The sequence below is a fragment of the Dipodomys merriami genome, unplaced genomic scaffold (assembly GCF_024711535.1).
Source record: "Dipodomys merriami isolate MVZ:Mamm:240054 unplaced genomic scaffold, mDipMer1.0.p SCAF_28, whole genome shotgun sequence".
Lineage (NCBI taxonomy): Eukaryota > Metazoa > Chordata > Mammalia > Rodentia > Heteromyidae > Dipodomys > Dipodomys merriami.
Window position 1 is genome coordinate 9,176,685 of NW_027204270.1, and position 69,220 is coordinate 9,245,904.

At 57.0% G+C, this 69,220-nt stretch overlaps 1 protein-coding gene across 3 annotated transcripts; it reads left to right on the forward strand.

Annotated features, from left to right (window-relative positions):
- The first annotated feature begins 801 nt into the window (after positions 1–801).
- On the forward strand, positions 802–39,237 carry Sdc3 (syndecan 3). Of its 3 annotated transcripts, XM_070037434.1 has the most exons (6): positions 23,672–23,697; positions 27,032–27,162; positions 30,486–30,603; positions 32,085–32,710; positions 34,338–34,629; positions 35,371–39,237. In XM_070037434.1, exons 2-6 carry the CDS (start codon positions 27,145–27,147, stop codon positions 35,535–35,537), a joined length of 1,221 nt encoding a protein of 406 aa, XP_069893535.1. In that variant the 5' UTR covers positions 23,672–23,697; positions 27,032–27,144; the 3' UTR covers positions 35,538–39,237. The 3 variants fall into 3 exon arrangements, with proteins under 3 accessions (XP_069893534.1, XP_069893536.1, XP_069893535.1); XM_070037433.1 differs by lacking the exons at positions 23,672–23,697; positions 27,032–27,162 and adding an exon at positions 802–1,036; XM_070037435.1 differs by lacking the exons at positions 23,672–23,697; positions 27,032–27,162 and adding an exon at positions 23,217–23,257.
- The last annotated feature ends 29,983 nt before the right edge of the window (positions 39,238–69,220 follow it).

A 69,220-nucleotide genomic window follows, 5' to 3' on the forward strand; every position in this document is an offset into this window, starting at 1 on the left:
GGGCGGCGTCAGGAGGTTTGGGGGGTCTCCGGGGAGGGGGCGGGGGCGGGGGGCTTGGGGGGTCTCGGGGCGGGGGCGGGGGGCTTGGGGGGCCCCCGGGGCGGGGGCGGGGTCAGGGGGTTTGGGGGGGCCCCGGGGCGGGGGCGGGGGCGGGGGGTTTGGGGGGTCTCCGGGGCGGGGGCGGGGTCAGGGGGGTTGGGGGGGTCTCCGGGGCGGGGGCGGCGTCAGGGGGTTTGGGGGGGTCTCTGGGGCGGGGGCGGGGTCGGGGGGTTTGGGGGGGTCTCCGGGGCGGGGGCGGGGTCAGGGGGTTTGGGGGGTCTCCGGGGCGGGGGCGGGGTCAGGGGGTTTGGGGGGGTCTCCGGGGCGGGGGCGGGGTCAGGGGGTTTGGGGGGGTCTCCGGGGCGGGGGCGGGGTCAGGGGGTTTGGGGGGGGTCTCCGGGGCGGGGGCGGGGTCAGGGGGTTTGGGGGGTCTCCGGGGCGGGGGCGGGGTCAGGGGGTTTGGGGGGGTCTCCGGGGCGGGGGCGGGGTCAGGGAGTTTGGGGGGGTCTCCGGGGCGGGGGCGGGGTCAGGGGGTTTGGGGGGGGTCTCCGGGGCGGGGGCGGGGGCGGGGGGCTTGGGGGGCCCCCGGGGCGGGGCGCGGGGCCGGGGGTCGCTCCGCGCCCGCCCCGCCCTCCTCCCCCGCCCGCGCGGGGGGCGGCCCGGCGGCGGCGGCGGCGTCGCACGCTTCCTGCGGGCGCGGCCGCTGTGGGCGCGGAGCCGCGAGCGCGGCGCGAGCGAGGCGGAGCCGGCGGCCGAGCGGACCCCGAGCCACAGCGTCGAGCGCCGCCGCCGCCGCCGCCGCGCAGCCCCGCCGCGCCGGAACAAAGGCCCCGCCGCCGCCCGCGCCGCCGCCATGAAGCCGGGGCCGCCGCACCGCGCCGGGGCCGCCCACGGGGCCGCCGCGGGGACCGGGGCCGCCGCCGCCGCCGCCTCCGGGGCCCGCGGGCTGCTCCTGCCGCCGCTGCTGCTGCTGCTGCTCGCGGGGCGCGCCGCCGGGGTGAGTGCCTCCCCGGCCCCCGGGACCCCGGGACCCCGGCCCCCGCCGCGGCCGCCCGGGCGGTTGGGGTGGGGGTCGGGTCCCCTCGCCGTCCCCGCGGCGCCGGAAGGGCCTGGCGGGCGCGGGGTCGCGTGCGGGCCGGGCTGGGTGTGTCCGGGCCTCGTGGGTGTGCGCACGCCGCGGCCGGCTCCCGCGCCGGGTGGGGGGCGCGCGTGGGCTGGTCGCCGGCTCCCCCCGCCCCGTACGGCGGCCGGCAGGGCGGCGCGGGGGCGATCGTGAAGGTGACCCGCGGGGTGGGGGAGCGGTGACCCCGCACGCCCGCGGGGGACCTGGGTGCGGGACCTGTGGGGCGGGAGCGCGGGGAGGCCGCGGCCCCGCGTGGCTGGGCCGCCCCGCCCCCACCGTGCCCCGGCCGTGGGCGGGGGGGACCCCCGGGTGGGCGTGTGCGCGCGTGTGCCGGGCCGTGGACGCCTGTGCGTGTGCGCGCGTGTGTCCGCGCGGGCGTGCCCGTGTGCGGGGTGCCACCCCTGCCACGCGCGCGTGGCTGGGCCCGGGGCCCCCGAGGGGTGCGCGGCCGTGGGGCTGAGCCGGGTCCTCCCTGTGGGGGACCCCGGTCCCCCGCGAGCTCACCCCCCCCCCACTGCACACGTCCGGATTCTGTGCTGGCGGCGGTGGGCTGGAGATTTCTGGGTCACACCCCCTTGCTTCACCCCAGGAACAATGCTGTCCTCTCTTGCCAGGCTGAAAAGACCCCACCCTTTCGGGGGACCCCAGTGCCAGCCCAGCGGCCATTCTGTAGTGGGGACAGGTGTGTGGGGAGGGTGGGGGCTTCTCTGTGCCTTCCCGGACCCCCAGGCTCCTCTGGCTGTGGGAAGTTGGGGGCAGACCCGCGGAGGGTGCCTGGTGTATCCAGGTTTTACAAGTGGGGCGAGGAGGAGCACCCCCTCCCCAGGTCTGGGGTCACCTCGTCCATGGCCGTTTTAAGAGACCATTCCAAAAAAAAAAAGACAAACGGAAGGCTTGGGATGGCAGTCCTGGCTTCACAGCCATGCGTGCTGTGGTTTGGGGGAGTAAGTCATCCTAGCCCTCTGAGCCCTGGGGTCCCCTTAGTGAAATGGGGGTGCTGACACCCTCCCCAGAGGAATGGGACCGAAGCACTCTGGAAGGTTTGGGAGGAATGGAGTGCAGAGGATGGGGGACAAAGTGTTTTAGCCCCTGGAGGTCCGCTCCACCCAAGAGCAAGGCCAGAAACAGGCCTCCGGAGGTGTGGGGGGCCCCGGGGCCTCCAGGGGCAGTGAGCACCCTGCGTCAGGTGGGCCGGGGTGTCAGGAGGAGGTGGCTTGCTGCCCCAGGGGCCGGGCCGCTGGGGCAGGGCATTGCCGGCTTCTCACCTGGGAGTTAGAGGGTTAAGAGGTGGAGCCTGGTTGCCTGGGTGCTGCCCAGGGAGGGTGGCACAGAGACTAGAGACTGTGGTGGGGGCTCCGAGGACATCCTGGGATGGGCCGTGGCTGGCTTCGAGGGGAGGGACGAGACGACCCCTGGTCCGCCCTGACAGGGCGTGTGGGATGGCTGGGGGGGGAGGTGGGAGGAGCCACGTGTCTCCTCAGGCTGTGGGTGGTGAGTGTGGGGGGGAATCCCAGCATCTGTCCTGAGGGACCAGGTGACCAGGGCCACCCACAGCGTCTTCAGAGGACAGGTCCTCCCGGACACGTTAGCATGGGACACACGTTCTCCCGAAGTCCAGGTCTGGAAGGGCAGTGCTGTGCTGCTTGGTGTGACTTGAAGCCTCTCCATGGCAAGAGTTTTCTAGTTGGTGGCTGTGTGGCTAACGAAGGTCACTTCGCCTCTCGGAGCCTTAGTTGCTTCCTCTGAGAAATGGGGGTGTGGGAATGGCGGGAAAGCTTCGAGCGCCCCGTGAATGTAGAGTGTGTGGCTGTGTGGGGGGAAGGCTCCTTCAGCACCCTTTCTGTTCCTCTATGCATCCAGTGCCCCGCCCCCTCCAGGCTGTTCTGATTGGCTGGGGGTGGGGTTGCCTGGTAGGGCTGTCTTCAGGGTAACCATGGAAGGTGGGGGGGGGGACCCGGGACTATTGCAGGCCAGGTTGTGAGTTGACCCCCAGTGGGGTGGTCGCCCCTGGGCTGCAGACACCCACTGTGGGATCTGGGGTCCTCTGGGTGGGTGGCGTGGGAGGGTCCTGGAGGAGGCAGCTTCTGCCCTGCCCCTCTGCCCTCTGGGGACAGATCCTTGTCAGGGGACAGCTGTGGCGTGGTGGCTGCCTGGGAGGCGCCCAGCTGGGATTAGAAGCTGGGGCCCGCTGCTCTCTGGGGCGGGGTGTGTTTCTTCTTGGTCCCAGTGTCGGGGTTGGTCGCAGGTGAGCTCAGCTGGAGGAAAGCAGTGTGGCCTTCCCGGATTGGGTACCGTGTCCCCAGGGTGGCCCGGGGTGGGGCTGCTCTGGGAAAAGCTGGGCCAGCAGTGAGCAGGGTCACGCCACCTCCCAGGGAGGAGGTGGAGAAGCCTCTTCCAAGCAGGGCGGGCAGCCGGTGTCCCTCCTACCCCCAAAGTTGTTGGGGGAGAGGGCTGGGCCATTTTCCTGAGTCTACAGTAGGGTACCTGAAGGCTGGAGCCCACTGGGCCATCTGGGGACAGGAGGCTGGGAGTCTCCATTCTCGGCTGGCAGGGCCGGGCAGGGTTTGGAACAGCTCCACACCTCTCAGGGCTAAAAAACTGGGCTGCCAGCAGCCCTGCCCGCCCAGAGCACCTCAGCACGTGCTTTGTTTATCTGGTCCTGAGGACACTCATAATAAGATGACGCAGGAGCGATCCATGATCAGAACCCCCATTTTACAAATGAGGAAACTGAGGCACAGAGAAGTTAAGTGACACGCTTCCAGTCACAACCAGAGTAGCTGGATTGAGACAAGACCTGGCCACAGCCCCAACTCCACACCTTCTTGCTGTGTAATCTTAGGCAATTTATTTCATTTCTCTGGGGCTTCCCTCCTCGGAACATGATCCTCCTATTAACTACTGTCTGTGTGTTCATTGTAATTTTGTTTTCACTGCTGAGATTTGAACTCAAGACTTTGCACTTGTTAGTCAGATGCTCAACCATTTAATTCATGTCCCCAGCTTTTTTTTATTTTTTGTTTCCGTTATTTTTCATATAGTGTCTTGCAAGTTTTGTCAGGGGGCCATTCTTCTGCCTATCCCTTCTGAATAGCTGGGATTACAGTTGTGAACTATCATGCCTGCTTTCTTTTGTTGAGTTTGGTGACTGGCTAACTTTTTTGGCCAGACTGTCCTCAAATTTGCATTCTCTCAGTCTCTGTTTCCAAGTAGCTGGGATGACAGGAGCTAGCAAGCCAGTTCCATTATTACTATTATTGTTGTTACTATTATTACTATTACAGACAGAGCTTACTATTAGCTTAGGTTAGCCTCAAATTCAAAATCCTCCTGCCCTACCCTCTTGAGTGTTGGGATTACAGGCATTTGCTACCATACCCACTTAGGAGATACTGTTGGGTTGTTGTCTTTTTAGCAGGCAGGGTGTCTCTTCTCTTTAATTCTGGCAATGTCTTTATGTTAAGTGGCAAGTTGAAAACGGGGGAAGGAGCTACTTGCAGCTCTTATTCTACAACTCAGACTGTGGCATATATAGAGGGGTGATTCTGAGGACTGTGGGGGCCGAGGTGGGAGAGAGCTTTGTGAACTGAGCACGTTGTGTGTGAGGGGCTCATGTCAGGACCGCGTGGTCAGGTAGCACAGAGAGGAAGCCTTCCGAGTCTTTGGACAAGGAAGCTCCCTCCCCAGGGTGCCCTCCCCCCCCCATGTGTGCCCCCGCCCCAGCGTTGGGGGCCCACTCTGCACACGTGCCCAATGCTCAGGTAGGCCTGCCCTGGCCTCCTCTGACCCTTAGAAAGCTGGGTGGAGCCTGGGTCCCGGATGCTGGCCCTGTAGCCTTGAAGATTTTCTCTGGCCTGACAGAGTCGGGTGGAGAGAGACCGCATGCGGGGTCCCCTAATAGTCCCGAGTGGCATTGCTCACACAACGCACTGGACCCCAGGGTCCATGCTGCACCTGGACAGAGAGAAGGTTCAGATGGTGCCTGATGTGCAAGACAGAAGGAAGCTGGACTCTTATCTAGCTGCCTCCCCCCCCCCCCCGCTCCCCCCCCCCCCGCCGTGCAGCTGGGGACCGTGAGGCTGGCAGGGTCCCCTTGTGTGTCAGGCGAGGGCTGTGGGCTGAGAGGCGCCAGGGCTGCACAGGGCAGGCCTGTGGGCTGAGCACCCGGGTGCTGCCACCGTGTCTGGCAGGGACCGAGTTGCTGCGGCTCTGGGTTGCAGCCCAGCTTTCCTGGAGCCCTGTGATTTTGTGTCTGGAAGGGGCAGGGTGGCCAGAGTTATGGGCTGCCCAGGCCCAGCCCCTTGCTCCTTCAAGCCTCCTGAACCCCATGCCAGCCAGAGCAGAGTCTAGGCTGGGCCTGGCCCCTTGTGGACTTCCTCGGGCATAGCGTTCCTCCACATTCCGGGAGCACCGGGCCTGTCGACAGACAACTCACTTGTCTTGGCTCTCAGCCGCCCAAGATTCCAGGCCAGGGAGCCTTCACTTCCGGCCCCCCTCTGTCCAGAGCAGGCCCAGGCAGAGGGGTGGACGCTCCCCTCCCCCACTAACTAGGCCCAGTCTCAGTGCCAAACAGGAAGCTGTGATTATAGGGGAGTCTGAGCGGCCTAGGCTGAGGGCCCAGTGTCGGGTGGGGAGGGATGGCCCCACTCCTACCTGGCTGCTGAGGGAGGAGGGCAGAGACTGCCCATGCTGGCCTTGTGTACTACCCTCCATGACCCCAGCCTGGGGGGCTTTGCCTTCCACCCACCGTCCCTGTCCCCCTGCCGTCCTCGGTGCTGATGTCTGGGGCCTCCAAGCTTAAGGGTGCAACTTGAGCCCACTAGTCTAGGGTGAAAATCCTGGATCTTCCAGTTTCTTTCTTTTTTTTTTTTTTTTTGCTGGTCGTGGAGCTTGAACTCTGAGCCTGGGCACTGTTGTGAGCTCTTCAGCTCAAGGCTGGCACTCTACCACTTGAGCCATAGCACCCACTTCCAGCTTTTTCTGTGTATGTGGTGCTAAGGAATCGAACCCAGGGCCTCATGCATGCAAGGCAAGCGCTCTACCACTGAGCCATCTTCCCAGCCCCATCTTCCAGTTTCTTGCTGTGTGACTTTGGCAAGTTCACTTAACCTATCTGAGCTTCAGTCTCTTCTTTTTTTAATTAAAAAAAAATGTGCCAGTCCTGGAGCTTGCATTCAGGGCCTGGGCACTGTCCCTAAGCTTTTGTGCTCAAGGCTAGCATTCTACGACTTGAGCCACAGCTCCATTTCCAGCTTTTTGGTAGCTAATTGGAGTTAAGAGTCTTATGGACTTTCCTGCCCAGGCTGGCTTTGAACCATGATCCTCAAACCTCAGCCTCCTGAGTAGCTAGGATTACAGATGTGAGCCACTGGCACCTAGTTTAGTCTTTTCTTTAAAATGGGGTCTCTGAGTTGTTAGGGGGTGAATACTATGGGATAATAAAGTAAAACTGAAAAAGTTAAGTAAACAGTGGGGGTCCTTCTGCCAGGGCGCGTTTCTTCCTCTTACCCAAACTGGCTATTTATTTAGTCCTGGGGCTTGAACTCAGGGCCTGGGCACTGTCCCTGAGCTTCTTTTATTCAAGGCTAGCACTCTACTACTTGAGCCACAGCGCCTCTTCTGGCTTTGTCTGCGTGTGTGGTACTGAGGACTTGAACCTAGGGCTTCGTGCATGCTAGGCGAGCGCTCTACCACCAAGCCACACTCCCAGTTCCCTGAACTGGCTTTTGATCTTTGCCTGCACTCTTGTTCTTGCCCAGGAGCCACTCTTGGGGGTCAGGGGCAAGATTACCCATAGGAACCACTTGGGCACGGTCGTGGGTGGTTCTCAGCACAACCAAGGCCGAGGACCGTCTTGACAGAAAGCACTGAGCTGGGACTCCAGATCAGAGCTGGCGGGATTCAGGCCAGATCAGAGGCCTGCAGGGCTCACTTTGCAGGCATTGAGTTCTCTTCCGTGGTGGGCGGCCTCAGTCCAGCCTCGGGGCAGAGGATGAGAGGCACCAACACTGGAGCCCGGGTTGCAGTCCTGGGTCTCCAGACAGACCTGATTGTGCGCAGCATGAGCCCAAGACCTGGCTGTACCAGCTGCTCCCCTCAGTGCTCCTGGCCAGGAGCACCTGGGCTGCGTTCCACCTGCCGCCCACCCAGGCCTGGCTGCAGTGAGCTGGTGATCTGACCTTAGGTAGGCCCTCGATGGTGGGAGGATCTGGGGAGCTGCTTAGCACCCCGGCTAGGGCTGGTTCTGTGCCCTCGGTGTCTCAGTGAACCTCAGACCCCTCCCCCAGGTTGGCAGCCTTCCCCCATCTAGCAGGTCAGAGAGGTCTTGCTGCCACCTCAGATCACACATCCCGTATGGAGGGTGGGGAAGGACAGGGGAGGTGGAGTCAAGTGTTTGGCTGCTCCCTCCCCCCAAGTCTCTAAAGTCCTGTCCCCCTTTCTGTTGCTGGTCTTGTCATGACATCTGTAGGGCCTCAGTTTTCTGCAGGGGGGAGGGGGTTGGGGTGGTGGGTTCTGATGAAGCTACCCTCCTTGTGTTGGGATGGACTGTGGGCTTCCAGGCTGCAAGCCCAGTGCTGCTTCTCCCTGGGTTCAAGCTCGACCCACACCACCCTATGTCTTCCAGCTCCCTCACACTACCAAGCAGGCCCCCACCCACTGCTCCCCACCCTGCCTGCCAGCCCAGACTTAATGAGAGTCATTTAGAATCAATTGCCAGCAGGAGCTGGGAAATCTAATTGCAGCAAACGCACTGCCAATTCCACTGCTGGTATGTTAGGCTGCTGGAGGGCCTTGAGAGGGGGCGTCCCTGCCCAGCAGGATCCTCTGCGGAGGGGGTCCCCTGGGGCCCATGCACCTGCCCCTCTCCTGTGCCAGAGGGGGTGCGAGGTCCTTGCCCACCCCTCAGGTCACTGGGCCTCCCGGGCTGGACTGTCCCAGGGTGTGTGCAGCGGAGTCCCCTTCCTGGGCTCACCATGCGCTCCCTGTGTTGGGGACAGTAAGGTACAGGTGGCTGTGAGGACATCAGTGATGCAGCCGGTGCTTGCTGAGGCCCAGGCAGGCCCTGTCCCCCCCCCCCCCCCCCCCCGCCATGGCGCTCCATCGCTGGGTGCTGTCACTCCAGGGCACGCGCTCAGGGCCTGGGCTCAGCAGTGGGCCCGGCTCTGCTGGGGTGTCAAAGGCCTGGCATAGCTCAGGGTGGCTGCACCTGTGGTAGCAGGGCCCTGTGCTGGGGACGGTGGGAGCTGGGCTGTGCCAGGTGTCCTGCCAGGCTGGGAGGTGCGTTCGTGGTGTGTGAGGTTCTGGGCCTTGTGGAGAAGGAGGAGGAACTGCTCCCGCCCCCCCCCCACCTCCCCAACCTCCAAATCAGGGGCAGACTGCAGCCCTACCACTGGCAGCTGAGGAAGGCGGGCAGATGGTTCTCAACCCACAGCCAGTCTCCGTTTCTAGCTGGGGTCGTGATGGCGGTTCTTGACGCGTTAGGCTGTGCCCTGGCTTACAAAGTGCGCCCTCGCCGTAACCAGTCAGCCTCGACTTAAAAGCTTAGCTTGTTTGGTTTTGGTTTTGTGTTGTCAGTCATGGGGCTGGAACTCTGGGCCTGGGCGCTGGTCCCTGTGCTCTTCAGCTCAAGGCGAGTGCTCTACCACTTCTGGTTTTCTGGTGGTTAATTGGAGATAAGAGTCTCACGGTCTTTGAAACCGCAATCCTCAGATCTCAGCCTCCTGAGTAGCTAGGATGACCAGTGTGAGCCACCGCCACCGGCGCCTGGCCGCTTAGTTTTCACAATGAACCTTCTCGATGATTGTCATCTCACAGGTGACTCCCCTAGCCTCTCCACGTTGGATGGAGAAGAGCTTGGTGACCTCTCCAGTCACACCAGGGGCATGATCAGTTAGGTCTAGGCCAGTTGAGGGCTGGGCAGGAGTCCAGGACCGGGTCCCAGTCTTTATCATGGTGCTGACCTGCCATTTCCCCCCACCCCACCCCACCCCACCCCGGCATTGACTGTTATCTGCTGTGCCTGTCCTGTGTGGGCGCTGCCGCCTGACCTCAGGAAGCTTCCAGGTGGGTAAAGCAGGGAATGGGGAAACTGAGGAGTTGGCCTTCACTCTGGGACTCAGCGAGGGGCAGCGGGCACTCAGAGGTGGGAAGCTCATGGTATATTGAGGAGCTAGAGGGCGCAGGGGTGCGGGAAGGGAGCACTGTGTCTGTAGGGGTTTCCCATGAGTATGTTGTTTCACTGGGGCCTGGCCCTGTGCTTTAACCATACATGGAAGACCCCAGTGGACAGGGATGATCTGCTGGCTCAAGGAGGGCTCTAGGCCTAAGTGGGGGCGGGGGTGCGCTCTTGTCTTGCAGGCAGAGGGTGTGCTGATGTGTGCAATGGGGTCAGATGCCTTGAAGAGCATTTGCCACATGTAAAAGCTCAGTTCAACCTTGCTGGGTGTTGCTCACACCTATGAGCTCCTGTGGAGGCTGAGATCTGAGGATTGTGATTCAGAGCCTGGCAGGGTAGGAAAGACTGTGAGACTCTTATCTCCAATTAATCACCAAAGAGCAGGAAGTAGAACCGTGGCTCAAGTGATAGAGCGCTAGCACCCAGGCCCTGAGTTCAAGCCCCAGGACTGGCACAAAAACAAAACCTATTAAAAAAAAAAAAAACAACCCTCAGTTCATACCTTGCAATCCCTCAGTTCAGCTGATACCAATACCTTGATTTTACCCGAAGTGGAGAAAGAGGCCCAGAGAAGTGAACAACTCATCTAGGCTCACAGAGTAAGTGGCCCAGTTGGGATTTGAGCCCCAAATGCGTGGCCTGGTCCTGTCTTGTGCAGAGGCTGCCTCTGCTGCTTGGAGCATGAGAGCTATGGGGGCCCCACGGCGGGGGGGGCTTGCTGGGGGCCCCAACTTGTGTGGCTGCTGGGGCAGTGTGTGTGAGACCCAGGCCAGGAATGGCTGGGGGCCCTGACCTCCACATGGGGGCAGCTCTCTGTCAGGCTGGGCCTATGCTGAGGCAGGGTAGCCCCGGCTGGGGACAGGTGAACTGGAAATGACAGCAGCTCATGGAGCTTTGGAACTCCTCTGGTCCAAGTTGCTTATTGTCCCAAAAGAGAAACTGAGGTCAGTGTGTTGGTTTCACGTCTCGAGTCCGTACATTGGAGGACGTTGAAGCCCTGAGCAGCACAACTGCTGCCTGAAGTACCAGCAGGTTAGCGGCTGAGCTCCTGGGCCCTGGCCAGGGCTCCGTTCGCCATACGGTATTTGGTCTCTTCTGCTTCTGCTTTGCCCAGCATTCAGGCCCAGTTTCACTTCTTCTTCCAGGAAGCCTTCCCTGACCACCCCACCCATACCCCCATGCCCAGTCCATGCCCCTCCGTGTGTCCAGTGTAGCTCCTGGACCTCATCCCTTTGCCCGGGGGGGGTGCTGTTCTGCTGCCTGCCACCAAGGCCTCGTGGGCACAGGGCAGGCCATCCTCCCTCCTTCCTGCCCACCAGTGGGCTTGATTCCTCCGCAGACCGTTCTTTCTCCAGAAACCTCTCCCCCTCCCAAGCCCAGCCCAGGTGTCCCTTCCCAGCTCCCAAGCCCCCTGGACTCCCCCTCCTCCTGTCCTTCCTCTCTCTCCGGCACCTCTTCCAGTTCTGATTCTTTGCCAAGCCCTAATTCTGTTCCACTGCACATAGGCTCTGCCCCCCCCAGGGGTTGTGTCCCCTCCCCCACCCTCCCTCACAGCTGCGAATCCTGCATTACATCATCTCCCTGTCAACCTGCAGGTACCTAGTCTCCTTCTGACACTGCTACATTGTTTCTCTCTGTTGTTCACACGTCCTGAGTCTGTTTTATTCCTAGCTCTCCCAGCAGTCACACCTTGTGCTTTCTCCCCACTCCCACGTGACCCTCCAAGCTTGGAGAAGAGGTAGCTAGAGGGGTGCGCCTGTCTGGCCTCAGGTGACTGAAGGGGAGGGTGGAGAGGAGAAGGGGGCACGGGACCCCTCTGGACCCCATCTTGCCTGAGGGTGGGTGCTGGGCTGCTCTCTCAGCCCTCTCCTTCCTCCCCCCCCCCACTTCCTCTTCCAGCTTTGGTTGCAGTTTTCCCTCCTCCCTCGCTCCCTCCCTCCTCGCCTTCCCCTCTCCCTCCTCCTGCTCTGATACCTGGAGACCCTCCAGCCCTCTCTGGTTGGTTGGAGCCTCCCATCTCCTCTTCTGTGACTCAGTGGGACGGGACCTGAGGACTCCCCTAACTCAGGTCTAGGTCCAGGGGCACGACTCCCATAGCAGAGCCCACCCTGGCCTGTGAGACTGAGCCCTGAGCCAGGGTGGCAGTGGGGACCAACAGCTCTGATGACCGTCCCGCCCTGGCTTGTCCTCTGGAAGCTAAGCCCCGTTTTCAGGAGAGGTGGGGTACAGGGGCGTTTGGGCCGGTCTGGAGGGGTGGGGCTTGGGTGGAGGAGCTGGGCTCTCCCACAGGTGGCTCCGGGCGTGTTTCTGTCCAGACTCGGGTCTGGGCGTGTTTTGCACACATACGTGTGGGTGTTGCCCTGTGCTTGGGCCGAGGCACAGGGCTGGGGGCTGTTTTACACTGAGGGGTGTCTTACACCTTTCTCCTTTCCCACCTGCAGCTCCTTGGGGATGGAGGATGGTGGGAGAGGCCGGGAGACATATGTAGAAGTGTGCACAGCGACACAGAAACAGGGACGCCCCTATGCCCTTCTCCGTGTGTTCACGTGGCCAGGTCTAGCCCTGCGTGGGCGTCTAAGCCCCCCCCCAGGTGTGTGCTCACGGGTGGATGTGGGTTGGCCTGGAGACACCCCAACGTGCCTGAGCACACACAGACACAGAGCCAGGGCTCCGAGCTGCCTGGCCTGTGTCTGCCCCTAATCCCAGGTCTTAATCCCAGGGCCCGGGGAGCCTCGGCTCAGGGCAGCTGGTCATCTGGCCTCCTTGGGTGATTAAGACCAGGGTGGAGGGGCGGGGCTCTGCCCCCTCCTCTTCCACTCCTCCTGTGTAGGGTGGGCTCTGTGTGATGTCCTCAACCCCAGGGGCAGATGGGAGGAGGGGAGTGAGGGAGAGAGGCCACCTCATCCACACTCTTTACCAGGAGCCTTCTTTCTAAACTCTGGGGAACTCAAGATTTTCAGGATGCCTCCTCCCCTCTCTATTTCTCCACCCACCTCCCCCTGCCCAGCACTGGGGCTGGGACTCAGGGCCTGGGAGCGGTCAATGTTCCTTCACATGGCTCTGACCCTTGAGCCATGCCTCCACTTCCAGCTTTCTGGTGGTCCACTGGAGCTAAGAGTTTCATGGACTTTCCTGCTCAGGCTGGCTTCAAACCTTGATCCTCAAATCTTAACCTTCTAGCGTAATGGGCTTGAGCCTGGCACCGGGCACACTTCCGATGAAGTAGAAAGATGAGGTCTAACCGCGAGAGGTCAGCTTTGAGGCCCGAGCGGGGATGCGTGACCACCAGGGACAGCGCTGAGCACTAGGATACAGAGGCTGCTGTGAGGAGGGGGCCCGAGTTCCTGGGGCATTTGGAGGCACGGGGGGACCCTGGTGGCTGTGCCCATCATGGCAGTGTGCCAGCGGTTCCCAGCGGAGTCAGGGTGGCCTGCTCAGCATGGGGGGGGGCTGGGGGAGCTTGCTCTGCTGGGGGGCGCTGCAGGTGTGACACGTGGTGGGGTCTCCCAGGGGAGGGGCACGCAGGCCGGCTCTCGTGTTCCCACAGAGCTCGGGCCTCTACTGGTCAATCCCTGGCCTTGGGCAGGCATGGGGCTCAGGGGCCAGGAAGTGTGTTGGGGTGGGGAAGGAGGAGTAGTGGACACAGGGGTGCAGGCCCTCCCCTGTGTCCTGGGCTTGGGGAGCAGCATGGTCCTTTCTTGCCCAGTGATGTCTGGCTCTGTGTCCATCCATTCCAGGTCCCCTGGCACACACGGCCTTCTACAGAGAAGGTTCCTACGTGAGGCCTTGGACATGTGTGCGCGCGCTCTCTCTCCTCTCTCTCCTCTCTCTCTCCTCTCTCCTCTCTCCTCTCTCTCTCCTCTCTCTTTCCTCTCTCCTCTCTCTCTCCTCTCTCCTCTCTCTCCTCTCTCTCTCTCTCTCTCATCTGGGCTGTCCTCCCCCCAGCTCTGTTCTCTGAGGGAAAGGATATAGCTGGTGTGCTTGGGGTCAGGTGGCAGAAGCCGAGCGCCCTGGCCATGGCAGTGAGGAGGGAGGGGTTCTGGTGGAGGGGATGTGTGGACTGAGTGGGGTGGGCAGGAGACTGGGGTCCCCCTCAGCTCTGTGGGACCTGTGCTGTGGACTGGGGGTGGGGGCTGGTAGGACACGGGGATACCCTTGAGCCCTACAGAACTGGTGGGGTATCATGAGAGGATGTGGGGCACTGGGATTCCTCTGGTTCCATGCACCACCCCCTCACTGGGAGCCAGAGGGGATAGGGGGGTCCTGAGTCATTCCTAGCCCCCCCTTCCCCAGGTCCTCTGTGCCCGCTGCCCTGCAGCCTGAGCCTCTGTGAGGTCACCTAACTCATAACCAGTCGGAGGCAGAGGACTGGGGGTGCGGTCACACCTGGGGTTCAGCTGTGGGGGTGTGGGGCTGCCGAGCACGGGGCCAGAGCACCTGGCGGCTGGGGCCTGCGCTCAGCCCTTTGGCCTTTGTGAATGGAGGATGGAAACCTGCCCGGGGCTCGGCGGCTGCCAGCTGGCCAGGTTGGAGGCGGGTGCCTGCGGGCCACGGCGAGGTGGGCCGCGGTGCGGGGTGGGCCTGGCACTGGTGCCCGGCGTCTGTCCTCCTGCTGCCCCATACGCCCACAGCCAGCTGGGTGCAGGCGGGCCTCATCTGACCACTGGGGTCCACACATGTTTCTGCCCTTCCTTGGCAGGGACATGTCCCCCTTCCCACCCCCCAGGGCAGCCCATGGGGGCCTCGGGACCCCGGAAACATCAGCCAGGCCCTGTCCAGTGGCCCCATTTGGTTGCAGCCATCAGACAGGATAGGGACAGCCCAGGCACATGGCACACCTCACACGCAGCCTTTGCCAGGCACAGAGAGGCGGCTACCCGCCGAGGGCTGCCGGTCCACAGGTAAGGGCTGGGCAGGGGAGATGCCCAAACTGGGGAGGAGGGGCAGGATGAGACAGGGAACTCCGCTTCTCGGGAGGATCTGAATTCAAGTCCAGGCCCTGCTGTGTGGCTTCAGGAAAGAGCCCCTTTCTCTGAGCCTCAGTTTGACATTTCTTTTTTGTTTTGTTATGGGACTTGAACTCTGGGCCCGGGCGCTATCCCTGAGCTCTTCAGCTCTACCACTTTGAGCCACCGCGCCACTTCCGATTTTCTGGGGGTTTATTGGAGATAAGAGTGTCATGGTCTTTCCTGCCCGGGCTGGCATTTGAACCGAGATCCTCAGATCTCAGCCTCCTGAGTAGCTCGGATGACAGGCGTGAGCCAGGTGACCCTGGCTGCTACATTCTTTAAACATCAGCTTCGCTCATTTACGGCACCTGCCTGCCCACCCCCTTTGGTTTGTCTTCCCACTATTTCAGTCGCCTGCACTCAGCCACAGCTTGAAAACATGCAAATGGAAAATTTCACAAATAAACATCTCATCTGTTAAATTTTTTTTTATTATTTTTTGTCACCCCTTCCCTTGCGCTCTCCCAGTTTTCTCCTCCCATGCCACCCACAAGTTGTATAGTTCAACCCAGTGTCTAGTGCGGACCACGGCTGCATTTGTTCACTTTGTCCCTCTATTTCTGGGCCTCCCCCACCCTCCCAAAGACAGATAAACCAACCAATGACAGAAACAAAAGAAAAAAAAAACAGCCATAAAGAAAAAGACGTTTCATTTCCTGGTGTTTATTTCCATGCGTCGGCATTGCGCCTGTGTATGCCTCTCCTGTGTGTTCTCTGCTTATCAGGTTTTTCTTTGCCAGTCCTAGGCTTGAACTCAGGGCCTGGGCACAGTCCCCATGCATCTCAGGCCTCATGCTTCTTTTTGCTCAAGGCTACCACCCTACCACTTTAGCCACAGCGCCACTTCGGGCTTTTTCTGTGTATGTGGTACTGAGGAATGGAACCCAGGGCTTCATGCATGCGAGGCAAGCACTCTACCACTGAGCCACCTTCCCAGCCCAGCTCATCAGTTTGAAATTGCACCCTTGTATATGGGGTGGGCACATCCCCCACTCTGTTACCTGCCCATGATCACTTACAGTGTCCTGGTGCTGTTGTCCAGGTGATGCTGTTTTACTGAGCGGTTTCCCCAAAGCATGAGAACAAGGACGCACAGTGACACCTGTGTAAAGCACGAAGCATGGATGAACTCCCTGTCCACGTGGCCACACTGCGAGGGGGCTTGGATTAGGTTCTCTGTGGCCCCATGCCTCCCAGTGTGTCTGCAGGGTTATGCTAGCATCCCCAATTTCAGAAGACTTTTATCACTCTGAAAAGAAACCCTAGTGCCTATAATGTTAGCTTCTCCTGAGGCAAGCCCCAGTATTGGCACATACATGTGCACACACATGCACACACACACACACACACACACACACACACACACACACACACACACACACACACACACACACACACACACACACACACACACACACACACACCTCCCTAGACTTGTCTGTATATCCTGTTTCTCCCTGACCACCAAGTCCTAGTACCCCCCCCCATCTGCTTTCTGTCCTGTGATTTGCCAAATCCCAGACATTTCATTTGATGAAGCCATTCGGTATGGAGTTTATTATTGTAACTGATTCTTTGTTCTTTTGGCAGGAAGGGGTTAAACCCCAGACCGTATTCTTTCTCTGCAGACCCTCTGCCACATGAGCCACTCCCTCCCTCCCTGGGTGTTTTAGGTTATTTTCCAGATAGAGTCTTGGCTTTGTTCTTTTTTTTTATTTATTTTTTTTTATTTTTTGGGGGTCCGGTCGTGGGGCCTGAACTCTGGGCCTGGGCACTGTCCCTCAGCTCTTCAGCTCAAGGCTAACACTGTACCACTTGAGCCACAGCGCCACTTCCGGCTTTTTTCTTTTTGCTTATGTGGTGCTGAGGAATTGAACCCAGGGCCTCGAGCATGCAAGGCAAGCGCTCTACCACTGAGCCACCTTCCCAGCCCCTTGGCTTTGTTCTTTACCTGGGTCACAGACCACAATCTTCCTACCTGTGCTTTTTTTTCTTTTTTTTTTTTTGTCGGTCATGGGGTTTGAACTCTGGGCCTGGGTGCTGTCCCTCAACTCTTCAGCTCAAAGTGAGCATTCTACCACTTGAGCCACTTTCGGTTTTCTGGTGGTTGATTGGAAATAAGAGTCTCATGGAAATAAGTCTTTCCTGCCCAGGCTGGCTTTGAACCTCGGTCCTCAGATCTCAGCCTCCTGAGTAGCTAGGGTGACAGGCTGAGCCACTGGCACGTGGCTCTTTTTCTTTTGGAATGTGGACAGATGTTCTCGTTTTTCTGAAAGAGGCACACGTGGCGTCATGTGGAAGCCCTCTGTGTAACGTTCAGGGGAGCTGCTGGCTGGGTTTTCTGAAGTGGCTTCACATCCCGCCGGTGGTTGGTCCTGCCAGTCTGGTGTTGCTCATCCTTTTGACCAAGTCCCCGATGCTTCTTGCCTCTGCTCATCCCTCAGGTGGGTGGGTGTGGGGCACGGTCATGGGACGAGGCAGGGGACTACTGCCAAACGGGGGAGAGATTAATCTCTGGAGGGTGGTCGAGAAGGCACCGCAGCATGATCCCGTGAAACGTGCTGCCAGGCACTCGGTAGGTGACCAGGGACAGGAGGTAAAGGGTTTGTGGGGAGATGCTGGGGTGGTGGGAATCACACCCTATCCCATCCCCGGCCAAGGAAAAGAGGAAGAAATCTGCCTGCTAGCCCTGGGCTGTGGTAAGAGCCACTGCTTTGTTCTTGTGCCTCTCTGGGCTGGGTTGCCGTCCCATTTTCCGATGAGGAAACTGAGTCTCTGGGCAGGCAGCTGGCCTTGGGTTTCCAAGCTGAGAGATGGTCAGGCTCTGGACCGAGATCTTTGTTTCGATCATTTCGTTTCATCCTTCAGAAGTGCTGTCATGACTCAGAGAGGTAGAGTTTCTTGCCCAAGGCTACACAGCTGCTGAAGGCCAGGGCTGGGATTTGCACCCAGGAAGTCTAAATCAGAGGCCCTACTTACTTTGGTAACTTGTCTGACTCCCAGGAGAGGCCCACAAGTCCTCTCTTCCGAACCCCATAGCTCTTTGCGGCTGGAGGCAGACCCGGGGACACATGTGGCAGAGCTGTTTGTCTCTACCCCTCGTTCTTTCTGAGTCCTTGGCTGTGTTCCATGGTTCTCCTGGACCACGGTGATGGGAACCTCAGAGGTCTGTCTAGTTCAGATCATCTGAGGCTGGCCTGTTCTGTCCCTAGAAGTGGAACAGAGCTGGGTGGGAGGTGGGGGTGGAGGCTGGGAGGTGTGAGTACACAATGATTATAAATAACCCAGCCATCCCCAGCCCACTTTCCAGAGGCTATGCACACGGCGTGTGTATGGTATGCACATGTGCATGTGTGTATGTGTGTGCAGTGTTTGTGGGGTGCATGTGTGGGCCTGCTATGGTCTCAAGTGGCTGGCTGTGTGCCTGGGGAGGTATCAGGGCTGGGGGCCTCCCAGGACCGCTGGGAGAGCTGGGCCATCTCTGAGAGGAGGCTGAGATCGGACAATGGAGTCCTCCAACCTGGATCCCCCTGCCCCCCCTGCCCCCCTTCCCCAGTCCCTAGCCTTTGTGGCTGGTTCTGGGTGTGTAATCCCCAGTCATGGAACCTATCTCCTAGCCCCTCCCTGCCACTGGCTCCTTCCTTCCCTGCCTGTATCCCCTCTTTTTAACTTCTCCAACCTCCAGCTGACCTGTGACAGTGTCAGCAGCGGCCCGGGCTTGGTGGGTGCAAACAGCCGGAAGTGGAGGCTCCACGGTGCCCTGCCCTCTGAACTGCATGCTTTTGCATGTGATTTGCATAGAGCCTGCTGGAATTAGTTTGTTCCTCCTCCGTCTCCATCACTCCGTGTTGTCCTCATGGCTGGGTTTTGGAGGGGCCAGAGGGGAGCCCTCGACCCATGCCTGGTCTTATACTGGGAGACACAGGGTCAGAGAAGGGCAGGACTGGCCGGGGTCCCTCAGCAATGGAGCAGGAAGCGAGGGTGTGGGGCTCATCTCAACCCCAGGACTTACTGAACGAACACTAGTGGTGTCTGACCTGCTCCAGAAATAGCCTGGTCTTGGGACACAGGAGTGACCACACAGACCTGGGCACTGGCCCAGGCCCTGGGGCCAGACTCAGACCAGACACAGGACAGAATGCACATGTACACTGCGGGCAGTGGGGGGTTCTGAGGATCGGCCTGTGTCTACAGAGCAGGGTGGAGGTCACCTGGGGTGGGGGTGGGGCCTCTCGTGACCTGAGAGGCGGCTCTGAGTGGGGACACTGGCATCTTCTGGCTCCTGTAACTGCCCCTTAGCTGCTAGCCGTATCACGCAGCCTCAGACCATCATATTTATTTTGTAGGAGGGGGAGGGACTCTACCAGGTACCAGTTTGGCTGCAGGAAGCCAGGCCAGGATACCTTGCTACACACTGGTTAGTTTGTATTGTCCAGGCCAGCATGGACCCGTGTTTATAGGCAAGGGTGGTCATGGAGGCTGGAGGTACAAACCTAAAGGCGCCTGTGGATGGGTATTTTGAGGTGGTGGGAGGGGCTGCTCACCTGTGCGGGGCCAACTGTCCAATCGCCTGCTTGTATGCACTCCCGGGCCCCTCGCTAGTCAGTCTGTACAGCATACCGGGCATCCCCAGCAGCTCCCTGGCAGGTGGGGCTGGTGAGGGCTGGGAGGAGGTATGTACAAGGAGTGATGTCCTCGGGGTCAGCTAATCCTGGGCTGGAACCTGGGTCTTGCAGGTGCATGATCTTGGGCTGCTTGCTTCATCTCTCTGAGCCTTGGTTTGTCCCTCTGTAAAGTGGGGGTAATTGTCTCTCACCAGGAAGGAGATTTGTGAGGGGACACGAGGCGTGGGCCCAAGGGCTGTGCTAACCCACCAGGGCATCTGTGGACCCGGTGTCTGGGAGAGGCACGGAGCATGGCTGCGTGTGATTGGCAGTGACGCGCTCCCGCCTCAGATCCTGCTTCCCAGTCCAGGGGGACAGGCTGGTGACCCCTCATCTGTGACAGCATCATGGGGGTGGCGTTCCCTAGCCTGGGCCAGGGAAGTGGTTCGTATGTGTGCGACCTCCCATCCCATCAGTCAAAGAGATGCTGGGAGCACACACTTGTCTGGACTGTCTGGATCTCTGAGGAGAGCGTGGCACACAGTAGGTGCTCCATCAGTGCTGGTGGTGTTGGTTAACTCTTCACCTAGAGATGGCGGGGAGCATGTCCCGGGAAGCAGGAAGGGCTGAGTGGGTCTGGAAAATCAGGTCTCCATGGGTGGTCCTGCTGCTTGGCATCGGCTCAGGGCCAGTAGCCCAGGAACAGTGTGAGAGAGGATGCATCCTGCAGCAGGGCCACAGGGGGAGATCACTAGATTATTCTGTCCCCCCTTCCCCCCCCCCCAGTGCCTGTGTGGCCTGGGTGAACAACTCTCAGCCTGTCCTTCAAGGTGAAGCAGTAATGAGCCCCTCTGGGGGGCCGAGGCCGGGCATGCAACATAGTACCAGCGCCCGTGAGTGCTGGCCGTTAACGCTGGGACCACCAGGAACTTTACACAGTGGGCCGCAGGCACATTGGAAGCCTTTCCTGCACGAATGCACCTGCTGCCCAACTGAGCTCCGGAGCTGGAGCACTTGCAAGGCCCGGTAGCTCTGGGGAGGGAGGACGCAGGCCCTTTCTCATCTTATCTCAGTACCTTCCTGTACTTTCTGCACTTTCCAGCATGGGCTCACAGCACCTTTACTACTACATTCCTCTTCCAGACTTGGTGCACTCTGGTTTTCTAGAGAGAGAGGAAGAAAACCACAACTCCTCCATCCTCCCTGACATTGGTTGGGCTGTGTGCCACCCCTCCAGTGGAAATTGACAGCAGAGGGAAGGGCCCGGGGCTGGGAGGGAGCTGGCGGCCATGGCCAGGGGCCTGGCTCCCTCCCCTGGCATGCCCATCTGGCTACCACACTCTGGCCCATGGCACAGATGGCCCCGCCACCTCCTCCACCAGACAGGGCAGGCCTAGTTGGCTGGAGGCACAGTCACCCAACAGCTGCCCACCCAGCCTCCTGTACCCACACAGTCCCGCCCGCGAGAACCAGGCCCCTCCTCAATACCCACTGGGATGCCCGTCCCCTCCCCAGCCACCCGGCCACCTGCCCTCGTGCAGGTCAGCAGCCACTGTTTCTCCACCCTTGAATATTCTTTGAAATACTTTATTTTGGGGGGGGGGGTCTGGTCATGGGGCCTGAACTCTGGGCCTGGGCGCTGTCCCCTCAGCTCTTCAGCTCAAGGCTAGCACTCTACCACTTGAGCCACAGCGCCACTTCCGGCTTTTTTCTTTTTTGCTTATGTGGTGCTGAGGAATCAAACCCAGGGCCTCATGCATGCAAGGCAAGCGCTCTACCACTGAGCCGCCTTCCCAGCCCCTACTTTTTTTTTTTTTTTTTTTTAAAGAAAACCAAGCTGGGTGCTAGTGGCTCACACCTGTAATCCTAGCTACTCAGGAGGCTGAGATCTGAGGATCACAGCTTGAAGCCAGCCTGGACAGGAAAGTCTGTCAGACTCTTTTCTCCAACTAACCACTAGAAAACTGGAACTGGAGCTGTGACTCAAAGTAGTAGACTCTAGCCTTGAGCAAAGAGCTCAGGAACAGTGTATATAGGCCCTGAGTTCAAGCCCTACAACAGACAAAAAGTAATAATTCAGTGATAGGCTCTGGCCTTTTAAAGACATGATAGGCAGAGTGGTGTGCGACACCAGCACTGTTGACAGCTGCATAGTATTCCACACGATGGTTGTGCCTCCATTTAACCAGTCCCCTCGTATTGAGTGTGTAGGTTATTTCTGTTTACCATTTGTTATGAATAGAGTTGTCCTGGATCTCTGGAACCCAAGGACGAAATTTTAGGGCATCTCAGAAAGGTCCTGAGTGTGCCACAGGCTTGATTTATTTTACAAATGGAGCTGAGGAAAAATGAGTTTGAGGAAGTGTGTGTGTGTCGGGGGGGGGGTGTCTGGCCTATTGAACTTGGGCTGCTGGCTCACTGAGGATGCCTGGTGGGGAGGGGGTCTGGGGAGGATGGGAGGCAGAGAAGGTGGTGGAGGGAGGTTGGACCCATGGTGGGAAGGGACGCTCTGCTGCCAGGACTTGCTTTGCAGAGACCCTGGTCAGGATGCCAGGGCCCAGAGTAGTGTGTGCTGCTCTCTGAGCTGCCTTGGGGGTGAAGGGGAGAGACGAGGCGGGGGGAGGGATGGCCTTCGGGTGTGAGTGTGGGGAGTGGGGAGTGGGGGGCAGGGGTCTGGCTCTGTTTGCAGAGGGCACTGTCAAGGTCATCAGGCGCCTTCTCTGGCCGCCTCACCCTGCGCCTCCCTGGCCCACCACGCTGGCTGGAGGCTCTGGGACTCCCTTCCTCGCAGGGGGGGGGGGCGGCACTGGTGCCCAGCCAGGACAGCTGTGGCCAGGAGGGGTGGGGACCGAGGTGTCTCTGTCCCCATCCAGGCCGTCCATTGTGCTGCCCCCTTGGCTGCCAGGGAGCCTGGCCCCAGCCCACATTCCTGCTGTGATCCTCTGGGTCTCCAGGGTGGAACTGCCAAGCGTAAGGGGCACCGAGTTCTCACAGGACGGACGGAGGGCCTTTTGGGGACAGAGTCTACAAGGATCCAGAAAACTCAGTGAGCCTCCCCTACCCCAGTGCTGAGCCTGCTTCTGGAGCTAGTCAACTGCACTGTGTGTCTTTAGACAAATGGCTTTCCTTCTCTGAGTGCTGCTCCCGGGGCCCGATTCTAGCCCATCCACTCACCCCTCTTCTTGGGTGAGCAAATGCAAGGCTTTCTCCACTCTCCACCTCAGTGTCTAATTAGTGGGGGAAGGAGCCAGATTTCTAGGGCTTTGTTTAGCCTAAAATAAAGGTCCCCTCCTGGTAACACAGGTCCTGGAGCTAACCTGCCAGAAACCAGCGAGCAGCCAGCCCTGCTTCGGGTACACGAACCCCGTTGCTTTTCACAGTGGCTCTGTGAAGTCAGAGTGATCCTTGTTCCCACCGGACCAAACAGGCTCTGAGAGATTGAGCAAGCAGCTCAACCTCGAACCCTAGACTGTCTGAGCCTGAGGCTGGGATCCCAGTCTTTGCTCACAATTTTTTCTTCTGGTCACCAGGACATTGGCGCCCAAGTCTGGGTAATTAGGGGAAGGAAGCTCCGGCAAAACTAATTACACTTGATTCTGGTCTAGCTTTGGCCTGACAAGCGTGGCACAGGGCTGCCGGGCTCGTGGCACAGGGCTGCCGGGCTCGCGGCCCCCTGCCAGCTGACCTAATTTGTGAGTGTGTGTGTGTGTGTGTGTCTGTGTCTGTGTCTGTGTGTGTGTGTGTGTCTGTGTCTGTCTGTAACTCGCCCTTTCTTTCTCTGACCTCTCTCTTGCTGTGTGCCACCCGACCTCTCTGGGCCATGATGATCTCAGGTACATGGGACCTGACGGGAGAGATACCTCTGAACTGCCTCCTCCCACCACCCCCATTTCAGAGGAGGAAGTGAGGTACTGAGTGATGGGGTTGCTTTGGCCTCTGTGCTGAGCTGTCCCCGCCCCCCCCCCCGGCAAGCTGCCCACGTGAAGGGCAGTGGAGACCCCCACATTCGGCCAGCGGCTTGGGAGGGGGCTGAGATGGAGGCAGTAGCGGCCACGGTGGGAGATGATTGACATTGACCGGCCCCTCCCCCACCCCAGCCCTAGGAGACGGGGCCGCATCCAGCTGCTCCTATGCTGCTCCTACGCTGCAAGGCCTGACTGCCGGGCCACGGTGGGGTGTGGCGCAGCTCCTGTGGCTAGGAGGAGAGACGGCAGGGTGTCGGCTTATTGGAAAGGTTGCTGCTTCTCAGGTGATGGTGTGTGTACGCACACCTGCTGGTGTGTGTGTGTGTGGCTGCATCTGTCAGGTGGGTGCCAAGTCAGAGACGAGGAGGGGCGGCAGGTGGCGGCAGGAGGGCATGCTGTATACCGGAGTGGGTGTGACTGACTCCATGCCGTGCAGGCGTGAGTGGGACTGTGTAAGAATGCTCAGCCGGCGTGAGCAGGGGTGCGCAGGCAAGAGCATTCAGAAGAGGCCCCCCCCACGCACCTCTCTGCTAAGCCGGTCTCAGTGCCCGCATCTGTGGGCTGTGATGGGGGGCCACAGGCCAGACGCTTTCTCGGCTGCCGCTCCTCAGTGGCTGGCCGTGGGCAGCGCCCCGGGAGGCTGGAAGCCCTCGGTGGTGGTTGTGTGGTGGTGCCGCCGCTGCGTATCTGCCCTGGGGTGGCAGTGGCAGGTGCTAGTTTCCCAGAGGGCCTGTGTGTGCATGTGTGGAGAGCAAGGAGGGGAGATAGGTTTGTGTTGCAGGTAAAGGCAGCAGTGTGTAGCAGTGACGTGTAAGTCAGGGGCCAAGCCTGTGCATGGGGGCGTGTGTAGGAGTGCGTGTGAGGGCTGTGCCCAGGGTGTGCATGGGAGTATACATGGAGGCATGCTGGGGGTGTGCATGGGAGTATACAAGGAGGCATGCTGGGGGTGTGTGTGGGTTTGCACAGAGGTGTGTGGGGGTGTGCAGGCATGTGTGGATCTGTGTGTGGGTTTGCACAGAGGTGTGCATGGAGGCCTACACAGCGGTGTGCACGGGAGTGTGCATGGAGGTATGAATGTGGCTGTGCTTGGAGGCTTGCTTGAGTACGTGTATATATATTCATGGAGGTGTGTATGGGTGTGTGTGACTATATCCATGAGTTTGGATATGCATGGAGGCATACAAGGGGCTGTGCATGGAGGTGTGTGTGGGTGTGGGGGTGTGCACAGCGTCTGTACATGGAGGCATGTGTGGGTGTAGGGGCGTGCAACAGCGTCTGTGCATGGAGGTGTGTGTGGGTGTAGGGGGTGTGCACGGGCTGTACATGGAGGTGTGTGTGGGTGTGGGGGTGTGCACAGGCTGTGCATGGAGTTGTGTGTGGGTGTGGGGGTGTGCACAGCGTCTGTGCATGGAGGCATGTGTGGGTGTAGGGGGTGTGCACAGGCTGTGCATGGAGGTGTGTGTGGGTGTGGGGGTGTGCACAGCGTCTGTGCATGGAGGCATGTGTGGGTGTAGGGGCGTGCAACAGCATCTGTGCATGGAGGTGTGTGTGGGTGTAGGGGGTGTGCACAGGCTGTGCATGGAGGCATGTGTGGGTGTGGGGGTGTGCACGGGCTGTGCATGGAGGTGTGTGTGGGTGTAGGGGCGTGCACAGCGGCTGTGCATGGAGGTGTGTGTGGGTGTAGGGGTGTGCACAGCAGCTGTGCATGGAGGCATGTGTGGGTGTAGGGGTGTGCACAGGCTGTGTATGGAGGTGTGTGTGGGTGTGGGGGTGTGCACGGGCTGTGCATGGAGGTGTGTGTGGGTGTGGGGGCATGCACAGGAGCTGTGTGGGGAGGTGTGCATGGGTGTAGTGGGTATATACAGGAGCTGTGTGGGGAGGTGTGCATGGGTGTAGTGGGTGTGCACAGGTGCGTGTATGGGATTGGGTCCAATTTGGCCTTGTGGGAGGTGAGTGCCTGAGTCAGGTGGTCACAAGTCCTTGCGGAGGTTTGTGGGGGGCATCTGTGGAGTGTGTGACGTGAAGATGGGGTATGTATCTCTGAACCTCCTAGGGCACACGTGCAGTTGCGGTGCTCTCGGTCAGCCGGGGGTGCTGCTGTGTGCTGGGCTTAATTGCTGAGAAGCTTCAGTGGGTAGGCAGACTGGGCTCAGAAAATATTGGTCGTAAGTGTAAATGTGTGTATGTGTGCTGCATGAGTGTGCTACTGGCTTGTATTATCTACCAGTGTGTTATGTGTGTGTACACTGGGGAGTGCAGTATGTACATGTGATATCAGTATCTGATAGCACAGTAACTCTATCTTCCATCAATTTCTGTGTGTATTTGTGTGCATTGGGTGGACACAGGTGTGTGTATCTCCTGTATGTACAGGTGATATTGGGCTATGTCCTCTTTCAGTTGCTTTGTGTGTGTGTATGTGTGTGCACACATGCATGTGTGTGCATGCACTCGGTGTGGGTGTTGGCCACCAGAGGGTGGGGTTTACAGAGGGCCACGGAGAGGGTCAGGGAGAAGGTGCTGGGCATTTGGATCTAGTTAAGGCAATGGCATGGATAATTATGCTCATTATGCATGGAATTATGCAAATGCAGGGGTCGTCTAGGGATCAGAAGCGTTTTGTCCCCTGCTCGGGCAGCGTGTGACGTCTAGTGCTCGCAGGTGATCTCCCCCCCCCACTCCCATCTCCTGGGAGCCACACTTGGCAGTCCTGGGGGGCCCTGTCCCATTGGTCCCGGCACCCCACCATCAAGCTCCCCAGCCTTCCAGGGTGAGCTGGGGGTGACTGGTTGGTAAGTCCCCCCACCACCTCCCCTAGGGTCTGCTTATTATTGGGAAAGAACATTCTCTTACAGGCAGGTTTGGAAAATCACTGAAGGTAGCCTCTCCCCAGCTTCCACTTGTCCACGGGAGCCTAAATTAAGATGTGAGAGAATTCTCCCTTCCACCGCCCTCTCTCCCCCACCTTCCTCTTCCCCCAGCCTGTCAACTCTCACTTCCCTCTGCCCTCTACTTCTTCATCTTTGCCCTGTGCATGTCCCCCCCCCCATGCCTTCATAGTCTCTCCCTCGCTTCACCCGCATCTCTGTGGGGAGCTGGAGCTCCTGGTCCTTAGCATGGAGGAGATGGTTGTCATAGTAACCGTTGTCATGTGGATGGCTACTGAGCTAGGGATGAATAGTATCTAGGTGAGAGCTACCTGAGTAGAGGCTGATAGGCTCACAGGAGGCTCTGTGTTGTCCCTCAGCCTCAGAGCCGTACAGACATGTCCCTCACACCACTTCCATGCCCGTGCTTCTGTAGCCCCAAAGCCACATGGCACTCTGTGCTTTCTGTGTCTGCCTTTCGGTGGATATGTGGCAGTGTGTGTGTTCTGGCTGCATCTCAGAGTGTGTCATTTTCAGGGTCTCTGAGGCTATGGGTGTGTGTGTGTGTGTGTCTTATCTGGAAGCAGGGGTTAGGGACTAACATTAAGACTGGTCACCAGGAAATGAGGACTCGGGAACTTCCTCTTGGACTTACCATGTTATCAGTTTGGGGTCCCTGCCAGCCACTCCAGAGCGACAGTGATTCCTGCTGTGCCCCAGACCTGTAGAGTGACTTCAGGCTGCTTTCTGCCTTTCTTGTGAATGTACTTTTATTGGTATTATTAAGGGGTTATACAGAGGGGTTACCATCTTGTAAGTCATGTAATGAGTCTATTTTTTTTCCCTTCTGTTCATGAGGCTAGAACTCAGGGCCTGGGTGGTGTCCCTGAGCTTTTTCATGCAAAGCAAGCACTCTACCTCTTTGAGCCACAGTCCACTTCCGGTTTTCTGGTGGTTTATTAGAGATAGGAGTCACAGGGACTCTTCTGCCCAGGCTGGTTTTGAACTGCGATTTGTCAGATCTCAGCCTCCTGAATAGCTAGGATTATAGGCATGAGCCACCAGCTCCTGGATATATGTACATTTCTTTTCTGGACAATATCACCTCTCTCTTCACTTTTCCCCAGTCAGGCTGCTTTCTGAACAACTGGAGAGGCAGGTGCAGATTCCCCAGAGGACTTGTGGAGGGAAGGGTGCGGGGACCTTGGAGCACCCTGAGCCTGGGTCCTGGGGATTTGTTCTGGGCAGAAGCAGGAGCTGATGAAAGTCGGACAATGGCTGCTCTGAGCTCTTGGAATGCCTACAAAGGAGGAAGACCCTACGATTAGTCACGAGAGCAATTACCCTAATTGTTCCACTCCATGACTCACTGGCAGAAAGTAAATACTGATTAATTCATTACTTTGAGATGTGTGTGTGTGTGTGTGTGTGTGTGTTCCATGAGGGGTATCTCTTGGCTTCTTGCCCTGGCTGGGCTGGGTAGGACTTGGGAACAGGTGCTGGAAGCTGAGGACAGGAAGCCAGGATTGAGATTCTCTCTCAGCATTATACAAACGCCAGAAGGGCCTATCAGTGGCTGGGGTGTGAGAGGCTGAGCACAAAATGCCATGCCAGTCCAGCCCTCTCGCACTCACCCGCCGTCCATGGCTCCCAGCGCCATTCATGCGCTGCCAGTGCTTGGGCACTGAGATCACCCAAACCTCTGGGCTCATCTGATGTACAATCTGGATGAAAAAGGACCTGTTTCCAAGAGAAAGCCACCACCCAGACATGGACGGCTTCCTATGAAGTCCTCCCCGCTCCCCCACTCACTGGTTTTCTAACCTCAACCGCCGGGTGAGGCTGGAGGGCAAGGCAGGCCGGCTGCAAGGGCACTGGCTGCATCTCCCCGACCTTGGGGCCTTTGCTTATTCCGTTCCCTGTGGGAGATTGCCTTGCACTCTCCAGTTCATGGACGATGACCCAAACACTGTGTGCTTCAAATCCTAGAACCAGAAGTTATCCCCTGTTCCCAAAAGGCTTTCACGAGAGGTGGTGGGTCTTGGGCTGAGGCAGAGCAGAGCCAGGCCTGGCCTCTCTGGGGTCTGCAGCCCTGCCTTTGAGGTCCCTAGTGCTGGACAGAGTTGGAGCCAGGATCCTGACTCGGCTTCCTGGCTCTGTGAATTGGAGCTTTGGAGAAGAAGCCTTCTCCCCCTGCTGACCCTGTAAAGGGAAGCAGTAAGTGGGTTCCACACTGAGTTTGTTCCTTGGACTGCAATGAGGCAGTTGAGGCTGGAGCTAACTTCCTGTTTGGGGAAGATACAAAGCCAGGGCTGGAGCCAACACCACAAGCTCTCCTCTTCCTTCCTGCACCCCCCAAAGTGCTTCCTTCTTGGACCCCACACCTCCCTGCACCCAAGGCTGTCCGATAAGGAATTTGGGGTGCCACTTAATGCCCTAAGACAAGACTGGATCTCATCATATCGCCCTTTATCGGCCTGGAGGAGCACCTGCTGCATACTGGGTGTAAATCACTGCACTGCGTGTGGATCACTTCACGGTGTGTGAACCAGTATACTGCGTGTGAACCAGAGCACTCTGTGTGAACCAGAGCACTCTGTGTGAACCAGTGCACAGTGTGTGAACCAGAGCACTCTGTGTGAACCAGTGCACAGTGTGTGAACCAGAGCACTGTGTGTGAACCAGTGCATGGTGTGTGAACCAGAGCACAGTGTGTGAACCAGTGCATGGTGTGTGAACCAGAGCACTCTGTGTGAACTAGTGCACAGTGTGTGAACCAGTGCACAGTGTGTGAACCAGTGCACTGTGTGTGAACCAGTGCACTGTGTGTGAACCAGTGCACTGTGTGTGAACCAGAGCACTCTGTGTGAACCAGTGCACAGTGTGTGAACCAGAGCACTCTGTGTGAACCAGAGCACTCTGTGTGAACCAGTGCACAGTGTGTGAACCAGTGCACTGTGTGTGAACCAGTGCACTGTGTGTGAACCAGTGCACTGTGTGTGAACCAGAGCACTCTGTGTGAACCAGTGCATGGTGTGTGAACCAGAGCACTCTGTGTGAACCAGTGCACGGTGTGTGAACCAGTGCACTCTGTGTGAACCAGTGCACAGTGTGTGAACCAGTGCACAGTGTGTGAACCAGTGCACTGTGTATGAACCAGTGCATGGTGTGTGAACCAGTGCACTGTGTGTGAACCAGAGCACTCTGTGTGAACCAGTGCATGGTGTGTGAACCAGAGCACTCTGTGTGAACTAGTGCACGGTGTGTGAACCAGTGCACTCTGTGTGAACCAGTGCACTCTGTGTGTGAACCAGAGCACTCTGTGTGAACCAGTGCACTCTGTGTGTGAACCAGTGCACTCTGTGTGAACCAGAGCACTCTGTGTGAACTAGTGCATGGTGTGTGAACCAGTGCACTGCATGTGAATCAGTGTACTCTGTGTGAACCAGTGCATGGTGTGTGAACCAGTGCACTGCATGTGAATCAGTGTACTCTGTGAACCAGTGCATGGTGTGTGAACCAGAGCACTCTGTGTGAATCATTGCTCTCTGTGTGAACCAGTGCATGGTGTGTGAATCAGTGTGCTATGTGTGAATCAGTGTACTGCATGTGAATCAGGGCACTGCATACTAATCAGTGTATAGTGTGTGAATCAGTACACTCTGTGAATCAGTGCACTGTGTGAGAATCAGTGAGCTCTGTGTGAATCAGTGCATGGTTTGTGAATCAGTGTGCTGTGTGTGAATCAGGGTGCTGTGTGGTAATCCGTGCAGTGTGTGAATTGGTACACTCTGTGTGCATCAGTGCACTTGGTGTGAATCAGTGCACTCTGTGTAAACCAGTGCACTGCATGAGAATCAGTGAGCTCTGTGTGAATCAGTGAATGGTGTATGAATCAATGTGCTGCTTATGAATCAGGGCACTGTGTGCTAATCAGTGCATAGTGTGTGAATCAGTGTACTGTGTGTGAATCGGTGCACTGCGTGTGAATCAGTACATGGTGTGTGAATTGGTGCACTGCGTGTGAATCAGTACATGGTGTGTGAATCGGTGTACTGCGTGTGAATCGGTGCACTGCGTGTGAATCAGTACATGGTGTGTGAATTGGTGCACTGTGTGTGAGTCAGTACATGGTGTGTGAATCTTGCACTGGGTGTGAATTGGTGCACTGCCTGTGAATGAGTACATGGTGTGTGAATCGGTGCATGGCGTGTGAATCAGTACATGGTGTGTGAATCGGTGCACTGCGTGTGAATCGGTGCACGGCGTGTGAATCAGTACATAGTGTGTGAATCGGTGCACTGCGTGTGAATCACTACATGGTGTGTGAATCGGTGCACGGCGTGTAAATCAGTGCCCTTTCTGTGACTCAGTGCACTGCAGGAACATCCACACTCTTTCCCTTCACAGCCCAACATGGCAATGCTCTTCGATGAGGCAGTGTTCTTCACTGTAACTTGCTCCAGATCCCACATTTAGGAAGCAATGGGTCTCAGACTCAAACCCAGCTCTAGTTCTTCTACTCAGGGGTTCGGGTCAAGGTCCTGGGGCAGGGGTCCCTGGTAGTGGTCATCAGGCATCTTGAGTGGGTAGGAGGTGGCCAATGGCCGGCCCCTGGCTCTGTTGCCCGCATGGACGTCATGTGGCCTGCCAGGCTGCTGGCCTCTGATGCTGAGCCCTGTGTCTGTCTCTACTCTGCTAGGCTCAGCGCTGGCGCAATGAGAACTTCGAGCGGCCCGTGGACCTCGAGGGCTCTGGGGATGATGACTCCTTTCCTGATGATGAACTGGATGGCCTCTATTCAGGGTCGGGCTCGGGCTGTAAGTACCTCCCTGGGCTTTCCCTACCTGTCAGTAATGACCCTTTTGCACCAAGGCCCCACTCCCAGGAGTCTACTTAGGCCCTCTAGAATGAGGCTGCCCACTGTACAGAGGTCTCATGGTTCCCAGGAATGAGAAGGGCAGAGCATCCTCTCTGGAGGGAGCAGGCCAGGGAGGAGCAGACTCCGAGCTCTCCATGTCCTCTGGCCTCTGAGCCTCCACTTGTGCTGCTCAGTCTTTGCATCCTGCTGTCCCTGCTCTCTTTTTCCCTGGCAGGAAACAGGGACACCCTCCTAAGCCAGTGTTCCTGGCACTGCTCCACCCATGTGGAGGAGCTCAGCTGGCCATGGCAAGTCCTCAGCACAGACAGCTTGATTGGCTCCTCTGGCATCCAATCTGCTGAGGCCAAGGGCAGGGTCAGGACAGGGATGCTGGCTGGGAAGGTGGCTCAGTGGTAGAGTGCTTGCCTAGCATGCAGGAAGCCCTGGGTTCCATTTCTCAGTATCACATAAACAGAAAAAGCCAGAAGTGGCACTGTGACTCAAGTGGTAGAGCTCTAGCCTCGAGCAAGCCCAAGCCCTGAGTTCAAGCCCCAGGACTGGAAAAAGAAAAAGAAAATGACTGGGGGCTAGTGCCTGAGCCCTGGAAGTGGTCACTGAAGTAGGTGGCAGAGGTGGCCCAGGAGGGGTCCAGAGTGTCTGTACACTTTAGAACTGGCTGTGTACTTTCCAGCTGGCTTCTTTAGGGTTGTGCTTTTTAAAATCTTGGTAGAAATCCTTCCTAAGCCAGGTGCCGGTGGCTCACGCCTGTAATCCTAGCTTACTCAGGAGGCTGAGAGCTGAGGGTCGAGGTTCAAAGCCAGCCCAGGCAGGAAAGTCCAAGAGACTCTTATCTCCAATGAACCACTAGAAAACCGGAAGTGGCGCTGTGGCTCAAGTGGTAGAGTGCTCGCCTTGGGCCCAGGCCCAGAGTTCAAGCCCTGTGATCAGGGGTGAAAAAAAAGAAATCCTTCCTAAAGGGTTACATCTCTGCTTCCAAACCTGCCCACCCCAATCTCCCCCCCTCGCCCACCTGGTTCTTGCTCAGTCATCTCACGTCTGGGGCTGAGTCGGTCAGATGGCCCAGGAACATCCTCTCGCAGCCTATCCTGCCTTGAGCTCATGCTGAGTGTGTCCCTCGGTCATTCCTTTAACCCCCACCCATTCCTTTAACCCCCACCGAAACCTGCGGCCAGAAGAACCATGGTTGCTACTGCAGGCCCGGTGGGCTGGACTAGTGAGGGAAGGCCTCCTGGCTGTGGCGGCCCTGGAAGATTTGGGGCTAGGTGAGAGATGGTGGCCAGTGTCCCTCCTGTCCCTCATGTGTTCCTGGGAAGATAGGGCGGGGAGGGAGCGGGGTGTCCCGCCACGCGGGGTGTCCCCCCCCCCCCCCGCGCTGGCACTGCCTCGCTCCCCAGGACGCTTCCTCTTTCCACCCCTCAGACTTCGAGCAGGAGTCGGGCCTGGAGACAGCCATGCGGTTTGGCCCTGACGTGGCCCTGGCCACGCCCACCACGCCCGCTGTGCTGCCCACGGAGGACATCCAGCCCGTGGGCTCCCCGTTTGAAGAGCTCCCCTCGGAGCACCCCAGCCCAGAGCCCGTCACCAGCCCCCCGGTGGTGACAGAGGCCCTGGAAGAGCCCAGCCAGGGAGCCACCACCGTCTCCACCACCACGGCCGCCACTGCCGCCGCCGTCACCGCCGCCACCACGGAGGCCCTGACCGCGGCCACGGCTGCCACCACGGCAGCCACCACCGTCCCCAGCTCCCCCGCAGCGGCCCCGGCCACGGCCACCGCTGCTGTCGTAAGGACCACCGGCGTGCGGAGGCTGCTGCCTACCCCACTGACCACGGCCACCACGGCCCGGGCCACCGTCCCCACGGTGCCCTCGCCGCCCACCACCGTGGCCGGCGTGGACACAGAGTCCCCGACGCCCAGGCTGGCCAGCACAGCTACCTCCCGGCCCAGAGCCCTTCCTTGGCCAGCCACCACCCGGGAGCCCGATGCCATCAAGAGGATTACCCTGCCCCTGGGGACGACTGCCCCTGGTCCCACAGAGGTGGCTCAGGTGAGTGTGGCCAGGGCATGAGGGGGGAGGGGTGGGACCGGGTGGGGGTCAGAAAGTGCTGGAATGAGCCAGGCAGGGGTGGAGGGGCCAGAGGACCGGGCTGCGTGCAAGTCCCAGGAGGGCAAGTGTAAGTCCCTCAGATGGGGTGACCGGGGCGTGTGTGCCTCTGTGTGTGCGTGCGCTTGCGTGTGTGTCCTGACCTTGGGAGGGAAGGACCTGGGTGGGGAGGGAGGGGGTGACAGGGAGGGCCCTAGTAATGGCCACGCCCTCAGCAGCCTGCCAGCTTGGATTTCATTTGCCCACGTGACTCCAAGCACGTGGCTGCCTCTCTCTCCTTCCCCGCGTCTGTGAAGAGAAAGTCGGCGGCGGTGCTGTGGGATTGAGGTTTCCAGGCACGTTTAGGGTGCTCCGGACAGCGTGTGGTCCTAGAGACAGGGCGCGCGTAGCTTTCCCATCGTCCTTGACGTCCCCGCCGCGCGCCTGAGCCTGGTGGCCTCTGACCCTGGCCTGGCTCTGTGCTTCCCACCCCCGCCTGCGGGGGGCGCTGCCACCAATCCCTCCTACGGAAGAGGCAGCTGAAGCACGGGGTGTGGAAGGCATCTTTTGTGGCTCCATAGCGAGTGGTGGAGTCGCCCCAGATGCCTGCGGACTCCAGCTCTTGTGCTTGTGTTTGGGGTGATAAGAGTCGGGGTGCCGGTGAGGTAAAGATGGCCAGGGAGGAAGGGCATCAGGGCAATGGGAGCTGCGGCTCATGCGGGTGGCCCGCACGGAGGGGTCGTGATAGCCCTGGGCAGGCACTAAAGCCCTCCGCTTGGGCTCTCCCTCCAGGAGTGCCGGTCCCTTGGCCCCCCACCAGCCCCCCAAATGCAGGGTTTTCCTCTGGTGTTTCCCATGAGCCGAGGGCCGAGCAGGAAGGGGAACAATGGTGAAGCTCAGCACTGGACGCGAGCCAGGGCCTGGGCTGCAGGTGCAGCCCCCACACACTGCCTGTCTTTGCCGCCCCCCCCCCCCCGGCCCCTTCCCATGCTCTCTGCAAAGCAGCTGCACCCCTGCCCTGAACGCTCCCTCGGCCCTCACTTTGGTCCTGGAGGAGGGAATGAGGAAGTGTGGGGGAGGGGCAGGCCCCAAGGGCTGACTCCAGGCCAAGGTGCTCACCTCTGCCCTGGCCACGGGGTGGGAGGGGGGCGTGGAGGACAGGTCCCTAGATGGCTTCTTCATCGGAAGTCCCCAAGGATTGTTCTACGGCAGCCAGAGGGGAAGTGATGGGGACAGGAAGTGGACAGGATGTAGCCAGATTGAGAATAGAGGCCGCACCGTAGAGTGATTTCAAACACAGACCGTGGAACTGGAGAGCCTTGGATCTGAGTTCTGCTGCTAACACGTACCAGCTGTGTGTCCTTAGGCATGCTGCTGAACCTCTCTGAGCGTAATTTATTATCACCCAGGGTGATGATAGCTCCTCCTTCATGGTTTGATCATTTAGGGCCACTGTTCACTAAGTATGGCGGGTGCTTAGCTTAGTGGGTGCTGGCACCACTGGGTGATGGAGCGATGGCGCGGGCTTATGTGGAGGAATGCCCAGGGGCACTGGACCTTGGTCCGTGGGCTCACACCCCTCTCTCTGCAGACCCCAACTCCAGAATCCTTCCTCATCACCATCCGGGATGAGCCAGAGGTGCCGGTAAGCGGGGGTCCCAGCGGGGACTTTGAGCTGCCAGAGGAGGAGACCACCCAGCCAGACACAGCTAACGAGGTGGTGGCTGTGGAAGTTCCCGTGGCCAAACCGTCACCTCCGTCCGGGACACTGCCCAAGGGCGCCCGCCCGGGCCCGGGCCTTCTGGACAATGCCATCGACTCGGGCAGCTCCGCCGCTCAGCTCCCTCAGAAGAGCATTCTGGAGCGGAAGGAGGTTCTCGTAGGTAAGGCCTGAGCTCTGGCCCGGGGAGCCTGTCTCTCTGGGAACGCAGAAAAGTGTTCAAGGCATCCTGGGTGCCCAATAGAAAGAGGAAGCCGACCGACGACCCCCTCTTCCCCTGACCTTTGCCCTTCCAGTCTGACCTTAACTTTCTCTCCATCTCTGGCACTTTCCTTCGTGCTCTCTGATCCCAGCTTTCCCGGTTACTCTGGTTGTCCCGAAGGACTTTCCTTCCTGAGTTCTGATCTCTGGTCCATCCTTCGGTTCGACCTTCACCTGCCCTTGACGACGGTCCTTAGGACCTGTTGGGCTACATGGACAAGAGTCCCGTCCTGGCTCCCCACCTGGGGCAGCTGCCATCTCCCCAGGCCTCTCTCGCGCGGGGAGAGCGGGGAGGCCTGTTGTGCTGACTAGATGCCGAGGAACGCGTTTGTCCAGAAGCTTCGGTGCCAAGCAGGTGTCATAATCCAGTGGGCAGGGTGTCTTCTTTCCTGGCCATTTTGAAACTGCGGTACAACTTGGAGGGGAGGGCACGGCTCACCACGCCTCTCATGGGACCTGCAGGAGGACTTAGTGCGTTCGGTGATGAGCACTGGGGCCCATGAGCGCCTAGGAATGGTGCATCACCAAAAACTCGAACCCCAGACCCAGGATCCCCATCCTGCTCCCCACCCCAGCGCCCCCCTCTGGGCCTTCAGCTCCCCCTCCCGCTCCCGGGCCTTGACCTCCGTCTCTTCCTCCACAGCGGTGATTGTGGGCGGTGTGGTGGGCGCCCTGTTTGCCGCCTTCTTGGTCACGCTGCTCATCTACCGCATGAAGAAGAAGGACGAGGGCAGCTACACGCTGGAGGAGCCCAAGCAGGCAAGCGTCACCTACCAGAAGCCTGACAAGCAGGAGGAGTTCTATGCCTAGAGCAGCCGCCGTGCCTCCTGCAGCCTCAACGCCTCCCTCCCCTCCCCGTCCCCAGCCGGCCCCGCAGCCCAGGCCTGGGACCAGGAGCCCAGCCCCAGGTCTTCTCTGCCCTCCTTGTCAAAGCCCGCCCGGGCTGCCAGCATCACGCAGACCATCCCTGAGCAACGGCACACTGCCACCCGCCCCAGACTGTGCCCTTACAAGCTCCTCTCTTGTTCCCACCACCACCAGCCTGGGGCTTTGGGACCTTATGTCTGATGGACAGGAGGAAAGAAGCTCCTGATTGGCTGGTGGAAAGCAGGGGAAGGGCTGGGACTGGAGATGGCCCGAGGCCCTGCTCATCCTGCGGGGCTGGGGTGAGCGCCCCTTTTTGGGGTGGACAGGCAGTCAGGCTGGTTTTCAGGACCAATATGTGGCAAACTCAGCTCTCAAAATCATCCAGACACTGAAGCCTCTTGCTCTTGTCCCAGGGCCTGTCTCCGCCTGGGTGAGAGGGTGCCCTTGATCACCAGCCTGTCCCCGTGGCAAGACTGGGGCCCCTCCTCCACCCAGCGCACATGCGCCCAGGCTGCTCCCCTTTCCCCAGTGTCCCCGGGGGAATGGCTTCCCGTGGGCTCAGGGGCCGCCCGGGATGGGGAGAGGCAACACTGGCATCTCTCCTGTGAATGGTCTCCACCCGGTCGCCCACTTTCCCACACACACTGCCACGTTCACACCCACGACAGAAGCACGTGACAGGAAATCATACGTAGCCCTGACTGCCCAGACGACACTGAGACCAACAACCCGCCCCATCTGCCCCCAACGACGTTTCTGTTCATGCGGTGCCCAGTAAACCCACAAACCCGCAACGCAAGCCACCGGCCACGCGCGGGCCTCCTCCTCTACATACACCCAACGCGACTCGTGGCGCCTCCCGGGGAAGGTGGAATCAAGCTGGAGCACTCAGCCCATATTGGGTCCCCTAGAGTTGCCCCATTTCCACCCGGTGCCCACACCAGCCACATTGCTGCCCCCACCCCCCAGCCTTGTCAGACAATCCCACAGGGATGCACAGTCTCACCGTACATGAGCCTCATTTGTGCTGGAGGAAGACAGGAGGGCACCCACCTTTCCTGGAATGAAGTGTGGTGGTGGTGGTGGTGGTGGTGGTGGTGGTGGTGTGTGTGTGTGTGTGTGCGCGCGCGTGGGGTAGGGGTGGGGGTCATGGCCTCAGCCTTTCAGGGCTCTGTGCACCTGTGGGCCTGGCTTCACACCTGGCTGCTTCCTTCCCTCCTGTGGCCCACAGGGGAGGCTCAAGGCCAGCCCCCAGCAACCTGGGGTGTTGAGGCTCCTCCAAGGCTGAAGGAAGATGGCCCAGGCGGTGGAGGGAGCTTGGCTCTCCCAGGACCAAAGGCCCAGGTGGAGGGGGCGGCTCCGGCCCCGGCTCCGTGTCTCCCCACGGCCCTTCCTGCTGTGAGCCAGGGCTGACTCTGCCTCCCAGGACACCCGTCTCCAAAGTGCCTGTGAGGGCGGGCCTCCGCCCCGGCCCTCCGCCCCACAGCCTTCCAGGCTGACCTCAGACCCACCTACCCCCGGCCTCCCTGCGGACACCCGCCGGCCCCTCTGACCCAACAACTCTGCCGTGCTGGCCGATGCTGCCTGGACTCCCAGCGGGCAGCAGTCCATCCAGCGCCCCAGGCCCCACGGGCAGAGCGTAGATGTGCAGGGGCAGGTGGCCGTGGGGGAGGGGTGTCACAGGCCCCCAAGCCCACCTCCCTTTCTTTGTTACTCCTGAAAGTGGGACCATTTTGTTGGTATTTTCAGACATGGGGTCACCATTCTCCTTCCTGGAAGGAGGTGCCCGGTGGGGGCTCTAGGTAGGAGCTGAAGGGACGTGGTGTGAGTTGTGATTGGCTGGCCCCCCCACCTCTCACTCATAACCCAGATTCACATCAGCTCCTCCCCACCCCCCCTGCAGTTTATTTTCTGTTACTTGTCAAGATTCCCTGGCGGCAGACTTCAGCGAGCTGGGGTCGGGGGAGGCTGAGGCCACAGGGGCAGCGTCCCAGAGCTACAGCAGCGTGTGTTTCCCCAGGGGTGGGGGGGGTCACACTTCCAGGCTGGGCTCCATCTTTCAGACCCCAAGTCTGCCTCGGTGGGCCCAGGGCTTTGTAAGAAAGTCAGTGGATCCCAGTCTTCGAAGGAGGGCCGGAGCGGGAGGAACTCTGGGCCCAGGAGACCTGGAAGCGGCGGTTTGGCTTCCACCAGCCCTGTAGCAGAAAGGTCAGATACAGGGAGCAGAAGAAGACCCAAGTCCCCCCAGCCCTTGCCCTCCTCCTGGGTGGGCTACTGGCCAATGGGCAGAGAGGAGGCGGTGCCCAGGGACGCGGCATGGGGGGGGGGGGATGGAGACCCAGCAGTGAGCACTACTTCTGCATTGGGTTGAAGCCCACGTTTCACATCCTGTGGGCTGGATTTGGGGCTGGGAGCTCAGCCTCTTGGCACAGCCTCCCCCGTTTTGTCCTAAGCACTTGAGAGACGAGGCTGAGGGCTTGGTCCGTGGAGCCGTGGACAGGAGGCCAATGTTTAGGCTTTGTCCTTGTGAAGTTTCCTGGTCTGAGCAGCCCAGCTGCCCTGGACCAGCCTGACGGGGAGCAGGGTGCTTCTCAAGAGAGTGCGGCTCAACGGATGAGCTGGAGCCCTCTGTGGTGCAATGTGGGGTGCAGGGTTCCCCCCACTCTAGGTACGGTTTGGTACGTGCAGGGCCTGCCCAATCGGGTCCTCAGACACCCTGATGCTTCCTAGAGGGTGTCCGGGGCCCTGGCGTTTCCGGGAAGCACAGCGCATTCCAAATGAGAGGGAGCTTGTGTGGCTGGAGCGGTCTGTCCTTAGCTTTGGCGTTTGGCGAATGCAACGCAGGCTGAGGACCGTAGAGCAGCAGGTGGGGCTTGCACTGTCTTCTCCACGCCCCCTGCAAGGCTGGTGGTTCCCCTGGTGGCTGCAGGCCTGTGGCGGGTGGAGGGTGCTCAGGCCAGGCTCAGTGGTTGACACAGCTGCGCCCTCTAGGCCCAGGTCGCACACGGAGCAGACCTGGCTTTGCCTCCTGGCTTTCCTGTCAGCTGCATTCCCGGGCTCACCTCGCCAGGCCTCCTGTCTGTAAATAGAAGCCCACAAACTATGTACAGATTTAGAGACGCCACCTGGGCCCCGAAAGTCACCATCTGAGCGCCAATGGCGCCGGCATCCCCCAGGTGCTTGCCCGGCGCCCCTGTGCACCCGGCCCCAGCGTGGCGAATGCATGTAAATATTTTTCGTAGGCAGCGTGGCTCCAGGGAGCCCCCCCTGAAGACAGTGTCCCCCCCTCCCTCCGGTGCGTCCTTTCTCCTGTACAGAGACAACTCCCCCCTCCCCCAACCCGGCCTGTGACAGCTGGGAATCTGTCCTTCCCTCCCCCAGACCTCCCTACCCCATTCGCTCCCCATAACCTGTTTATTAATCATACCTGTCCTGAGTTTCTGGCCAAAACTTCAAAGGAGGAGAAGCGGAGGAGAGAATGGACAGAGCCTGGCGCCGCCCGCTGTGGGCGCTCATCCGCCCCCGCCTTGGGAAGGAGCTGGTTTGGTTTTTTTTGTTTTGTTTGTTTTGTTTTGTTTTTTTTTTTTAACATTTCCCGTGCTGTGCCCATTTATAAGAGGAAATAAAATTAAGCTGAAAGGAAGCACCGTGGCCCCAGAGTGAGATGAATGTGGAGGCTGGAGCTCACCCCTCAGCCTCCTTCCCTATTAAAGGGGGGAGGGGAGGAGGGAGGGAAATGGACCCACAGCCCCTCACGGGAGCCATTGGGGTAAAAGCTGCCCTTGGTTGAGGGTTTGGGCAGCTCAGAGCTGAGCACGGTGAGGCCAGTGGGGTGGGGGGGGCAGTGGGGTGGGTGGAGGACTGGAGTGGGGGTGCGGTTCCCCTCCAGCAGGCGGAGAATGCTGGCTTTAGACCACCAAGAAAATCATCAGGGCCAGAGCTATCTGGGGGTACTTGGGGTGGTTTTTCCTGCCCAGCCCTTGACTCCTCTGAGCCTCAGTTTCCCCACCTTTCACACGGACCGGAAAGCTCTGTGGGTGAAACGTGGTGAGGCAGATGTAAGGCTGAGCCTCGGCCCGGGGTCCTACACACCCCGCCGTGGTGAGGGTGTCAGCGATGATGGAGGCGGAACAGAGCAGAGCTGGGGACAGCTTGGGTGGCTTTCAAGGCTGGGAAGGTCTTGGAGCCAGCCCAGGCCCAGCAGGGTGTGGAGCCTGCCCTAGAGCCCATAGCTGGGTGCTTCCTAGCTCCTGCTACGCGGGGGAGCTTCGGAGCCCACTGGCCATCCCTAAGCCCTTCCCCATGCCCTTCCCCTTCCCCGTCTCTGTGTTGCCTGCCGCTCTTCTCTGGGGCATTGAGGGCTCTTCTGCCCCCTGCCAGGGGACAGCCCCCAGGTATAGGTGCCAAGGCCATGACCTTCCCTCCTGGGAGGGAGACCTCTCCATGACCCACACTTAATTCCAGGAGCTAAGGTCTTCCTCCACAGCTGCCAGACACCCTCCAGAGCGCCCAGTTACAGCTTGGCAGTTCAGAGACACAAACCGGAGGCCCAGAGCCTTGCCGTGGGACCTCAGATAGCTACCTTGAGCCTTTAAACATGCACGTCCTTAAAACAGGGCCACAGCTGTGGCTAAGTGGTTTTAGCCGAGGGCTGGGCCAGGGTTAGAAGCCTGCAGAGAGAGAGGAGCTGATGGATCAGGTTCATAGCTGCCCATGAAGGAATGCTTCTGGAAGGTAACGCCCCCCTCCTCCTGAGGCCCCATAGCTCACTGTCTCCCCTTTGCTCCTTCACCACCACCCATCACCTTCTCTGTTGACGTTGGTAAGCTGGTTTGTCATCTAGGAAGGGAGCTCCGTCTTGGAGCCAAGCAGATACCCTCTGAGCGTTAGTGGCCGCATGTGCTAATAATGGGCACAAGAAGGCTGCTATGTTTTGGCTCTTGCGAGGGGGTGGAGATAATTCGCTGGAAGCATGTGATCCTATTGTATTCCTTTGCAGTTGCCAGCTTTCACCAGGAAAACCTTTATTCAAATCCCAACTCTGCCCAGGACTCTCTGGGTGACCTTGTCCCGTGACCTTGGGTGAGTTACTGGGGCTCAAGTTGTCTCACCTGTACAGCCGGGGTAGCGGCACTTAGAAGCACGTCAGCCACAAGAAGGCCCTGCACCCATGTGCAGGCTGGGCTTCCCTGCACCCCTGTGCAGGCTGGGCTTCCCATTATTGGCAGGGCCCCAGCATCTGCCTGGGAACTGAATGATGACCCTGAGCCTGGGCAGAGATGAAACTATCCGGTGTGGACCATGACTGTGGCTAGGGATGATCTGCACCAGCGCAGATGCCGGGCACCGCGGATCGGCCGCACGGATGGCATAGCCGGGGAGCTGGGTCTTTTCACCCAAGGGATGAGCAACCACACTGAGGGGGAAGGAGGAAGAATAGCCCATTGTTTCTGGCAGTCCCAGAGGTCACAGTGGCCGGCCCCAGCTGCCCTGAGAACAGAGTGAGCTCTCCTTCCCCGGGAAGGGCCACCCACCCTGTCTCTGCCCAGCCGAGGGTCCCCTGAGGACTGACTTTCTGGGGATGGAGGCTCCGCACTGCCAGAGCTGGGGGCCTAGTCCCTATTCGAGGAGAAAGGAGAGGCTGTCACGGGAGCAGAGGAATGAAGCTCAGAGCTAGGGGGTAGCCAGCAAGGGGGACTGGACAGGGAACTGTGCCAGGCACCCAGGTACATCGGATCGTAGCTCTGGCCTCCTGATTGGAGGCCGAAAGAGCAGAAGCCCAGGCCCTGAAGCTCTGAGAGGTGAAGCGAGAGGTTCCTTCCATCTCTCCCCACCCCCACTCAATGTCTTCCCTCTAGGAATTAGCCAGCTGTGTGAGTGGGAACAGGTGACCAAGTGTCTAGCCTTGATGGGAGGATCAGCAAACCAGAAGCAATTGTGAGTTAAGCTCAAACACGTGTTAATCCACGGTGTTTGTGTTGGTGCCTTCCGGTTGCCAAAAGCATCCACAGACATTCTCCTTCAAGAGAATTATTACCCCATTTCACAGATGGAAACAACTCATCAAATAAGTCAATTTCGTCAATAAAGATATTTCAAGGAGCCAGGCACTGCTGGCTCATGTCTGTAATCCTAACTACTCAAGAGGCTGAGACCTGAGGATTGAGGTTCAAGGCCAGCCCGGGCAGGGAAGTCTGGGAGATTCTTACCTCCAATAAACCACCAGAAAACTCCAAGTGGAGCTGTGGCTCAAAATGGTAGAGCACTAGACGTGAGCAGAAAAAGGTCAGGAACAGCACCCAGGCCCTGAATTCAAGCCCCACAACCGACAACAATAACCACAAAAAAGATACTGCAAGGGATAATAGAAGAATATAGATGAAAGTTTTTGTCCTGTTACCCACACTGGTCCTGAAGTCATGGGCATAATCGATTTTCCTGTCTCTGCCTCCTGAGTAGCTAGGTCTACAGGTGTGTTCTGGGGACACCCATCTAGAGGATTTACAGATAAAATTAAAAGACTTGTTTACCAATCAATGTGTGAACCCAGAAGGGATCCTGACTGTAACACATTTTTATTAAAAATGCCAGTGATATCCTGATGCCAGTTCCTCACACCCGTGACCCTAGCGACTGAGATCTGGAGTTTGTTAGCCGGTGGGAGTTTATTCTTCACCAACAATCAGGCTGTGTGTGTGTGGTGTGCACACATGTGTACCGTGGCTTGCGGTCGAGGGGTGATGTGGTCAGATCGGTGGTTTGTAGAACTGGCCCCAGCCATCCACAGGGAGGAACTGAGTCAGGTTGCAGGTGGCCGGAAGTGGTGATAATCCAGTGTCCCCCACAACACCGAGTGAGTGTGAATGAGTGGCTGGGGCTCAGTCAGTACCTGCTGTGTGAAATACAGGCCAACCAGCGGGCCTCAGCGGGACTCAGCCCTCCCCTCCTGTTCCCGGTGCTGTCCACAGCATTAGCGCACCGCAAGGTTGGATTTCCCGGTGGAGGCAGGGGGGCGGTGGGTGTGGAGAGGAGGGGACCCTCACTGTCCATCTCTCGGGATCAGAGCAGCCCTGCAGCGCAGCAGCTTAGCCTCCGAAGGCCTGGGGGAGGATGGGGATGTGCTCAGGGAGGCCGGCTGGCCTCTGTTTCACTAGCCAACACCTACAGTGCAGGAATTTGAGGGAGGAATCGATGCCCGACTGGAGGTTAAGACCCGAGTTGGGAGATTGATAGTAGATTAAGGAAAAGAAAATGGGAGATTGTGGGACGGTTTTGTTCTGGTTTTGTTTTGAATTGTGAGACAGTGTCCCTGAATGGCAGGATTACAGGTGTGGGCCCCACACCCAACCCTTGTGCAGAATGCAATGCTGGAGAGTCTACAGCTACAGAAGGAGCGTGTGAGAGTGGAGACAGACAGACAGAGACAGGGAGAGACAGAGAGAGGTCACAGTTCTGCTCCAGAAAGGCGACTCAGGGTTTCTAGGAGGAATAACTGAGTTGGGGGGGGGGGTGAGGGGAGGCAGCCACACAACAGGACCTGGAGGAAGAGACAGGATGGACAGAGTAATCCAGCAGGCCTTCCTGGAAGAAGAGGGACTGTAGGGGGAGGGAGTGCCAGGGGAGAAGAGGAGTGAGGACAGAGGTGGGGGGGGTGTTGGTGGTCTAGAAAGGTAGAGAGGCCCCTCCCCTCCCCTCGTCTCTCCTCCCCTTCCTGTGGTCTTGGGCTGGGGGTGCGGGGCTGGCTGCATTTCTGAGTCTCTGGCTGAGGGAGAGGGCTGCGGGGTGCAGGCTGGAAAGGCCTCCATTGTGCTTGAGGCTGGCTGGGCTGCGGGGGCCGCTCCATGGGGCCCTTTGTCTGCCGGCTCGCCCACCAGGCACCCCGGCGGCCCCTAGTCCTTGCTGGCCTGGGACTGGGGCCGATCATGGAGGCAGGTTGTCCTGGCTTGGCTGGTCCTGATGTCACAGAGGGGGGAGGGGCAGGCAGGGGGACATCGCTGCCTTCAAGGCTGGTTAGGGGGCTGGTAAATGCCTTTTGCCCTCAGAGCTCCTGAGTTACTAGTCCATGCAATCCTTTAACCCTGTAATGCACAGTCGTGATGGAGAATCCCAGAGTGATGGAGTCTCTCAGAAGCGACTCTGTGGGAATCCTCTGGAAGAGTGGCATCCTGGTCTGGTTTGTTATCTTCCTTCTAGGCTGCGGACTACATGGAAGACACAGAATAGTCCTGGGATACTGGCGAGTCTATCAGCCATTGTCTCAGAGCCCAGAGAGGTAGCGTGACTTGTCCAGGGTCACACAGCTATTCTGTTGGCACAGAGCCTGGAGACACCCAGGCAGCCAAGCCCTCTGAATGCCACGCCCTCCCGCAGCGGCTGCTTCTGTCTGGGTAAGGCCTCAGGGCCTGCTTGAGGGGAGGGCTGGGAGGCGAGGAAGAGGAGGGGCTGATAATTTCTAGCCTTGAAGCTGGCCCTGGCTCTTCCTGTGGAATCTCCGGTGAGTTGTTCATCTCTCTGCCCTCAGTACCTCCATCTTGAAAAGAGAATAGAGAAAAACTGGGAGAGCGGGAGGGAAGGGGCGACATTGTCCAAAAGAAACCTGACCTACGGAATGGTAACCCCTCTGTATATCACCCTTAGCGTAACAATAAAAAATTAAAAATAGGGGCTGGGAAGGTGGCTCAGTGGTAGAGCGCTTGCCTTGCATGCATGAGGCCCTGGGTTCAATTCCTCAGCACCACATAAGCAGAAAAAGCCAGAAGTGGAGCTGTGGCTCAGGTGGTAGAGCGCTAGCCTTGAGCTGAAGAGCTGAGGGGCAGCGCCCAGGCCCAGAGTCCAGGGCCCATGACTGACAATAAATAAATCATAATTAAAAATAGAGGCCAGACATTGGTGGCTCATGCCTATAATCCTAGCTACTTAGCTAGGATCATGGTTCAAAGCCAGCCCCAGGAGTAAAGTCTGTGAGACTCTTATCTCTCTCTAACTACCAAAGAGCCGGAAGTAGAGCCATGACTCAGATGGGAGAGTACCAGCCTTGAGTGATAAATCTAAGAGACAGTACGGGCCTTGAGTTCAAGCACAAAAAGAAAGAAAAGAAAGAAAGAAAGAAAAGGAAAGAAAGAAGAGAGAGAAAGAAAGAAAAAGAAAGAAAGAAAGAGAAGGAAAGAAAGAAGAGAGAAAGAAAGAAAAAGAAAGAAAGAGAAGGAAAGAAAGAAGAGAGAGAAAGAAAAAGAAAGAAAGAAAGAAAGAAAGAGAAGGAAAGAAAGAAGAGAAAGAAAAAAAGAAAGAAAGAGAAGGAAAGAAAGAAGAGAGAGAAAGAAAGAAAGAAAGAAAGAAAGAAAGAAAAGAAAGAAAGAAAGAAAGAGAAGGAAGAAGGAAGGAAGGAATTCCCTTCCCTGCGTGCGGGCTCTGTGTTGGGCCTTCCTGGCTGTGTGTGTCTGGGCCCAGGCCTCCCTTCTCTGCTTCCATTTCCTCAGTAATGCTATTGAAGAGCCCAGGATTGGCTCTTGGCATCCAGGCTTCCTGGGGTGATGGTTCTGGGCGAGTCCTGTTGACCTCCACGCCACAGGGCTTAGCTGGGTTGGAGGAGTGAGCTGGGTCCGTGGAGGTGCTTGCCAAGTGTCCCAGGTGCGCGATGGAGCCCAGGCCTCCCTCGCCGGGCACAGCTGCGTGACGGTCTGCACTCCAGGGCTGGGGAGCGGTGCAGCACCGTGCGTCTGGGTGCCCAGCATGGAGCTGTGCGCTGGGAATCAGCTGCTTCTCGTAGCCTGCCTCCCCAGGGATGGGAGTGTAATGAATGTTTCTAGAACCCCCCACCAGGCCGAGATGAGAGGCCCTAGGAGCCAGCCAGCGCTGGAGCCTGGCAGCGGCTGGGAGCCCAGCCTTATTATATTAACAAGCGTCAGGGTGATGATTACCATTAATGAGATTAGTCACCAGGCACCCCCCCCTCCCCCCCGGCTTCCAGTGAAAGCAACACGAGGCTCGCTTGGGCCTTTCTCTGCCTGAGAGCATGCCTTGGTGCCAGGCACCTTGCCAAGCCATTAGATCTTTGTCTGGTCCGTCTTTCCACACCCCTGGGCTTAGTATTGGTATCCCCACTTTACAGAGGAGGAAACTGAGACCCAGCAAGGGGTGTTGGCACTGGTGCTTGAACTCAGGGCCTAGGCACTGTCCCTAAGCTGCTTCACTCAAGGCTGGTGCTCTACCACCTGAGCCATGCCACTCCCGGTTCTTTGCTGGTTAATTGGCAATAAGAGTCTCATGTACTTTTCTGCCCAGGCTGACTTCGAACCTAGGATTACAGGCATGAGCCACTAGCATATGAGTTTGTATTGCTGGCAGACGTTTGCAGTGGACTGGGCTGTGTGCTTGGTGGGGGTTGGACCCTTTAATAGTCACAGCCCCACAAGGAAGGGGTTCTGACCCTCTGCAGGGGGGAAACTGAGGCACGGAGGAGCTAACTGCTCGTCATGTCCCGCTGTCTCTGACTTCTGGGGCTTCCTTCTGTGACTAGAGCGAGTCTGATTAATCAGTTTAGCTGATAGAATTCTCTAGAATTGTCTAGAATTCTCTCCTCTGCTGCTGGAGCCCAGGGCTCTGAGATGAGAGGTGTGGGGAGTGTTCTTGTTCCTCATGGCATAGCCCTGCTCTCCCATCCCTGCCTGGCCCCCTGCTAGGCTTAGTTTTCCCTGGCACCCACTGGGTGCCCTCTATACTTAGCAGAGGGGGAGGGCATTGGTGTGGCTGGCGATGCTTCTCTCCCCCCCCCCCCCAGCCTTCAAGCTTTGTTGCTGGGGCAAGAAAACCCTTGTACTCACTAGGTTTGAGTTTTAAGACACTAAACAGTTGTTTGTTTGTTTCAGTCATAGGGGTTGAGCTCAGGGCCTAGGTACTGTCCTTGAGCTCTTTTGCTCAAGGCTAGCACTCTACCACTTCCAATTTTGAGCCATGGCTCCACTTCCGGTTTTCTGGCGGTAAATTAGAGGTAAGAATCTCCTGGACTTTCTTGCCCTGGCTGGCTTTGAACTGTGATATTCAGATCTCAGCCTCCTGAGTAGCTAAGATTACAGGTGTGAGCCACTGGGACTGTTTAGGACAAAGGGAGAGAGGAGAAGAGAAGGGGGAAAAGAGAGATGGAGGGGGAATAATTCTGAAACCCATTGCAACTGTGTAGGAAGATGTATGTCTGGACAGAGTCTCAGTGGGACAGCGGATGGGTAGAGGCTGGGGAGGAAGCAATGGAGAGACTTGCTCTGAGCAAGGCAATATATGCGCGTCTGAGATCCGCAGCATAAAGCCCTTCAAGCAATCAACATGCATGCGCCAAAAACAGCGACAGGAAAGCAAAGCAGGTGGAGGAGGGGGAAAGGAGGGCGAATGAGGATGAATTCGGTGGAAGTGGTTTATTGCATGCATTAAAATAGGACAGTGCGCCCCCCGGGAAGACCTTCTGCATGTTGGTGCTGAGTCTGACACTTGCGCTCTTACTTGACCTTTTATTTTATTTTATTTTTTGCTCAAGACTAGTGTTGTTCCCCCACTTGAACCACAGCTCCACTTCCAGCTTTTTGCTAGTTAATTGGAGATAAGAACCTCACAGACTTTTCTGCCCGGGCTAGCTTCAAACTACGATCCTCAGATCTCAGCCTCCTGAGTGGGTGGGATGACAGGCGTGAGCCACTGGTGCCCAGCGTGAAATTGCAAGAAAGGGGGATGGGAAAAGGGAGAGGGATACGAGGGAGTGAGGTTGATGAGGATTCATGCGTGGAAATGTTACAACGAATCCCCTTTGTACAACTCACAAATGCTAATAAAAAAATGTTCCAGTTCTACTGGGCTTTGAACTCAGGGCTAAGCAGGTGCTCCACCACGTGAGCCAAGCCCTCAGTCCAATACTTCTTTCTTGCTGGTGACCTCAGGCAAGTGACTGGACCTCTCTGAACCTGTCTCCTCCTCTGTGCATCAGGAGCAGTTGTTACTCAGGACCTACTGTGGGCACAGGATGGGTGTTTGGTTGATGTCCCTGGCACACGCTGAGGCCGCAGTGCCTGCTGGTCCGTGTGGCTGGCAGGCGTCTGGGAACTTGAAGGGCTGCAGGCAAAGTGCTTCTGGGAGTCGCAGGCGTCCGGCTGGGACTGGACAACAGAGAGGCAATGGCGTTGGGGGCGCTGCGGGCCTCCATGCTGGGGCAGCCCCCTGAGCCAGCCCCAGATGTTCCCCAGCTCCCTGGCAGCGACCTTGCTTGGGAACAAGGTCATGTCATTCCGGATCCCAGTGGCTGCCAGGAAGAGGAAATCAGAATCCAAACACAGAGAAGATGAAGGTGGAGACAGAGAAAAGTACTTCCCTAGCTGGGGTGGGGGGGACACTGGGGGGGCTGGCGCTGCCCCAGCCGGGGTGGGGGGGCACGGAGGGGGGCTGGCAGTAGACAGCCATCTCTGAAGGTCCTGACCCTGGAGAATCTCCAGGTCAGGCTTTAGCCCCTAGGACGGTGAATGAACAAAGACCAAGTTGGTGCTCAGTTGTTGCCAGCTGCTGTGGGAGGAGAAGAAAAGAAATGAAGCTCAGAGAGGTTCAGTCAGCAGTCCAAGGCACACAGCCCCGAGGGCCAGGGTTGCGTTTGAGCCCGGGCTGCCTTGCTCAAAGCCCCGCGCCCCTAGCCAGCGTCACGTGGGACTGCACACCTTGGTGGGTGGCTTGGTGCCCCAAGCTCCACAGCAGACTGGGCCTTGGCAAACTCCAGGACAAGTGACACGGCACCGGGCCGTGTGTGCTAAAGGCAGCCAGGCCGGGCCGGCCTGCGGGAGACCCGGCAGGGGTCCTCAGCACAGACCGCGCACTCCAGGCCCCTTCCACGACGCGGGGCTGCTGATGGGCGTCTATTTAGTGCCTGGAACCTTGGATCGAGGCTGGCCTGTGTTTTCAGAAGGCTTCACCTGGCCTCTTACTGGCCTGGCCATCTGGAGCCAGGGATAACAGCTCCTTGGCCTCAGTCTTCCCCTTCAGAAAATGGGAAGATGAGCAGGTGGCTGACTTCCCAGGGCCGAGCTGGGGAAGCAGGGGAGAGGCCCAGAGCAGCAGACCGGAGACAAAGGGCTATTGCTACCGACACCCACGCAGGCCGCCATCACAGAAGGCCACGTGGGGAGGGCAAGGGAGGGGAGGGCAGGGCCGGGCTTCCCTGGGTTCCCTAGGGAAACAGGAAGTGCCGGCACTGCCCTGGCCACAGGAAGCCAGCTGACCGCTCCTCCCCTCACCGGCCTGTAAACAGCTGTGGACGAAGCCCGCTGAGCTCCCAGACAGCGCCCAGTCCCCTTAATTTTACAGAATGGGTTGCCCAGGCCCAGAGTGGGGCAGGCACCTGCCTCGGGGCGCACAGCGCGCAGGGCAGGCAGAGGTGGAACTAACTCCAGGTGGGTGGACTCGCGTTCTTCCCAGCAGCCTCACAGATGGTCAGAGGTCTGTGTCCTTCTGTCTGTCCCACAGCAGGCCTCACACCCCCGGGGCCAACATCTGGGTCCCCCTGAGCCTAGGCTGCCCAGCTAGTCGGTGGCTGAGTGGAGACGGACACAGATCAGAGCCCAGCTGGTCTGTTTCTTCCATTTTGAAACAAAAATACTGAGGATCAGAAGGGGAAAGGACCCAATCCATGAGCGGCAGGTTGTCTGGTCCTACCTCTTGCTGACCAGTCTCCTCCACAGCTTTACTCCTGGGATCCAGGCTTGCTTCGTGGTGGCAGTACATCCAAAGGAAAAGGCCAAAGCTATCCCCCCATCTTTCCTGACATTGCAGGATGCTACTCAACACATTCTAGCTCCCCAAACCGAAGCAGATCCATAGTCAGGCTTCCAGGAGAGTCTTTAAAGAAAGGTCTGCTAGGGGTTTGTAAGCTCCCAGCTCATGTTCACAGCCCAGACATCAAGTGCTGGAGTGACAGCAGCCACTTTGTGACCAGGAGGCCTCAACTGTGAGAAAGCATCCACACACGGAGGATGGCTGAGCAGACCAGACAGCAGCCCGAGGAGAGGAGCCCATGACACGGGAGTGTGGCTCTCCCGCTCTGATCTGCCTCAGTCGGACTTTCTTTGATTGAGAACCCAGCTTCCTTTTCAATGTTACTTGTAACAAGCCTGGTTCTAATTTATTCACATCTAGACGCTGAATCTTTTATTTTTTTTTTTCTGCACTGAGACTTGAACTCAGGACCTTGCCCTTGCCAGGCGAGGGTTCTCCTGGACACACCCTGGGCCCTTCTGAGCCTTTTCTGATCAGGCCGCAGTGGGCAAGCTCGGTGCTGCCTCCCTGTGGCTGTTCCGGGGGAGGCCGCAAAGGCAGACGTGCTGCGCATGGCCTCCAGGCCCTGGGTGCAAAGACCCGCCTGCTTCAGCCAGAGCAGCTGTTTTTCCTCCACTGGACGACCTGAGACCCCCATTTGGTCAAAGCGTCCCATTTACTTTTGTGTATTGATTTTTATGCGTGTGCCAGTCACGAGCCTGGGACTCGGGCCTGGGCGCCATCACTCCAGGCTGGCACTCTACCATTTGAGCCACAGCTTCACGTCGGGCTTTTGGGCGATGAATCGGAGACAAGAAGTGTCACGGCCTTTCCTGCCCGCTGTGGCCTTGAACTGTGATCCTCAGATCTCAGCCTCCTGAGTAGGCAGGGTTACAGGCGTGAGCCGCCACCTCGGGTCCCACACTTCCCCCAGGGAAGGGGAGAGGAAACTGACTGGAGGTGGAGACAGAGGCGTGGGAAGCAGGCCACAGGAGGAGGGGCTGGTTAGAGGGACGGCTCCATCTCAGGTCGCCAGCAGAGGCAGCCACCCCGGGCCCAAGAACACGCCACGGGGTGTCGGTGAAATCCCAGAGTGAGGGTCCTGTTTCTCAGAGTGTCCACAGCTCTCAGACCTGGGGTGCTCAGAAGCTGAAAGGCCAGCCCCCCATTCCCCAGGGGAAGGGTCTCTGAGGCTCCAGGAACACCCTCAGGCTCCTGCTGGGCCTCGGCTTTGCTGTGTGGCCCCCAGCCCCTGTGGGCCGTCTCTGGGCCCGTGAGGCGGTGCAGGAAGAGGCTCTCCACAGGAGCCGTGTCTATTTTCCACGTAGCCGCTCCGGACCTGCTCTTCTGAGACGGCCCCTTTGTAGGCAGCGGGCCTGGCGTCTGACAGCAGCGTGGGCTCCGAGATCAGGGGGACCAAAAGGAAGGATTGATGTTGGGCTTTGGATGCGAATGGGATCCCGCCGTCTTCAGCCAGACAATGGGCTTGAAAGCCGGGCTTTGTGGAGCCGAGTGGAGGGCGCGGGCCCGGCTGGCCGTCCTGCCGGCCTCTTTGCATATCAAGGGCCTAGCCTGGCCACCGGGATCAGAGGAGGAGTGTGCAGAGATGAAGAGGGAAATTTCCACCAGACAGACAGCCGAAGCCAAGGTGGCCTCTGCGGGAGGGGGAGGGGCAGGGGGAGGGAGGGAGAGGGCAGAAGGACCACAGACTGCGTCCCCCCCCCACGCCTCAGCCTACCATGGGGATGTGGGCTCGCTCTGGGAGGGGAGAGCGGGATGGGGGGGCTGGCCTATCCTGCCCGGCTCCCCTGGGGATAGGAGCCTGTGTGGACAGTGACCCATGCAGTCAGGACGAGGAGCCTCCAGTGGCCAGCCGCGGCCACGGCTGCCGTGTTGGGAGGAAGTGGAGGGAGAAAGAGGAGGAAGGGGGGATTCCCCCCCCCCCAAGGCTGAGCCTTCCTTGGTCTCAAGGCAACTGAAGGGACCCCAGAGACGCCGGCGGGATGCTCATGCGGGGTCCGTCTTCCCGTGGCCTTTACTCTCAGTGGATGGGGCTGGAGCCTGAGTGGAACAATGTGATTCTGATCTCCACTGTGGGCTGGGCTGGGGACCATGGCCTGCTTACTGCTGCATTTGGGGTGTGTGTGTGTGTGTGTGTGTGTGTGTGTGTGTGTGTGTGTGTGTGTGTGTGTGTGTGTGTGTGTGTGTGTGTGTGTGTGTGTGTGTGTGTGTGTGTGTGTGTGTGTGTGTGTGTGTGTGTGTGTGTGTGTGTGTGTGTGTGTGTGTACTGGCATGGGGCTTGAACTCAGGGCCTGGGCTCTATCCCTGAGCTTTTGGCTCAAGGCGAGCCCTCTACCACTTGAGCCACAGCTCCACTTCCAGTTTTCTGATGGTTAACTGGAGATCAGGTTCTCACAGACTTTCCTGCCTGGGCTGGCTTTGAACTGTGATCCTCAGATCTCAGCCTCCTGAGCAGCTAGGATTATAGGTGTGAGCCATAGCACCCGGCTCATAACATTTCTTTGTTGTTGTTTTTGGTTGTGGGTCTTGAGGAATCGAACCCAGGGCCTCACGCATGTGAGGCGAGCACTCTCCCACTGAGCCACCTTCCCAGCCCGGACTCATTACACTTGCCTTTGCCTTTTCTTGGACCAAGATTCTGCTTCGCCGATCACCTGCACGGAGGCTGCTTCCCCGTGAATCTGCCTGGCCTTCCACAAGTATTATTTTACTCCATAGTCTTAAGGATGATTATTCCTATTGGGGGACCAACTGAGGTTCAGAGAGGGTAAGCAGTCACCTCAAGGCCACCCAGCAGGTTGGGAACCGAGGTGGGATTTGAACTTGGGTCCTGGAGATTCCAAGTCATGTGCTTGTCCCTCGCACGTATGCTCTGGGGAGCACCACGGCCAGGTGATGGATGACAGTGGTGAGAGGTCCGTGGGCGAGCGGGGACCTTCCCGGCATGTGACAGGTGGCAGCCCCCGTGATTAGTGAGGGCTGGCCTGGGCTTCCCCGCAGGTCAGGGCACCCGCTGCGGGGCCATCGCTCTCCTTACAGTGCATGGGCGGCCGGGGCGGGGAGCGTCTCCGCCTGCAGTCAGACCCAGGGCCGCGGCGTGGGCTGCTCCAGTGGCCCCGGTGGAAGAGGAGAGAGCGTAACCGTCACACCACGGCCTTCCCTCGTAACTCAGAGTGGTGGTGACGAGTCTCAGGAGCGCCGCCTGGGGCCCGGAGGGACGGCCCGGCCTCCAGTCAGTGCGTCCCTGGGCCCCACAGCCTTGGGGGAGCAGGGCCAGGGCTGCTCTGCAGGTTCACCCCAGGGCGCCGGCGTCTTCCTGTGGAAAGGGCGCGAGTCACAGGAAGGGGCGGGGCGGGGGCCTCGGGTCACCCGGCTGCCCACTCCACGCTGGACTGTCCACCCGCGCTGGGGGCCTGCCCTGCACAGGTGACAGAGGAAGTCCAGTCTAATTCCCCAAACAGGACCTGGCCGGTACCATCTCCCCAGAGAAGTTTCTGGTGTCCCCAAGGTAGGTCAGACGCCTCCCCAGCTCCTGGCCCTCAGCTTGGTAGTCTGGCCTTCTTAGGACCTAGTGGTTGTCCAATCTCTGTACTTGACTGTGAGCTTGGCAGAAGCAGAGTCTTCCCTCCCTCCCTCCCTTCCTCTTTCCCCCCTTCCCTCTCTCCCTCCCTCTTTCTCTTTCTTTCTTACTTTTTTTTTTTTGTCCAGTCGTGGGGCCTGAACTCTGGGCCTGGACGCTGTCCCTCAGCTCTTTAGCTCAAGGCTAGCACTCTACCACTTGAGCCACAGCACCACTTCTGTTTTCTGGTGGTTATTTGGGGATAAGAATCTCACAGACTTTCCTGCCTGGGCTGGCTTTGAACCATGATCCTCAGATCTCAGCCTCCTGATTAGCTAGTATTACAGGAGTGACTTACCAGTGCCCAACTACCTCTTTCTCTTTCTTTCCAAAGCTTTCTTTCTTTCTCCCTTCCTTCCTTCCTTCCTTCCTTCCTTCCTTCCTTCATTTCTTTCTTTCTCTTTCTTTCTTTCTCTCTCTCTTTCTTTCTCGCTTTCTTTCTTCCCTTCCCTCTCCTTCCCTTTCTGTCTCCATCTCTCTTTCTTTGTGCCAGTCCTGGGGCTTGAACTCAAGGCCTGCCTGGGCACTGTCGCTGAGTTTCTTTTGCTCAAGGCTAGCCCTCTACCACTTGAGCTCCAGCTCCACTTCCGGCTTTTTTGGATCTTGCTGACTTTGCCTCATTCTGCTTCTTCCCCTTCCCGCGTGGCTGGGATCACAGGCATATACCACCCTGTGTGCCTCTGCCATAATTCTTGCCTTCTGTTGACTCCTGTTGGTCCCAGCACGTGGGATAGGAGCCAAGTGGTCTTATAAATGTTTGTGAGTCAGTGAACATGAGACATGGAAACTAAAGCCAGTGGAGGCTCAGGGGCTGGGGGGTTGGGGGGGGGTGAACAGGGGAAGCAGCTGTGCAAAGGCCCTGGGGTGAGAGAAAGCTTGATTCAAGGAATGTTGTTGTGGTATTACTGCAGGCTGGAGCCACAGGTGAGTGTGGGCAGAGGGCAGAGGTGAGAAGACAGATCATAAAAGTCCTTGAGGGAAAAGAGCAGAGGTGGCCCTGGAGCTCAGGGACAGAGCAGCCCACAAGAGAAAGCAGAACTGGACACAAAGTGCTGGATCCCTTCTCTGGGGAACATTGAAAGCTGCAGGATGTGAGACTATGACCCCGTCTGACCTGGTCCAACCTGCTCAGCCGCTTCCTCCCCGGGCAACCCTGAGCCCTGTCCGTTCCCAAGGCTGTTACGCAGCCTGCCAGATCTGGGGCACAGGCAGAGGAAACAAGCGATGTTGGCTCAGCTTCTCCGGCTCGTTTTGTAATGCCTGCAGTTCTGCGCAGCAGAGTTGAGGGATGGGTTTGCAGCTATTCTGGGCTGGGGGCCCTTGGCACCCATGGCCCTGGCTGTCCAGGACACACGCCCCGCTGTGGCGGAAGAACTCAAGAGATGGTTGCTGAGGACTTGCCAGGGATTCACTGCGCGTTTCCACACGTCACTTCTCTGTCCTCACCGCAATCTGTAGGGTGGCACAGAACGGGCATCATCCATTCTGCAGGAGACAAGGCTGGGAGTCTAGAGAGGCAGCAGCTCAGTGTGAGTCCTCGGTGCTGATCTCTGGAAGGGTGACAGCCTGCCCCAGAGGCCAGCTGGCTGCAAGCCCTTCCGGCCAGGTGGCACACAGGGGCAGACTCGGTCCTCCTCAGCCCGCCTAGATCTGAGTGCCTTGAGGAAGAGCCCTTCTGTGGGACACAATAATCCGAATGGACATACGTGTCCGTCCATGCATGCTCCCATAGTCACCCACCTGTCCATCCACCCCTATCGCTCCATCTACCCCCACCCCCATGAGAAGTCTTGCTGTCCACCTACTGATCCATCCATCCAACCACCCAACATCCCATCCAGCCATTTGTCCATCCAACATCCCATCCATCCATCCATGCATCCATCCATGCATCCATGCATCCATCCATCCATGCATCCATCCATCCATCCATCCATCAATCCATCCATCCATCCAGCCATCCATCCATCCATCCATCCATCCATCCATGCATCCATCCATCCATCCATCCATCCATCCATCCATCCATCCATCCATCCATCTATCCATCCATCCAGCCATCCATCCATCCATCCATTCATCCATCGATCCATCCATCCATCCATCCATCCATCCATCCATCCATCCATCCATGCATCCATCCATGCATCCATCCATGCATCCATCCATCCATCCATCCATCCATCCAGCCAGCCAGCCAGCCATCCATCCAGCCATCCATCCATCCATGCATCCATCCATGCATCCATCCATCCAGCCATCCATCCATCCATCCATCCATCCATCCATCCATCCATCCATGCATCCATCCATCCATCCATGCATCCATCCATCCATCCATTATCCATTGCACATCCAGCATCCACCTGTTCACCTGTCTATCCAACCAATGTCCCTCTATACATCCATCTATCCTCCACTGCTGACCTGTCCATCCATCCACCCACCCATTTACCCTGCCTACCATCCATTCATACATCTAGCCTTCCACAAACTCATCCACCCACGTGATTTATTCCGGGGTCCACTGATAAGCTCCCAATACCCAGGTTTTTCCCCTCTCTTTCCTTTGTCATACTCAGAAGGGTGGTCAGGCTTTTTTTTTCTCTTTTGTCGGTTGTGGGACTTGAACTCTGGGCCTGGACTCTGTCCCTCTTCAGCTCAAGGCTAGTGCTCTACCACTTGAGCCACAGCGCCACTTCCAGTTTTCTGGTGGTTTATTAGCGATAAGAGTCTCCCAGACTTTCCTGCCCAGGCTGGCTTTGAACGCAATCCTCAGATCTCAGCCTCCGGAGTAGCTAGGATTACGGGTGTGAGCCACTGGCATCTGGCTGTTGGTTGTTTTTGATCCCCAGTCTTCTCTTCTCTTGGTTTGGAAAGTCAGTGGCAGCATTGTTACGCGAGTCATCCCCACACATCAGTGTCAAAGGCCAAAGAGAATGTTCCCTGTGTGAGTTCTTTTAATGAGGAAGACTGTGTTTTCCCCATAGACTTGCTGCATGTCTCCTGGGCCCGGGTAGCATCACGTGGCTGTTCCCAAACCACGCTGTGGCGAGGGAAAAGATCCTCACCATGGATGGCCTGAAACTAAACAAGATCGGTTGCCTGGGGAGATTGAATAAAATTGGAATCCATTCGGTCAGGGAGAAGGCCGAGGGGAGAGGTGGGGGCAGCTGTTGAGTTGGCACAAGTGCCAGCCACGCCATCCATCTTCCCATTCTTCCCCTGTGTGCAGCGATCCCTGGTCCATCCACCCCTTGTGTAGACATGTGTCCACCAGCTCTCAGATGCCCACAGAGAGCCAGGCCCTACCCTCCCCATCTATTGAGAACTCAGAGGCAAAAGATCTTATTAGGGAGAAAGATGGAATTTCCCACAATGCCCCTGCTAACTGCTTTATTTAGTCACAGTAAGAATGCTATCTGAGGCCCGTGCTGTGCATGGCAGTTTGCAACGATCTCCCCGGACTGTGGATTCCTTCATTCCACACATGTGTATCGAGCATCTGCCACACGCCAGACACAGCCTTTTAGTTTTACAAAGTGCTTTTCCCCGCATGTGTCAGAAGGCCCTCCAAAGTCAGACAAGCGAATGCTTTCCAGAGGCAGATACGACGTCTCCCTTGGGTCTTCCTCGGAGCCCAGCGAGAACCCTCCCGGGGCCGGGGTTGTCGGGAGGCGCCCCCGGGGCCACAGCAAGTGTTTGTCAGAGACGGGGCAAGGGCCTTTCTAGAATGGCTGCACATTTGCAGGGCGTGTGGTGGGATGCGGGTCAGAGTGAGGTTGGGCGGCTCACATCCAGCCTCTGAGCCACCTCTGATGCTCAGTCCACAGAGCCACCTCAGCCAGGCCCAAGGCCCAATCCCCACGCCATACTGGGGCGTGTCCCCAAGCAAACTACCCAGGACCAGGAAGCGCTTTGCCCTTCGCCTATACCCGTCCATCTTAGCCAGGCCCACCAACGAGGTAGTGGCTATAACAGCCTGGTCAGGACCTGTGAGGAACGGCTCGGGCCTGCACACCGCCAGGATGTTGTCAGGACACTAGCAATGACAGGTTTGCACAACTTCCTGCCTTTCTTTTCCCTTAGTCTCTATCTATCTATCTATCTATGTATCTATCTATCTATCCATCCATCTATTTATTTGCCAGTCCCGGGGCTTGAACTCAAGGCCTGGGATGCTGTCCAAGGCTGGCATTCTACCACTCACACCAGAGCTCCACTTCTGGCTTTTTGCTGATTACTGGAAGACAAGAGTATCATGGACTGCTCAGGCTGGCTTCCAACCACGATCCTCAGATCTCAGCCTCCTGAGTCGCTGGGATGATAGGCGTGAGCCACCTGTGCTGGCTCTCTCCTTTAAGTCTTTGGGGGGTGAAATAATTGGTTCAGAGAGTGCCATTGTACACCAGTTACCTAGGTAACTTCGAATCTTCTATCTGCAGGAATCTTTCTGTCTTCTGGATTGTGCTTTCTCCAACCCGGAGGTTCAGAAGCCCCTGGTGAGAGGTTGGAGCCCTCCCCTCAGAGTGCCAGACTATCCGGGAGGTGACTGGGGGGAGCTGTGGATGTGACTGATAAGACGACGTGAGCATAGCCACATGGGAGGGTGAACTCCATGGAAACTCGCCAGCACCACCATCAACAGCCACACCTGCCAAGAGCCCGTGGTTCCGCATTTCCCCGCATACCCCTGAGTGCTCCAGACAGTCAGAGGCACCAGGGGTGGTGGGCTTTCTGGATCTTGAGGAAAGCTTTTCTAGATTTGTTCTAGAGTCCTAGGTTGTCTTTGTCACAGTCAGTACCTTTTTGCGGAGCTGGAATTGACAGTTTCCTGGATACAAAAAGCAGGTGTTTGGGGGCTGGGAAGGTGGCTCGGTGGTAGAGCACTTGCCTCACATGCATGAGGCCCTGGGTTCGATTCCTCAGCACCTCATAAGCAAAAAAAGCCAGAAGTGGTGCTGTGGCTCAGGTGGTAGAGTGCTAGTCTTGAGCTGAAGAGCTGAGGGACAGCGCCCAGGCCCAGAGTTCAGGCCCCATGACTGACAAAACAAAAACAAAAAAAACAACAACCAAACCACCAACAGGTGTTTTTTGGTTTTTGGTTTTGGGAGGGTAGGGGTGTGGCTGGCACGGTGGCTCAGTCCTGTGATTGTTTTTTTGTCAGTCATGGGGCCTGAACTCTGGGCCTGGGCTCTGTCCCTCAGCAATTCAGCTCAAGGCTAGCACTCTACCACTTGAGCCACAGCGCAACTTCCAGCTTTTTCTGTTTATGTGGTGCTGAGGAATCGAACCCAGGGCCTCATGCATGCAAGGCACGCGCTCTACCACTGAGCCACCTTCCCAGTCCAGTCCTGTGACTTTTTAACTACTTGGGAGGCAGAAATTAGAGGGAATCTGAGTTTGAAGCCAGCCTGGACAGAAAAGGTTCATGAGATCCTCTTTCTCAACTAATTGCTGGACACGGTGGCACGTGCCTGGCGTCCCTAGCTCTTAACAGGAAGCATGAAATATCTGAACTGTGGTGCAGACACAGATGAGGGAAGCCAGATTCCATCTTAAAAATAGACACTGCGGGGACTGGGAAGGTGGCTCAGTGGTAGAGCGCTTGCCTAGTGGCGCTGTGGCTAAAGTGGTTGAGCGCTAGCCTTGAGCTGAAGAGCTGAGGGACAGCGCCCAGGCCCAGAGTTCAGGCCCCACGACTGGACTGAGGAAAAAAAAAAAAAAATAGAACACTGCGAAAAGGGGCTTGGGGCCTGGCTCCGTGCGGTGGAGAGCTTGTTTAACATGTACTACAAGGTCCTGGATTTGGACCCTAGCACCGCCAAAAGAAGGAAACGCAATAAAAAGAGATATGGATAAGCAGGGAATAGCACATGCTTGTGATTCCAGACTTGGGAGGTGGCGGCAGGAGGATTTTGAGTTTGAAGCTAGCCTAGGCTAGCTAGACCTAGGCTAGGCCTCTTCTCACAATCACGTGATGAAGCCAGGGCTGGTGGCTCACGCCCACAATCCTAGCTACTCAGGAGGCTGAGAGGTGAGGACTGACATTCAAAGCCAGCCGGGGCAGGGAAGTCTGTGAGACTTTTATCTCCAGTTAACCACCAAACAGCCAGAAGTGGAGCTGTGGCTTCAGTGGTAAAGCACTAGCCTTGAGCAAAACTGTTCAGGGATAGCATCCAGGCTCTGATTCAAGCCCCAGGAGCAGCGTGTGTGTGCACGCGCGCACACACACACACACACACACACACACACAAATGGTGATGACAGCTCAAGTTCACATGAGCTTTGATGTGTATTAGCTTCTGAACTGAACTTTGACTTCAATGTCACAGAGCTCCGTTCTTTGAGCATTTCCCAGGGTTAGTAATGACATCAGTTCAACTTTGTTGTCTGGTGGCATGAAGTGGGGACGTGGCGAAGGGCCATGGACTGGGAACCCCTCCAGGCCAATCTGTGGTCCTCCTTGGGGATTTCCCAGGCTCCTAAATGTACAGAGCAAAACACACGGAGAAAGCGGAATTTTCTGCTCACTCACTGAAAGCATTCAAGGCTTAAGCTGTGATTTTCTTGGTGAAGACTATTATCTAGGAGGGGTAGAATTCATGTAATTGGTGCAGTGATGGTCCTTAGAATGACCCGGGATCATTTCAAACCCTTTATTTTATTTTTATTTTTGGTGCCAGTCCTGAGGCTTGAACTCAGGGCCTGGGTGCTGTGCTTGAGATTCTTTTCCTCAAGTGCTAGAACTCTGTCACTTGAGCCACAGTGCCACTTCTGGACTTTTCTGAGTAGTTTATTGGAGATAAGAGTCTCAGATTTTCCTGCCCAGGTTGGCTTTGAACTATGATCCTCAGATCTCAGCTTCTTGAGTAGCTAGGATTCCAGGCGTGAGCCACCAGCACCCAGCTCAATTCTTATTTGTATAATCAGGGCAACATTTACACACACACACACACACACACACACACACACACACACACACACACACACACACACACACACACACACACACACACACACACACACACACACACACACACACACACACACACACACACACACACACACACACACACACACACACACACACACACACACACACACACACACACACACCCCCAGGGAGAGATAAGCTATTCACTCAGGTTTGAGCATTTACCTAGTGAAGGATAAGTACAAGTACTTCCATTTCAATCATTATTTAATTTCTTAAAGTTATAGATCTTGGACGCAAGCTCTTGCTTTCGCTTTGACTTTCAACTTGTAGATCTTGATATTTTATTTATGAACTTAGCAATTTTTATACAAAGCAAGATCACATTACCTTCTTTATTGATTTGTATTCAATTAGCTCATGAATCTGACAGATTAAATTCCCATAAACTTTTAACATCATTCAAACATTTAATTAAACATATTCCTTTAGATATTTCTAACTACAATTACAAATTTAATTTATCCAATTCAAACACTTCAAACACCTGACAAGGGAGACTTACAAATATGAGGAACCAATTACTCCTAAGCACTCAAGCAACTTCTGTGGATCTAATCAGACATAAAATTAGTTGCTTAGATTTTTGGTTTTAGCATTATCCAAAGGAAGCCGGAAATGCATGTAATGAGACACTGATTCTAAACATCTTACTACAATGGCTAACACACCTTGCACAAAAGTACTGGCTTTGTGGACTTGTCTCTTCTTTGTTATTTTAAAGGAATTTTCAAGTTGAGGATGGAAATTTTGACCTTGCATATGCTCGGTAAGTGTTCTACCATCAAGCAAAACTCCCAGATCTCCAAAAGACTGTCTTTCTCACTCTTAACTGAGATGAATAACGTCCTGCTGTTTGTTCAGTGCTGGGAACGGAACCCAGGGGCTCAGGCATGAGAGGTGTGGGTCACACCACAGCCCATGTTTTCTTCTTTTAGGGCGTCTGTACTGCTGCTGGTAGTGATGCCTCCTCCTGTTTTTTTTTTTTCCTAATTGTTTGTACCTGCTCTTTATGAATATCTTGGAAAGTATCCTCGGGACCCACGTGGCTTCCAGGATCACTTTCCTCCCTTGGTTTGTACAGGTCACCCAGGTATTGCTCATGATTGCTTACTATCTCATCACCCCTTCATTTTTTTGAGGGTTTTTTTTTCCTTTTTAAACCATGCCTGGCTTTGAAGTCATGGCCTTGGACTGGCAACGCTGGTGCTCCACTGTTGAGCCATACCTCCAGTCCTTTTTTTGCTGATTATGTTTGCCATAAGGTTTCATGAGTGTGAGGTGGAGGTGTAATCTGCTTACTTTAAGGCTTCCTGTGACTGCTGAAATCACAGGGGTATGCTACTGCATCCCGCTGCCTGCCCTCTCCTGCCCAGGCTGACCTTCTACCCCTACCCTCCTAACCCCAGCCTCCGTGTGACGTGGGATGACCCGTGTGTGTCACTGCTCCTCGCTGTGGGTTGAGAAGAAGTCTTGAGGATGTCAGCCTGGGTGAGCCTCCAACCGCAGTCTGCTGATACTCGCTTCCCAAGTGGCTAGAATTACAGGTGTGAGCCACGAGTGCCCAAGTGTGAACAGGTTTATGTTCTTTTGATCAAACATCTTTTATGTCTTCAGTGTCAGGACTGGTCCTGACATCAGGCTGTGTTCATGGCCTCGCATACGTGGTCTCCTGCCCTCGTGACCCACATGCAGGGTCCATCCCCGAGTCCTGGAGGCCTCTTCCCCAAGCCAGACCCCAGCCCCACCACGCCTCACTCACTGTCACCCTGGAACATGATATTCAGTGTTGCCTTGCCCCAGTTTTGAGATCCTGGCTAAAAATTCTCAATTCCCTTTGGTGGTGCTTTTCCAAGCCTGCATCTCAACCACTTTCCTGATCTGGCTTGAGTTATAAAACACGCATCTCATGGAGCCCCTGCCCCTAGTTTTTTCTTTTTTCTCTTTCTCTCCCTCCCTCCCTTCCTTCCTTCCTCCCTTCCTTCCTTCCTTCCTCCCTTCCTCCCTCCCTTCCTCCCTTCCTTCCTTCCTCCCTCCCTCCCTTCCTTCCTCCCTCCCTTCCTTCCTCCCTCCCTCCCTCCCTCCCTTCCTTCCTCCTTCCTTCCTCTCCTCACCCTCCCTTCCTTTCTCTCTTCCTCCCTTCCTCCTTTCTCTCTCTCTCTCTTTCCTTTTTCCTTTTGTCCTCTCTTTTTGACAGTGATATTTGTAATGCAGATTGGCCTCCAACTCTCAATCCTCCTCTCTCAGCCTCCTGAGTGCAGGGGTTAGAGGTAGGCACCACCAAGCCCAGCTTCCCAAAGGCCATTAATCCCACATGGAAGGATGACCCCCTTCGTCCTTGAGTGTGTAGAATCCCTCACAGTGGGTGGTTTTTATCCTACGCTGGACTGCTTGTCATGCCCAAGCTGTCTCCTCTGACCCCGTCTGCTGCTCCTGGGTGCAGCCTCCTTCTCCCACCGGAAGCCGTAATTAACACAGGATGTGGCTTTCCCTCTGACCGAAGGTCCTCATGCTGTGCCCTGCCCCCATCAGACCCTAACGTGAACCGGTGACCTGCTCCACTGACGTCTGTGTGTCGTGTGGTGGCTCCTCAGTTCTCTCTCTCTCTCTCTCTCTCTCTCTCTCTCTCTCTCTGCCTTCCACCCTGCGAGACGCAAAGCAGCCCCCTCCCTGCAGGAGCAGCTCTTCTCCTAGACGCCCCCCTCCTGTGGCTTACAAGGCCGTCTGTGGCTTGGGCCCTGCTAATCTCTTTTTTTTTTTTTTTTTGATCAGTCATGGGGCTTGAACTCTGGGCCTGGGCGCTGTCCCTCAGCTCTTCAGCTCAAGGCGAGCGCTCTACCACTTGAGCTACAGCGCCACTTCCGGTTTTCTGGTGGTTTATTGGAGATAGGAGTCTCACGGTCTCTCTTGCCCGGGCTGGCTTTGAACCGCGATCCTCAGATCTCAGCCTCCTGAGTAGCTAGGATTACAGGCGTGAGCCACCAGCACCCGGCCCTGCTAATCTCTTGACCCCCATCAACCGTCTCACCCTTACTTAGTCCCATACTTGGAATGCTTCGAGCATCTGTGCAGTTTGCAGCAGTCCCGTGGCTTGCTCGCCCCGGGGGCTGAGCGGTGAGGGACTCGGCCAGGGTAGGGATGGAGGCACCTGTATCTCTGGGTCTGCAAAGCCCAGCGATGTATTTTTGTGGTGTGTGGTGCTCCTTGTGGCCTGCGGGGTGGATCTGTGTGACCGGAGCTGGTGCCTGGGGGCAGGGGTGCCCTTGGTGGCCCCTGTCTGGGACTAGGTTGTGGCTCGGGTTTTGATAGGAGCCATTGGAGACGCTTTGGTCCCTGGGGAGGCAGAAGTCTGGGCTTTCTCCTTGGGGCTCCAGCTGAATGGAGATCCCTGAGCCCCACCATAGTTGGAAAGAGGTGGGGAACTGGTGTCTCTCCCAGAGCTTTTTCCTAGCATCCCTGTGCAACGCTAAGTCTGCGCTGTCATAGTAACAGCGGGCCGGGTGGTAGCCAAGCCAGCCAATGACAGTCCATTCTGGTGATGTAATGCTCCAGCCTGGCCGCTCATTGGCTCTACTTCCACCCAGTTGGGGGGGGGAGGAGGCTGGGTGGGGGGAGCCGCACTGGGGAGGGCAGGATGCTGGGGCTGTGCACAGAGTGCTCTCTGCCCCCTTCCTATTTGCACGTGGCACAGCTCCTGGTCTAGCCGCACCTGGCTCTCTCATCTCTCCGAGAGTCTTCCCTGTGTCTGGTCACCTCGGTTCTCCTGTGCCGTCTGCCTCTAAGTCTCTGTAGGCTCTCAGTGACTCCTACTAGTTGGCCCCCTGTCTGTCCCAGCACTGCGGTCTCCCTGTCTCTGAGTGTGTCTCTCTGTCTTCTCCAAACAAGGGCGCAGTGAGAACGGCTTGACTTGCAGCCAGGGGGTGACTCACCGCCTCCAACCGCAAGGCTGGCCTGGCCGGCCTTGGGGCTCCTTCCCCAGGGCGGTGGGCAGCTCTGGACACAGACTCAGGTCTGGAGACTTCACGAGCCCAGAGCTAGGCCTTTCTGTGGTCAGACTCAACAAGCGCTTGTTCTTACTGACTTGTCTCCCAGCCGAGGGAAAAGCAGGTGGGGCCTGTGTTTGGGGAGAGAGGAGGGCAAGGATGAACTTGAGTAATTCCAGTAGGGAAGGTTAAACAACAGGTGGGACTTCCAGAAATGGCAAGTCACAGGCACTGGAAAGAGTGAATGAAAAGGTAACTGCATTTGTGCTTTACCAACTTCGCCTGGGTTGGGCCATCTCACCTGTGCAAAATACCAACACCTGTCAGTGCCAGGTTTTGTGCTGCCCTGACTCAGCCTGGTCTCTCAGGAAGACAGAAATCTCAGGCATGTGTGAGATTCTGGAACGGGGCAAAAAACAAAATAAAACAAACAAACACTCTGCTAGGTTTGTGGGGTACTGAGACAGGGAAACTTGGTGTAGCGGTGACCTTTGAACTGAAGTGTTTGGAGAAAATGATCAATTGAGTGTTTGGATCAGAAGGCCAGTCTAGATCGGTGCACTGGGGATCCGGGAGTATGGCTACCTGACGAGGAGTCTGGAGCCAAAGGGGAGCAGTGTGCTCTCGTGTGGGCTTTCTGTAGCTACCTGTCTTGCTCCCCCCTGTACCCCAGCATTCATAAATGGGGTGCTTAGGCATTTGCTGCCATTAAGTGCTGTCTAGAGAAGAGAGGGAGTTTGGGTAGAGGAGGGATGGTCAGTGTTCCTGTGGTAGTGGAGGATGGGGAAGGGAGGTGGCTAAGAGCTGGAGGGTTGGGTGGAGCTCATGGGGCCGGCTGGTGACCTACCAGATAGGGGGCCGTGGCCAGGAGGCCCAGGGAAAGCTCACATTTCTGGCTTGAGCCGTTGGAGATGGGAACACAGGCGGCGGCTGATGTTAAGGGAAATGAGGTTGGATCAGAGTCCGGTCTGGGGTGTGTGAGGTGCTCAGGTGGGGCTCTCAGGGGGAGAAGTCTGGGTTGGGGTCACTCGGGGTGGTAGCCAGACCCATGAGCTCACTTTGAAGGGGTGGTATGTCCCACAAAGGTATCAGTTAAGGTCCTAAGAAGACCTGGCTAGGTCAGAGAGGCCTAGGGTCTGGTCTGGCCCGGCCTGACACTAGCTTGCTGTGCATTCTTAGGTAAATCACGATTACTTTCCGGATTGTCCCTGGTCAGTTCTGTGGGTATTTTCCCCCCAGTGCCTTATGTAGGTTAGGCAAGTGTTATTTCTATTTTTTTTATATGGCAAACAAACACACACCTCTCAAAAAGTCTAAACAGGATAAAAAAATTGTGGCCATTTACTATTTCCCTATTTACAAATGAACATTAGGAGGAAAGATGCAAAGAGTATGTCTGTAGTGGGGTTAGAGATTACAGTCTAGGGCTGGGAAGGTGGCTCAGTGGTAGAGCGCTTGCCTTGCATGCATGAGGCCCTGGGTTCGATTCCTCAGCACCACATAAGCAAAAAGAAAAAAGCCGGAAGTGGCGCTGGGCTCAAGTGGTAGAGAGCTAGCCTTGAGCTGAAGAGCTGAGGGACAGCGCCCAGGCCCAGAGTTCAGGCCCTACAACCAGAACCCCCCCCCCAAAAAAAAGAGATTACATGGGGCTGGGAAGGTGGCTCAGTGGTAAAGCGCTCGCCTTGCATGCTCAAAGCCCTGGGTTCGATTCCTCAGCACCACATAAGCAAAAAGAAAAAAGCCGGAAGTGGCGCTGTGGCTCAAGTGGTAGAGCGCTAGCCTTGAGCTGAAGAGCTGAGGGACAGCGCCAGGCCCAGAGTTCAGGCCCCATGACCGGACCCCCCCCCAAAAAAAAAACAAAAAAAACAAAGAGATTACAGTCTAGGTAAGAGTTCATCCTGGAAGCTGGACCCTGGGTATGGCTTCCTGGTTGTCGGGAAGTGATGTCCCGGCTCTTGCCAGGTCTCAGCTCTTAAGTCTCTTTCCTGAGAACCGTCAGAAGCCACTGGATTCTTGGCCTGCGGGCTCTACATTTAATTTGCTCTTGAGCAAGTCCCTTCCTCTCTGGTGTCAGAGTCTCAGCATCTGTGTGTCCTCAGGCTGTTTATGGTGCCTGGCACAAAAGTATACACTTAGTCAATGTCAATTAATTGAATTGAATTTCAAAGTAGTTTATTTGACTGGAACAGGGGCTGGGGGAAGAGCGGTTCAGGGAGATCATGCTGTTTGGGCCATTAAATAAGATCACGTGCTTCGGAGTAGGTAAATCAACCTGTATTTACAAGTAACCATCAGATCCAATCTGGCTCAAAGCTCCTGAAAGGCTTCCAGAGGAGAGTAGATGTAAAATGAGGCCCCTCTTCCTCTCAATAAAACAGTCTTTGCCCGGTGCTGGTGGCTCATGCTTGTAATCCTAGTTGCTTAGAAGGTTGACGTATGAGGATCATGGTTCAAAGGCAGCCCGGACAAGAGAGTCTGTGAGACTCTTCCTCCAAATAACCAGGGAAGTGGAGGTGTGGCTCAAGTGGTCTAGAGCTAGTCTCGAGCAAAAGAAGTTCAGGAAGCTGGGCGCTGGTGGCTCACGCCTGTCATCCTAGCTACTTAGGAGGCTGAGATCTGAGGATCACGGTTCAAAGCCAGCCTGGGCAGGAAAGTTCATGAGATTCTTATTTCCAGTAAACCACTCAGAAAACTGGAAGTGGTGTTGTAGCTCAAGTGGTAGAGCACTCGCATTGAGCTGAAGAGCTGAGGGACAGCGCCCAGGCCCAGAGTTCAAGCTCCACAACTGACAAAGAAAAAAGAAGTTCAGGGACAGAGCCCAGGCCCTGAGTTCAAGTCTTAGAGACTGGCACCAAAAATAAATGAACAATAAACAAAGAAATCATCCAAGACCTTGTCTGCCACACGGTGGGGCCTCAAAATGGTTAGTTTTTGTGGTTGTGAGGCATTAGGTGATTTTCTGGAGCCCCTTCGCAGGCTGGCTGCTTTGGGCAGGAGGAGGGCTTGTACAGGGAAATCATGCCATCTCTGGTCTCTACTCAGGGCAGTGATAGGCAGTTCTGGTTTTAGATGCAAATCACCTAGGGAGACCTCAAACCTCTCAGCACCAGGGCTGGACCCCTAAGTGATCCACGAGAATCTCTGGAGATGGGTCGAGAAGGCAGAGTCTACCCTGGGGATGCAGGGGCTGAGACACATGGCTGGAGATACAGGGTCCTCAAGGTCCAGGCCAAGGCCAGTACCAAGTATTAGCATCCCCTGGGGACCCGACACAATGTTGATTCTCAGACTCTACCCCAGAGCAGTGGCACATTCCAGAACTCTAGGGGGCCTGTATTTTAGCAAGCCCCCCAAAAAGATTGAGAGGCTGCTCACGTTTGAGAACTGCTGACCTACAGGCTGAAAGCAACAGTATGGTTTTTGGGTTTTTATTTTTTTGCAAGCTACTTCTGTTAACTGAATACACTTAGTTCCAATCTCTGGTAGCCGGAGGGGCCACACTCCTACAGCAAAGAACCACACTTTTGCCTGTGCCCAGCCATATTATTTCGGTTCTGGAGGTTAGGCTGCTGACTGACCTAATGCCAGTATTGTCACCTGCATTTGCTAGCTGAGGAACGGGAGGGGCTCATGGGATGTCTGAAGAGTCACAGCTATGTTCCTTACACTGCTGTGGACTCTGGTCTAGGTTGGCGAGTTTAGCATCTGTGTCAGACCCACAGCCTTGGATCTTAGCAGCTGCGGGCTGCTACCCTTCACAGGGCCCAGTTGCTCCTCCTCTTCTTGTTCTTTTTGAGTAGTACCAGAGTTTGAACTCAGGGCCTTGAGCTTCCCAGACAGGCCCTCTACCACTTGATCCGTGTCACCAGTTCTTACTGCTCTTAATTTTCCAATAGGATGTTGCTTTTGGCCACAGCCAACTTAGACCACAATCCTCCTATTTACTCTTCCCATTGGAGCTGGGATTGCAGGCACATGCTACCATGCTCACCTTTTTATTGGTTGTGATGGGACCCTGTGAACTTTTTGCCTGAGCTGGATTCAAAGTGAGATTCTGCCTGATCTTTCCTTTTCACGTAGCTGGGACTAAAGCTGTTAACCACCAGTCTTGTTAGAAGAGAAGACTCGTTGGGGGCTATTGCTTCTCAGAATAATCCCAAGAAATATCTTTGAGCTGCAGATTCCGAGGCTGGGTAAAGAGAGGGATGTTTTTCCAGGTTCTGGTAGGAGACACATATTGTCTGGCTTGAGTAGCATCTTCTTGGCTTGTTAAAATCACCACGCTGCCACTCCTCAGCATGTCACATTCCCCTTTACCTGCTTTGTTTTTCTCCTGGGTGGGCATTTCCCACAAACACAGGATCATTTTACTTATTCATCATATTCTGTGTCTCCCCTGCCATCAGAACAACCCCTCAATGAGACCGACGATTTTCATTCCTGACAATTCCCCCCGCTCCAGCACAGGGCTTGGTGAATAATAGGTGCTGTTGCATAGAGGAATGGAGCTGTGTGTGGCCTGCTGTCTGTCTGTCTGTCTCACATGACTCAGGAGGGGAACGGGACCAGCACCATCTTCATTCCAGCCACGCGCAGTCCCAAGTGGCTGACAATGTCACGACTACTTGGGAGACTGCAAATGCCTGCATTCCAATTCCCTTTGCCCTTTGGGCCTCCATCTCTCCATCTATAAGGTGGGGGTGATCCAATTACCTTTCTGATAGAATGACCTCGAGGGTCGAGGGAAGTCATAGAGGTCAAGTTCAGTGGCTAGCATGGAGTCGGTACTCGCTCAATGCTAGCCAAACCTGTGTCAGCTTCATAGCTTGTAGGACGCAAGCATCTGCTCTACCTGCTTCTCAGGAAGATCGTGGAGGGAGAGAGGGGGAGGCAGCAGGGACCTGCCCATGGGGGTCTCCACCACTCAGGATGGGAGGGAGGGGCTGCACTTTGGGGCCAGGGAAGGCAGAAGGAGATGACAACCTTGGGAATCCTTTGCCAGGCCCATCGAAGCAGGGGGCGGGCAGGATGCTGCCAGCATCATGCATATCCAAGTGCTTTCTTTGGCATAGGTAGACCAGTTGTCTGGCTGGTCATCCTTCGGTTGTGTTGGAGTCTGAGGAGGCTGATGAAGGCCACCTGTCCCTTTGCCTGCTTTGTGCACATCACAGAGCCGTAGGATGGGAGCAGCGTGGGATCAGTGGTATCATGGGAGGGTCCTGGGACACTG

Coding starts and splice junctions, on each gene's coding strand:
- Sdc3 (XM_070037433.1), top strand. CDS start 893: ATGAAGCCGGGGCCGCCGCACCGCGCCGGGGCCGCCCACGGGGCCGCC. Junction 1,037..30,485: donor TCGCGGGGCGCGCCGCCGGG/GTGAGTGCCTCC, acceptor CTACTCTGCTAG/GCTCAGCGCTGGCGCAATGA. Junction 30,604..32,084: donor TTCAGGGTCGGGCTCGGGCT/GTAAGTACCTCC, acceptor TCCACCCCTCAG/ACTTCGAGCAGGAGTCGGGC.